This window comes from Lethenteron reissneri, chromosome 61 (genome assembly GCF_015708825.2).
Source record: "Lethenteron reissneri isolate LAM-NWPU_2019-01 chromosome 61, ASM1570882v1, whole genome shotgun sequence".
Lineage (NCBI taxonomy): Eukaryota > Metazoa > Chordata > Hyperoartia > Petromyzontiformes > Petromyzontidae > Lethenteron > Lethenteron reissneri.
Window position 1 is genome coordinate 7,899,133 of NC_083839.1, and position 56,871 is coordinate 7,956,003.

The 56,871-nt window shown below is 54.6% G+C and overlaps 2 protein-coding genes across 2 annotated transcripts; both read right to left on the reverse strand.

Annotated features, from left to right (window-relative positions):
- Positions 1–13,313: 13,313 nt before the first annotated feature.
- LOC133358356 (zinc finger protein 385D-like) lies at positions 13,314–38,026 on the reverse strand. The gene is made up of 7 exons (XM_061576653.1): positions 37,883–38,026; positions 34,163–34,273; positions 28,934–29,129; positions 27,451–27,837; positions 23,407–23,630; positions 22,141–22,251; positions 13,314–21,065 (listed from the first exon to the last, which is right to left on the reverse strand). The coding sequence occupies exons 1-7, from the start codon at positions 37,988–37,990 to the stop codon at positions 20,694–20,696; spliced, it is 1,509 nt and encodes a 502-aa protein (XP_061432637.1). The 5' UTR covers positions 37,991–38,026; the 3' UTR covers positions 13,314–20,693.
- A 10,454-nt stretch (positions 38,027–48,480) lies between these two features.
- Positions 48,481–50,847, reverse strand: LOC133358279 (chromosome partition protein Smc-like). The gene is made up of 2 exons (XM_061576516.1): positions 50,820–50,847; positions 48,481–49,832 (listed from the first exon to the last, which is right to left on the reverse strand). Exons 1-2 carry the CDS (start codon positions 50,845–50,847, stop codon positions 48,481–48,483), a joined length of 1,380 nt encoding a protein of 459 aa, XP_061432500.1.
- Positions 50,848–56,871: the final 6,024 nt, after the last annotated feature.

Consider the following 56,871-nt stretch of genomic DNA (forward strand, 5'->3'; position numbering starts at 1 on the left):
GGGCGGAGCCAGCGGGGGTGGTGGGCGGGGCCGGTTTCACGCCACCAGAATCCCCGTTGGAGCCGTAGGAGAATGTTGGAATGGTGCCGAACAGTGACGTGCGGTGAGGTCAGTGGCTGGGGAGGCACTGGCGAGTGTCAGAGCCAGATTCACACGCTGAGGGGGGCGTGTCTTAACTGAGGGGGCGTGTCTTAACTGAGGGGGGCGTGTCTTAACTGAGGGGGCGTGTCCTCTGAGGCAGATGTGATAGCTGCCTCCCCTGGTCCTTTTTCATTGCAGTTTCATGACGAGACCAGGGAGCCTAAATATCTTTATACACATGCGTGAAATAGGTTACCTGGAGTTTGAAAGGCGAGGACATGAAATGAGGGGGTCTACAAACATTACATTGGTGACATACTGAGATAGTAACAGACACGCGCTTACTGCCCGCGCTCCATCCAGTTACTGAGGGGTTGCGCAATCAGAGGGGAGGCTGAGCTCATCGCTGCCTCACCTCTCGTCTCTTCCTGTATTTGCAGCGGAGCTCCGCAAATTTGGCGATTTTGACGATAAAAATGATTGGAATCGTACAGAAATGGCATTTATAACACAGACCGGTGGAAAAATCTAAATATTTATTTTACTTGAGTATTCTTTTTACTTTTCGTAGCAGCTATTTTCATTGGAGTATGGCAGGTGAGGCTCTGCCTCCCCTGACCGCACGTCCCTGGTACCCTCTGCTCCGGCGAGGCCTGGATAAACCAGGGTGCTCCCCGCCCTCCCGTCGTTTAGCCGGCCCGTGGAGTGCCCTCACGAGGAGCAGTCCTGCCCGGCAAGCCGGCACGGCGGTGCTGCCGCGTGCGCTGTACACGGGCCTCATACTGCCGAGGAGACCCCTGGGGGGCGAAACCCGACCACGTGTTGCTGTGCCTCAACAGCCGTCTACAAACAACAAGGCGGGCCGTGGTTGGTGCAAGTTGGACGACGACGACAATTATTACTATGACGTTTACTTTGGTGGAAGGGTACACACCGGATATTTATTTATTATGTTATTTTATTGTTCATAAGAGGTTTGTTTTGGTTTTGGGTTAGATCGCGTAAATATATAAATGTGCCAGATGTGTGGCTGTGGCCTGATGAAGCTAGTTGTAATTACTGGCGAAACGTCGTACAGATTGGCTCTCCAACACACTACCGGTGGTGCTGTACTCGTATACTACACTATACACTACACACTAGTGCTGTACTAGTATACTACACTATACACTACACTATACACTACACACTAGTGCTGTACTCGTATACTACACTATACACTACACACTAGTGCTGTACTAGTATACTACACTATACACTACACACTAGTGCTGTACTAGTATACTACACTATACACTACACTACACACTACCGGTTAGTGCTGTACTAGTGACGAGCTGGCCACGTTCTGTTTACGTGACAACCCTTACTAGTTGGCTGTGTCGGGTGGTGGCGGGTTCTGGCGACACATATTTACGCGATTATATTGGTCACGTGATTATATTGGTCACGTGTTAAACTGACTATTTCATTATTACCAAAAGATGGACAGACTAGGAGGTGGACAACATTTGCCTTTGTCCATCACCCATTCAAATCGGTGGCACGATTGCTAATTGGAGCTGGTTGTCTTTTAAAAGCGGCCGGTGGGCCGTCCGCTGGGTCACGTGTGCAGGGGCTGCAGCTGACGTGGCCACAGCGGTCGGGGTGCACTGATGATGACGACGATGATGCCCATTGAGGAGTCACGTGCCAGGCAATGTGTTCTGCATTGGGACACTTTGACCAATACCGGGCACATTGTGTGGGGGGGGGGGGGGGTGTTTTTAGCTTTGGGAGGAAACCGGAGAACCCTGAGCGATCCGATGAGATCGCACGAGAGTTATTTATGGGACAATATGCGACGAGGGTTCTGTATGGCATGAGAACAGGAGGGTTCTGTATGGGATGAGACGATGGTTCTGTATGGCATGAGAACAGGAGGGTTCTGTATGGGACCAGGCGATGGTTCTGTATGGGATGAGAACAGGAGGGTTCTGTATGGGATGAGGCGAGGGTTCTGTATGGGATGAGAACAGGAGGGTTCTGTATGGGATGAGGCGAGGGTTCTGTATGGGATGAGAACAGGAGGGTTCTGTATGGGATGAGGCGAGGGTTCTGTATGGCATGAGAACAGGAGGGTTCTGTATGGGATGAGAACAGGAGGGTTCTGTATGGGATGAGAACACGATGGTTCTGTATGGGATGAGAACAGGAGGGTTCTGTATGGGATGAGACAGGAGGGTTCTGTATGGGACGAGACGATGGTTCTGTATGGGATGAGACGGGAGGGTTCTGTATCCGATGGTTTATATTTGACTAATTTTACACCGCCGCCTTTTCTCCGCTAAAAAAACCCAATATTCCCGTCTCGCGGTTTTACGACTCATCCGTCTGGGTTTTAATGAGATGATTCGTGGCCCAAATTCCTTTGCCAAAATAATTACCACGAGAATAACACGAGGGGTGGGGGGGGGGTGGCAACGGGCGGCCTCCCCGTGGATTAAACACGTGGTGGTGGTGGTGGTGTTTGTTGTGGTGCGTGATTGGTGGTGTATAATTTGTGAACGGTGCAATTACGGTACAAAAACATAATATATAATTTTAATAACAACGTCGTTGGCCGTCTCTGTTTACTTGTGTGCGCCTCTATATGTTTTATTTGTAGACGCGTGTGTGAGTGTAGATGTGTGTGTGTGTCTGTGTGTGTGTGTCTGTGTGAGTGTAGCTGCGTGTGTGTCTGTGTGTGGGGAGCGATAGTGTAGCGGTTAGCGCGCTGCGCTACGAACCTGGCGACCCGAGTTCGATTCCCGCTCACGGCCAACACCAGTGACGATTATCTGAACCGATCCTGGGCCTCCCTTAGGTCGACTCAGCCTCAAATGAGTATCTGGTGCGGTGCGTAGTAAACATCGTCAATGGGGAGACGAAGGCGGCCGGGCGTGGTGCTGGCCACCTACCACCTCGTGTGCCGGCTTTCATTGGTGCTCGCTAACAGCACTTGCCCCAACAGTAGGTTAAGTCTATACAGGGGTCTTTGTATATGTAGGGAGCAGTGGCGCAGTGGTTAGCACACCACCGTGAGGAATCCGGCGGCCTGAGTTGACCAGTGCGGTGTCGGAAAAAATAAAACCCATTCACCTCATTAATCCATCTTCTGGCTCATTCACACTCGCCAACTCATTCACCATCTCGCCCGCCCACCATCGCGCCCATTCACTCTCACCAACTCATGAATTCACCATCTCGCTCACCCACCATGTCACTCACCATCTCGCTCACCCACCCACCATCTCGCTCACCCACCATCTCACTCACCCACCATGTCACTCATTGACCCACCCACCATCTCACCCGCTATCTCACCCACCCACCATCTCACTCACCCACCATGTCACTCACCCACCCACCATCTCACTCACCCACAATCTCACTCACCCACCCACCATCTCAATCACCTACCATCTCACTCACCCACCATCTCACTCACCCACCCACCATCTCACTCACCCACCCACCATCTCACTCACCCACCATCTCACCCACCCACCATCTCACTCACCCACCATCTCACTCACCCACCATCTCACTCACCCACCCACCATCTCACTCACCCACAATCTCACTCACCCACCCACCATCTCACTCACCTACTATCTCACCCACCCACCATCTCACTCACCCACCATCTCACCCACCCACCATCTCACTCACCCACCATCTCACTCACCCACCCACCATCTCACTCACCTACCATCTCACTCACCCACCATCTCACTCACTCACCATCTCACTCACCCACTATCTCACCCACCCACTATCTCACCCACCCACCATCTCACTCACCCACCATCTCACTCACCCACCATCTCACTCACCCACAATCTCACTCACCCACCCACCATCTCACTCACCTACTATCTCACTCACCCACCATCTCACCCACCTACCAACTCACTCACCCACCATGTCACTCACCCACCATCTCATTCATTCACTCGCCATCCGGCCTACCCACCTATTCGCTCACTAATTCACTCCCCAACTGTCTGGTGGGGAGCGATGGCGCAGTGGTTCGTGTATTGTTAAATACGAATCCGGCGGCCCGAGTTGACTGGTGCAGTGTGGGGGGAAATAAAACCCAATCGCCTCATTCACCCACCATCTCACTCACCCACCCACCATCTCACTCACCCACCCACCATCTCACTCACCCACCATCTCACCCACCCACCATCTCACTCACCCACCATCTCACTCACCCACCATCTCACTCAACCACCCACCATCTCACTCACCCACAATCTCACTCACCCACCCACCATCTCACTCACCTATTATCTCACCCACCCACCATCTCACTCACCCACCATCTCACTCACCCACCCACCATCTCACTCACCATCTCACTCACCTACCATCTCACTCACCTACTATCTCACCCACCCACCATCTCACCCACCATCTCACTCACCCACCATCTCACTCACCCACAATCTCACTCACCCACAATCTCACTCACCCACCCACCATCTCACTCACCCACCATCTCACCCACCTACCAACTCACTCACCCACCATGTCACTCACCCACCATCTCATTCATTCACTCGCCATCCGGCCTACCCACCTATTCGCTCACTAATTCACTCCCCAACTGTCTGGTGGGGAGCGATGGCGCAGTGGTTCGTGTATTGTTAAATACGAATCCGGCGGCCCGAGTTGACTGGTGCAGTGTGGGGGAAAATAAAACCCAATCGCCTCATTCACCCACCATCTCACTAACCCACCATCTCACTAACCCACCATCTCATTCATTCACTTTCTTCCCAACTCTTTCCACATCTCACTCACTCACCATCTCACTCACCCACCATCTCACTCACCCACCATGTCACTCACCTACCCACCATCTCACTCACCCATCCACCATCTCACTCACCCACCATCTCACTCACCCATCCACCATTTCACCCACCACCATCTCGCTCACCCACCCACCATCTCACTCACCCATCCACCATCTCACCCACCACCATCTCGCTCACCCACCCACCATCTTACTCACCCATCCACCATCTCACCCACCCACCATCTCACCCATCCACCATCTCACCCATCCACCATCTCACTCACCCACCATCTCACTCACCCATCCACCATCTCACCCACCCACCATCTCACCCACCATCTCACTCACCCATCCACCATCTCACTCACACACCCACCATCTCGCTCACCCACCCACCATTTCACTCACCCACCATCTCACTCACCCACCATCTCACTCACCCACCATCTCGCTCACCCACCCACCATCTCACCCATTATCTCACTCACCCACCATCTCGCTCACCCACCCACCATCTCACTCACCTACCATCTCACTCACCCACCCACCATCTCACCCACCCACCTTCTCACTCACCCACCATGTCACTCACCCACCATCTCACTCACCCACCATGTCACTCACCCACCATCTCACTCACCCACCCACCATCTCACTCACCCACCATGTCACTCACCCACCATCTCACTCACCCACCATGTCACTCACCCACCATCTCACTCACCCATCCACCATCTCACCCACCCACCATGTCACTCACCCACCATCTCATTCATTCACTCGCCATCCGGCCTACCCACCTATTCGCTCACTAATTCACTCCCCATCTGTCTCATTCACTCATTTTTGGTTTTGATGTCATTTTGGTGGGGAGCGACGGCGCAGTGGTTCGGGTATTGTTAAATACGAATCCGGCGGCCCGAGTTGACTGGTGCAATGTGGGGAAAAATAAAACCCATCGCCTCATTCACCCACTGTCTTGCTCGTCCACCACGATTATTCACTCTCTTGCCGACAACTAATTCATTCACCATCTCGCTCACCCACCATCTCACTAACCCACCATCTCATTCATTCACTCTCTTCCCAACTCATTCACCATCTCATTCACCCACCATGTCACTCACCCACCATCTCATTCACCCACCATCTCGCCCACCATCTCACTCACCCACCATCTCATTCACCCACCATCTCACTCACCCACCATCTCACTCACCCACGATCTCATTCATTCACTCTCTTCCCAACTATTTCACCATCTCACTCACTCACCATCTCATTCACCCACCATCTCACTCACCCACCATCTCACTCACCCACCATCTCACTCACCCACCATCTCATTCATTCACTCTCTTCCCAACTATTTCACCATCTCACTCACTCACCATCTCATTCACCCACCATCTCACTCACCCACCATCTCACTCACCCACCATCTCACTCACCCACCATCTCATTCATTCACTCTCTTCCCAACTATTTCACCATCTCACTCACTCACCATCTCATTCACCCACCATCTCACTCACCCACCATCTCACTCACCCACCATCTCACTCACCCACCATCTCATTCATTCACTCTCTTCCCAACTATTTCACCATCTCACTCACTCACTCACCATCTCATTCACCCACCAACTTGCTTGCTCACTATCTCGCTCATTCACTCACAATCGCGCCCACCCACCATCTCATTCCTTCACTCACAATCGCGCCCACCCACACGATGCACTCGCTAACTCACTCACCGCCTCGTCCATTCGCTCATTTTTGGGGGTTTTTGCTTTCCCCACATTGGGGGACCCCCGGTGCCTTCTTGCGAATGAGACTCTCCCGGTCTCTCCGACTTATCCCGCAGGTTACACAAAACCAACTTCCCCCGCCCATTAAGCACCCCCCCCCCTCCTTCACCTCCTTCCACTTTCCTAAAGCTCTTCTCCACCGCCAATTACATTCCCGCGTCCCTCCACTCCTTCCCGTACCTCTCCGAACCCTTCGTGATCCCCAAGTACTCCCTCTGTGCTGTGTGTGTTGAACTTCTTTCGCACCGTACGTAGCCATGCTAATCGGAGGTGCGGGCGGGGGGGGGAAGACGACACACTACGTACACACATCCATAATAAAAAAAGGTTAGCGTAAATACAAGGCCATAATAATATTTTGAGGGGGGGGGACATCCCCCCCAATATTCAAATATGCTCAAAATGCCCCCCCCCCCAATATATTGCAAAAAAAATGATTTCTGTTGATATGATTGTGGTTATGGTTGTACTTTATGAATCCATAATCTCTGCCATTACATATAATGAAACAAGAAAAGGTAAAAAAGAAAAAAAAACAGAGCAATGTAATACAATACACTGTTAGATATTATTGTAAAAAAAACAAATAAAAAGTCCAACCTATGTTAGTGCATTTTTTAATATTTTAGGCAGGAAATGAGTTTTAAAATTTAGATTTATTTTCTGGAGGGGGGCCCCCAGACCCCCTGGAAGATTTGGTCCCCCCCAGTGTTGACTCCATGGCTCCGGCCTTGCGTAAATATAAATGTGCCGTTAGACCCGCCACCACCCGCACGGCCAAGTCGTAAAGGGTTTGCAAGCAAACAAAACGTGCAAATTCGTCACTCGTTCAGCACTGCGGTGTGTTGGAGAGTTCAACCCACGGCATTTTACAATTCGAGTCCGACGTTTCATGCCGCCTCGCCGTCAGCCACTCCCCAGTAGCTTGTGGCGCGCCCTCTGCCCCCCGCGGCATTCCCAGTCGCTGGTTCTCGCGAGCCAGCAGCGCAGTGGCGGCAGAGGCGTAGCTAGGGGGGGGCAGGGGGGTACACATGTCCCCGGGCGCCAAGGTAAAGGGGCGCCAAAATGAGGCTTACAACGTGACATTATAACTTATTGCGGCGGGCGCGGCAGCCTGAAACTACTGCAAAAATCTACACCTCAACCTAAAAGTTTACATATCCCGCCACACACAGCCTACATGTCATGTAATTACATTTTGGTACGCGCGCCTATTAAGAACTTACATGGAAGAACGTCCCAAACAACAGACAGGCGCAGTCTTTTAGTCTTAGTCAGTGGCCTGTTTTTTGGTGGCGGAAACTACGACTTCCTGAAACACGCTGGAGTGCACGATCAGAAGCTGTTAAAGCTATCTATGAAGGACTGGATGAACTAGTAAGGCTGCTAGACAAATTATCGGAGGACGTAACTATGACGCCTGAAACCATAGTTTTATAACATTTCTGGAATGTCATTCTTGGAAAAATTGATCGTGTTCAGAAACGCTTACAGGATCCTACTATGAATTTCAAGGAAGCAGCAATTGATCTTATTTCTTTGGAGCATGAATTTGTCAAGCTTCGTGATGATTTGAGCCAAGTTGCTGTAGAAAACGCCAAAACAAGACGCACAGCCTGGGGGATCGAGTGGACAGAAGAATTAGGCGACGTCGGAAGATGCCAGGAGAACTGGCAAGAGATGCAGGACTTTCAGCAGAAGAAGAAATTGTGCGCGTTACGAAGAGCGTATTTTATCGACTTCAACAGGAAATGTCAACACGGTTTTTACCACTAAAAGACCTGAACACAAACTTTGGATTTCTGCTGGACGTCAAAACTCTTCTATCCGACACAGATGTCGATGCAATTCGTCGAATTTGCACAGATTTTGGAAATTTCTATTACACCAACATCAATGGCCACGAACTTTTCACAGAAATTGGAGATTGCAAAATGCTGCTCAGTAACCGGAATGAAGTTTTACCAGAAACTCCTTTGGATCTTCTTGGTTTTATTGTATTTATGGAGACGACATTTCCGAATTTGCGAATTTCACTGCAAATTTTATTAACAATAGCAGTTTCAATTGCAAGCTGTGAGCGGTCGTTCAGCAAATTGAAACTTATTTTGTCATATTTGCGTGCTTCAAATGGGACAAGATCGTCTCAGCGATCTTGCTCTTCTTAGTGCTGAAAGAGAAACATTGGAAAAAAAAGATTTTGATTACGTGATTGAACAGTTTGCGACAGTGAAATCAAGAAAAAATAATATTTTGTAGACTGTCAACCAGTCTACGACAGTAACTGAGTGAGCCATGTAATATAATTTCTATAAATTTGCTTCTTTAAATACAATGTTTCATTACAATTTCAATTGTTATTCCTTATTCGATGTAATAGGAAAATGTGATTAAACGGGGGGGGGGCGCCAATTTTATAGTTCGTCCCCGGGCGCAAAATATTCTAGCTACGCCTCTGAGTGGCGGCGACGCCGCGTCAACAACGCGGCGTCGAGCCGGGAGTGAGCAGAGTTGCGTGGACGTCGTGGTGGCGTTGGAGTTGTGAGCGAGTTCCTCCCTCCCCCACCACCACCCCCACCACCACGCACCACCCCCACCACCCCCACCACCACCACCACCACCCCCACCACCACCACCACCACCCCCACCACCACCACCCCCACCACGCACCACCACCACCACCCCCACCACCACGACCACCCCCACCACCACGTACTACGACCACGCACCTCGACCACCACCCCCACCACCACGCACCACCACCACCACCCCCACCACCCCCACCACCACCACCACCCCCACCACCACCACCACCCCCACCACCCACACCACCACCCCCTCGCGAGCAGCAGAGGGCGGCAGAGTCCCGTGCCTCGCTGCTGGCGGGAGGCCTCGGCAAGGTAATTTACCCTTTTAACCGGGTAAAAGGGTAAATGTGTCGACATGCCAAGGGGTAAGGTAAAGGGTAGGGTAAAGGTAGCTCGCAAGAATTACCCGGTAGGGTAAAGATAGCGCGAAGTATTACCCGGTAAATACGGTGCCTTGTTTACCGCTAAAAGCTCCGTGGCGCAGTCCGTGGCCTCCATTTAATAAATAATATTAAAAATAAACTTTTTTTAAAACACGCTTTTATGAAATGTACTAGTCATGGCAGAACTCCACGACTCCAGGAAGTGGCCCCGAAGCTTGCCATAACGTAAGGGACCGTGGCCAATTACAGCCAACGTCAGTTGAGCGTGGACAATTGGACCCAAGCCGAAACATAACATATACTAAATAATGTAAAAATATACTTTATTTATTTATTTTGATAGAATATAGTATTGTCATCAGTTTGACGTAAGTATACCAAGTTTGCAGTCGATACCACATTAGGAAGTGGGTTAAAATTGAGTTACAAGATTTGAGGATACAACAACAACGACAAGCGTGTAAAATTGGAATCATCGAGAGTATTCTATATGGATAAAGCGCTCTACCTTGTAGCATTTACCGTTATAAACCTTGTTCATGTGTAGTAGTACCCCAGTAATTACCCTGTAATCGGGTAATTTGTATGAGGTAAGGGTCAAGGGTAGGGTAAAGGTATGCTCGTTGTTTTTACCTTTTAACTTTTACCTTACCTTGCCGAGCTGGCGGTGTGGCTGGCGGTGTGGTTGGTGCCACGTGGGGGGGCTGCCAATCGCCGGCGACGATTGTTATCTGGATCGGATCTGAGTGCTCCCCTAGGTCGGCTCAGCCTCAAACGAGCACCTGGTGCGCTGTGGAGTAAACATCGCCAGCGGTGCTGGTCACCCAACTCCCTTGCGTGCCGTTCCGGCCTTCGTAGGCGCTTCCTAACAGCACTTGCCCCTCAGTGTCAAATGAGTACCTGGTGCGGTGTAACCATCGCCACTGGGGAGACAAAGGCGGTCGGGCGTGGTGCTGGCCACCCAACCCCCTTGTGTGCCGTGCCGGCCTTCATAGGTGCTCGCTAACAGCACTTGCCCCAATAGCCTGTTAAGGCTACACGGGGGAGCTTTGGTTTGTCATTGTATATTTGTACGTACGTGTATATAGGTCCACTCGGCCTCAAAAGAGTACCTGGTGAGGTGTGTGAACATCATCGCTGGGGAGACAAAGGCGGACTGGTCGGGCGTGGTGCTACTGAGGCGGCCTTCAAAGGGTGCTTACTCGCTAACAGCACTTGCCCCAACAGCCTGTTGCAGGCTATAACGGGTGGGGGGGGGGGCTTTATATTTGTATCTATTTATATTCCAGCTCATTAAATCGCATGTTCAGATGTCTGCGAGTTGTTGATTTTGGGCATTTTGAAAACATCTCTTGATGTGTGATCCACGTCGTTTTGGCGCGTCCAAGTACACTCCGCTACAAATGCACGGGATAACACGCGACCGTACCATCATGTACTGAACTACGATATCACTGGTCAACAACAAAAAAAATTCTGGCCTGGACTTTTGCGGCTGTTTTAGACTAATTTCAGGGTGCTGATTCCAAATCGGATCTCAGATTTGCTCTATCACATTTCATTTTTATGCTATCGGCATACCCCATTTTCATTGATTTACCCGAAATTAACTGTCACTTATGATTGCAAGTTGTTGCTAGTCAGTGACTGCTTTAGTGCTAAAATATGGTGCTGCACTTTTAGGATAGTGTGTTTATAATATCAATTTATGTAGATATCCACATTTATGTAATATTTTTCTTCTGCAGTTTTTATAAAAAATGCAATATTTGATATCTCAAAAATGTGATAGACAAAAACTGAAGCCAGATTTGGAATCAGCACCCCAAATTTACCTTAAAACCGTTAGAATACCTTAGGCCAGAAAAAGTGTGTTGACCAGTGTGTATTAGACAAGTTTTGCTGGCTGGCTGGCTGGCCGGGGGGAATGATGGCCGAACGCGTCCGAAGGGCGTTCGGACTCTCAGTTATTATGATGATAAACACACGAACAGAAATACGACTCGCAATTCGTTTTGTAACCACAGCCCTCCACCACCCAGCGACAGAGCCAATAAAACCAAGTTGCCACGTCATGGGCAAATATGCAAATCGATTTGGTTCACCAGAAAAAAACGGCCCCGTCGCACCCGAGCCTCCAGGGCCCACAAGGCCCCCAGGGCTCCCAGGTGCCCTCAGGGCTCCCAGGTGCCGTCAGGGCTCCCAGGTGCCCCCAGGGCTTCCAGGTGTTTACAGGGCTCCCAGGTGCTGCCAAGGCTCCTCAGTATTTCCAGGGCTCCCAAGCACCCCCAGGGCTCCCAGGTACCCTCAGGGCTCCTCCGTATTTCCAGGGCTCCCAGGTGCCCTCAGGGCTCCCAAGCGCCCCCAGGGCTCCCAGGTGCCCCTAGAGCCCCAAGGTACTCCGCGTCCTCCCAGGTGCCTCGATGCCTCCCTGGATGCTCCCGGTGTCACACCTCGTGTCCATCGCGCTGCTGCAGCTGCTGCTGCAACCCGCGGCGATCTGCCGCGTGGCACCGTCGCGAAAGTTGTCGCCCAAGACTCGGGGGGGGGGGGGGGGGGGGGTTGGGCGATTTGCAGTGACCAACAAAAAGAGACGACAACAACAACAAAAGCAGTCTGAAGGTTCCACGTTTTGTTTACAAAATGTCACAAAGAAAGAGGACTTTATTGAACTTACAACGGCCCTCCTGTATCAAAGTACAGCAGTATAGGTATTGCTTTGCACAATGTATGTTGCTTGATTTAATTAGGCTTGTGGGGGGGGGGGGCGGGGTGGGTGATGTGGGGGGGTGAGAGACGTGTTGCAAAAGGGTGGGGGGGGGTAGTGTAGGTGGTTGGGGGTGGTGGGGAGGCTGGCCCTTATTTTTCATTCAGCAGTGTGGAGCCCCTGGTTGAACAGGGGCTGCACGCTGCTGATGACGCGCAGAGAAATCGAAGCCTGTGTTTTATAACATATAATATAAAAGTCATATATAATATATGTGCAGTGCCGTTGATTCTTATGGGGGTGTTAGTCGGCAAATGCTGCTATGGGAAACATAGCACGGTTGGCTGCGTACGGTGCGAACGAAGTTCAACGTACACACGTACACGCATCAATTCAGAATTCTCAGTGGCTGATTTAGAGACAACGCACGTTTACAATATCTGTTGATGACACGGACAGGTCAACAGGCTATAGCCTACTTGCTGTACTGCTACAGCTGTACAGGCCATCTCGTAAACTTGCTTTGCTTTCTTCCGGATCCTTAATAATTATAGACACGGCTCGACTGAGCTCATCATCCGTACGTTGGGTCAATAAAACCGCTACCACTTTGTGAGCAGACAACGGTGGTGGTGTTGATTCCTGCGCGTGTATACTGGGCCCGCCCCCCAAACCTTCCTCCACCCCGCCATGGGAACGTGGAATGTGTCCACGCTCAATGTTGAGCAGGGAGACTGGACGCAACGTGGATTCGTGGGGTCGCTTTGCATCCCCCCCACCTCCCCCCTCTCTCCCCACCTCCCCCCCTCCTCCCCGCCCTCTATCCCCCCCCCACCTCCACCTCCCTGTCTCCCCCCACCTCCCCCCCCACCTCCCCCCCACCTCCCCCCACCTCCCCCCCCACCTCCCCCCGAGTCGCCCACGTGGGGACAGACGTGTGGGTAACTTGGAAGACGAAGAATTGTGTCGGTGGACGAGGGTTCGGTGCCAACGTCCGTGTCCCCCATACCGAGCGCCTGCCACGGGAATTCGTGAATTCACGGCCACGGCATCCACCCCGTCACTGATGTGCCGTGGCCGGCCCGAACGGGTTGCTCGCTAACAGACCTTGCCCCCAACAGCGTGTGCAGGCTATACGGGGCACCTTTGTCGTGTGAGTATATATGTGTGTGCGCGAAACAAAGCATAGCATGAAGACTCGTGTGTGTGTGTGTGTATATATACTAAGCTCAAGTATATACACTGCAGTAGAGTTACGCAAAAGTTATACGCGTAATGAATTATCGGGCAACGACAGCGACAACAATGGAAATACAGAAACGCGGAGAAATAACCACCCAGAGCAGACACTGCCATTCGTCAGCAGCACGCGTTGCTTTAGCATGCACTGTGGCGGCACCACCACCACCACCGCCACCGCCGCCGCCGCCACCACCACCACCACCGCCACCACCACCACCGCCGCCGCCACCACGGGGAGAAGAGCCAGGGGCAGAATCTATGGGGAGGGGAGAGAGAGGAAGGAACGGGGAGGCCTGCACGGCAGTCTCCGAGACGGACAACGAGGAGGTGACGGCTCGAGATGAGCAGCAGGCAGGAGCAGGAGGATGATTGTCGGTGCAGGAAGAAGACGAGGAGTGGTGGGTGGGGGGGCGAAGGAGTGACCGGGCCAGGATGTCTGGGATGGGAGGGCGGTGGTGGTGGTGGTGAGGGCGGAGGGATGAGAGGGAGGAGAGAGGAGGAGGAGAAAGCAGCGGTGTCTGTAGCGCTGTTTTCACAGGGAGAGGCTGTGGGGGTGGCCACACAGATTCACGTGATCTACGGAGGCTTCTGCTGATAAGAGCTATCAAGATATACAGACGACATGAACGTGTGCGCGCGCGCGTGTGTGTGTGTGTGTGTTTCTAGCGTGGCTGCTGCTGCTGTTTTTTTTTATTTCTCCCGCTGCCGCACTACAAACCCGGCCACCTGAGTTTGATCCCTGGCCACGGCGGCGAGTGATCGATGAGCTCAGTGGCTCGCCAGGAGAGTCAATGCCCAAGGCAATGTTTGGCCAAAGTCACTGGGCGAGTCACGAGCGTGGATTTTGTTCAGAGCCGGAGAAAAACGAAGAACAACAAAGAAAACGGGGACACCGACACTGGACCCCGAGGAGAAATCTCCACGCGATGAAACATCGCACATCACCGCGTGGGCAAGCGGACGTCTGGACTTGGTTCGGGCCTCCCCTTAGGTCAGCTCAGCCCAAAATTAGCACGTCCAAACACGAGCCACAAACCCTTTGCCCTGTCTTATAGTAAGTGCTGGAGACTGGCTCGAGCACCCCCCCCCCTAGGTCAGCTCAGCTTAAAATGAGCACGCCGAAAACCTGAGCACAAACCCTTTATGCGTTGCCTTAATAGGTGCTCGCTAACATGCACCCCGCTCCAGGAGCGCGCGCGTATGTGTGTGTGAGTGCAACGTTGTGCGTATAGTGGGGGGGGGGGGCGGTTTGGTGGGGGGCATGAAACTAAACGTGGGTCGTGAGGGGCACGACGCAACAACAGCAACAAGAACAAAAATGCGAAGAAAATAATTTGAACATAGCATGCATGTATATATACTGTATATATACTGTATATTTACTGTATATACTGTATCTGTGTATATACTGTATATATACTGTATATAGCAAATGTATTGGAGTAAAATCCCGGCTTCGATAGTGTCACATCGTGGACAGCCACGCGCGCATACCACGTGTGTGTGCTTGTGTAGAGCTTATCGTTGGCGGGGGAGCGGTGGGCGCAGTGGTTAGCGCGCTGCGCTACGAACCCAGCGACCCGTGTCCGTTTCCCGCTCACGGACCAGTCTACCTAGGTCGACTCAGCCTTTAAAGGTGAGTTACCTGCTGCTGCTACTGTGGTGTGTGTGGACAACAACATTAGCAATGACGGGGGAGACAAAGGCGGCCGGTCGTGAGTGGTACTGGCAAACCCCATCGCCAGGCACGTGTGGCCGTGCCTGCCTTCGTGGGTGCTACGGAACTTGCGGACAGCACTTGCCCCAACAGCCCGTTCGAAGGCTACCTGGGAGAGGGTGCAGGGTCTGGGAGGGGGGGGGGGGGGCTTTGTCTCTATCTTTGTGCTTGTTTATTAGCTCATGGCGCAAGCGCCTTCGTCACACTACGACTGAGAATGGCTTCCCTGGCAAGGGAAGTGCCGATGCGAGATGTGTTTCGTTAAAAAAAAAAACAACAATAAAGATAACAACAAATAATGAAAACTATTAATATTGTTAATGATAATAACGACGGCGACGACGATTGTCCTCGTGTCGTGAACCAGGTTAATCGGGTCTCCGTCTCCCGGCACGGAGCCTCCATCCTCTCAACCTCCTCACCGCCACGCGCCCCGTCGCATCGCCGCGACGCGACGCGCATGCACGTGCAGCTCATCCGTATCGTCCACCAACATCATCATCAGCATCAACATCATCGCCATCAGCATCATCATCATCGCCATCAGCATCATCATCATCGCCATCAGCATCATCATCATCGCCATCAGCATCAACATCACTGCCCCCCCTCTCACAAGCCACTTGCACTACGCGGCATCTGTTTGGCGCGAGGTTCTTCGTCGCGGACAGTGGCTCTAATACCCAGTAAACGTGGCACGTTGGTTGGCTCCCAACGTTGGCCCAACGTTAGCCCTCGACGTTCAATCAACGTCGGGCGCCAACGTTGGTCCCAACGGTTGGTGGCAAACCCACACCGCTAACGCTGGGCTCCAATGTCGGCATTGTTTACTGGGGTAGCGCCGACAATTCCGAACCACGCACAGAGGCTCCGCAGACGCCTCAGTGCCCGCGCCAACGGGGCCCTTGCGCACAACGAACAGACGCGAAACGATAACGAGCTCAGTAACCGCGGACGAGAGATGATTTTTTGCATGGCTCAGTAAGCCTGGAAGGAGCTGCCTACGGGAATAATCGGGAACCGCGGGAGGAGAGGCTGAACAGCACCAGCCGGGAGAGTATCGTGGAAGGGGAGCCTCGTCGCAACAGTGGAAGACTTTCAATTGCAAAAGGTCACGGCCGTGGACAGGAGTCGAATACGAACAATTTAAATAGCGGCAGTGACGATGGCGACTTCGTTTCTTTGGACAGAGGCTTGTGGACAAACACTGCTCAGTCGGCCCGGTGGTGGCTACGCGACGTGGCCTGCAATACAGAACGGGTGAAGGCAGCAGCGAGGGAGGGTTGGTGGGTCACACACGCACACACATTGTGGGGGTCGAGCAGGTGCCGTGCCCTGGCTCGCCATGGGAAAGGCGGTACAAGCAACGCGCGGACAAACACAATCTGTCCCCTCTCCATGTGTTGCCTGCTCGCCACGTACGCGTGAGTTTTCTCCGGGTGCTCCGATTTTCCTTCCCACACGTATTAACATTCAACCATTGGCCGAAAGCACCTTCATATATACTCGCACCTCCGCATATTGACGATTGTACAACATAAAACAGTCGTGAATATTGTTGTTCAGTAACCCTGGACAGAGGCTGTAGGGTAAATTCAGTCACCAATTGTACAGCGGCTTTAGGGACTGTTCAGTACCACGGACAGCTGCTGTAGAGTCTGTTCAGTACCACGGACAGCTGCTGTAGGGTCTGTTCAGTACTATGGACAGCTGCTGTAGAGTCTGTTCAGTACCACAGACAGCGGCTGTAGAGTCTGTTCAGTACCATGGACAGCTGCTGTAGAGTCTGTTCAGTACCATGGACAGCTGCTGTAGGGTCTGTTCAGTACCATGGACAGCTGCTGTAGAGTCTGTTCAGTACCATGGACAGCTGCTGTAGAGTCTGTTCAGTACCATGGACAGCTGCTGTAGGGTCTGTTCAGTACCATGGACAGCTGCTGTAGAGTCTGTTCAGTACCATGGACAGCTGCTGTAGAGTCTGTTCAGTACCATGGACAGCTGCTGTAGGGACTGTTCAGTACCATGGACAGCTGCTGTAGAGTCTGTTCAGTACCACAGACAGCGGCTGTAGAGTCTGTTCAGTACCATGGACAGCTGCTGTAGGGACTGTTCAGTACCATGGACAGCGACTGTAGAGACTGTTCAGTACCATGGACAGCTGCTGTAGAGTCTGTTCAGTACCATGGACAGCTGCTGTAGAGTCTGTTCAGTACCATGGACAGCTGCTGTAGAGTCTGTTCAGTACCATGGACAGCTGCTGTAGAGTCTGTTCAGTACCATGGACAGCTGCTGTAGAGTCTGTTCAGTACCATGGACAGCTGCTGTAGGGTCTGTTCAGTACCATGGACAGCTGCTGTAGGGTCTGTTCAGTACCATGGACAGCTACTGTAGAGTCTGTTCAGTACCACGGACAGCTGCTGTAGAGTCTGTTCAGTACCATGGACAGCTGCTGTAGAGTCTGTTCAGTACCACAGACAGCTGCTGTAGAGACTGTTCAGTACCATGGACAGCGACTGTAGAGTCTGTTCAGTACCATGGACAGCTGCTGTAGGGTCTGTTCAGTATCACAGACAGCTGCTGTAGGGTCTGTTCAGTACCATGGACAGCTGCTGTAGAGTCTGTTCAGTACCATGGACAGCGACTGTAGAGTCTGTTCAGTACCATGGACAGCTGCTGTAGGGTCTGTTCAGTATCACAGACAGCTGCTGTAGGGTCTGTTCAGTACCATGGACAGCTGCTGTAGAGTCTGTTCAGTACCATGGACAGCGACTGTAGGGATAGGAACGCCACGAGAGTGAACACCCTGCACGCACACCAACGCATACCAACGGGAACGGGTGCTCGCAAACTTTCGCCGTGTGTGTATGGGGTTGGGGGGGCCGGCGGGCGGGGGGGGGGCACGAGAGGCACGGTGCTGAGGGGAGGTTCTCTGTGCTTACTACAGGAGGCGCCCCGTGCTTTTTTGTTTGTTATCTTACCATCATCATTGACCATCACCATCATTGATCGGCATCATCATTGATCATCATTGATGATCATCATTGATCATCATCATTAACAGCAATGATTCCGCAGCTGCATATTACATAGAGAGGGTAGGGCACGCCGCCCTGTGTGCTTATACAGAAGGAGATACAATATTGCGACTTGTACGGGCGGCATCACCATCACCACCATCGTCATCTAGAACGCGTGCCGTCGATTTCTACGGCACGCTACCGTACGAGAGAGACAGCGTGATATTTCTTGCTGTGGTTTAAAAACCAAAAAAATATCTCTTGTGCACACACGTTCCCTTACGCCCAACACACCCTCCTCTGTCATGTATCGTGATCGTCGTCGTCGTCATGATGATTACTCTCGTCTCTGTTTACATTATTTACAGACTGAGACGATGGCTTGCTGTGCGTGCGGTGTGGGCGAGGTGAGGGTGGGTGGGTCGTGCAGGCGTGTCGCTGTGTCTGTGCATCTACAAGGTGCACCTAGCCTGGCACAAGCGCCGTGACGTCTCAGCCACTTAGTTATGAACGGCGGTTGTTGTTGTTGCTGTGTGTGATATCCCGAGTTTGATTCTCGCTCAACTGCCAACATCAGTGACGATTATCTGTATCGATCCTATGCCTCCCCTAGGTCAACTCAGCCTCAAATGAGTACCTGGTGCGGTGTGGGGAGACAAAGGCGGCCGGACGCGGTGCTGGCTACCCACCCCACGCGATCGCCTCGGAGTGAACCTAGCCTGGCACAAATGCTGTGGTGACGTCACCGCCACTTAGTGGCGAATGGAGGCTGTTGTTGTTGCTGTTGCTATTGTTGTGTGCGTACCGAGTTCTCTGCGTGTGTGGATCGGTGCACGCTTCGAACCTGGCAACCAGAGATCGATACCCCGCTCACGACCACCCAATCAATGGGACAGCGAATATTCAAATACCGGTCGTGAGCCCTACGCCTAGGTCGGTTCGGCCTTTAAAATGCGTACCTTCGTGCGGTGCGTATCAACAAAAACATAAACTGGCAGCTTGGGGGAGACAAAGGCGGCCGTGCCGATCATCATACGCGTTCCGTACTCGCTCACAGCACATGCCCCTGCAGCCTGTTAAAGACTATACCGGGGGTGGAGGGAGTGAGAGGGCGCCTTTGTCTTTGCTAACGATTGCACGCGTCTGGAAGTAGCGCCGCTTTAAAGGTCACCCCTGTAACACGAACACGCGGAGTTGGATGACTCCGAGATCCATCGGACATCGTCCCTCGTTAGATCACGGTCCGGACGCAAGCGTCGCTCGGTGCCGTAGGGACCCCCCCTCGCGAAGGGCGAGTCTCGAGACTCAAGCCCTAGACGAGTGGCGAAATCGTCGTCATCGTCATCGTCGTCATCGTCGTCGTCGTTATTATGATTTCCGTGAATAGCGGCAGCTTGTGCGCTGCGCTGTGTCACGGTGGTCAAGAGTGACATCGGTGAGTGTGCGTTCAGGTGCGTGCGTGCACGTGTGCGTGTGTAGCCTTCATAGGCGCTCGCTAACAGCACTTGTCCCAACAGTCTGTTACAGGCTATACGAGAGATCTTTGTCTTTGTGTGTGTAGCCACATTTGCAAGGGTATCAAGTGGGTTGTTTACTTCGTGTATTACCATCAGCTTCATTGCCATCACTATCAACATCACCATCATTATCATCAACACCATCACCATCAACACCATCAACACCATCATCATCCACACCATTATCATCACCATCCTCCCTACTACATCACCACCATTACTGTCATCATCACCACCATCATCACTATCATCAACACCATCATCATCACCATCAACACCATCATCACCACCATCACCATCAACACCATCATCACTACCATCACCATCCCTCCAATGTCAACACCATGAGCAGCACCAACCAGCGAGGAGCCAACAGTCGTGTCAAGGCATGGCCGACGTTCGCCACAGCAACGGGGAATTCCCACCACCATCAGACCCCATTTTTGCTCGTTGGAGCAGAAGCCATTGCCCCGACTTCTGATTTGTGCTTAAATCGCCGATCGCCGGAATTTCATCAACAGCTGTTTGGGGCGCATGGCACACCGCGCATGGCACACCGCGCCCGGCACACCACGCACGTAACACCACGCCCGGCACACCACACACGGCACACCACGCCCGGCATACCGCGCCTGGCACACCACACACGGCACACCACGCACGGCTACCGCGAGCCACGTGCCACCAACTCCGGCCTAACCAGCGTGGACCCGGCACACCGCACCCACCGCTCCTGTTCCGACAGTGACAAACCGGCCCCCCCCGCACCCCCCCACCAAACACCGCCAACCTGGCCGCCGCTAGTAGGGCGCGAACACGAAGTGTCCGTGCGGGGTCCGCAGAGGCCCCGGCGCCGGTCTCAGCAGCGCCGGCAGGAAGGCCGGGCCGCGGATGAAGGTCGGGGGGCCGGGCCGCAGCGTGAACGCCGCGTGGAGCGGTGAGGCGGCCGCCGCTGCCGCCGCGGCCGCCGCCACCGCGGCCGCCGCTCCAGCCGCGGTGAGCGGAGGCCCCAGGAAGCCCGGCGGGCCGAGCGTCTTGAGCGGCTCCTTGGCGAAGGCCATCTTGCCGTGGGCCACGCCGGGGGCGAGCCCCGAGGACGGGTGGAGCGGGGCCAGCAGGTAGCCTCCGTTGAGCGACGTCGCCAACTCCTTGGGGAAGCTCAGCTTGGACGGCTGCGGCAAGACGGGAAGGGGGTGGGCGGCAAAGGGCACGGGCTACACGGGGGACCTTTGTCTGTGTGTGTGTGTGCGTGGCATGGTAGGGGGCACGGGTGGTGCGTCGGCCGGTCATCTCAGTCGGTCGACACGTGGCACCTGCTGGGTCTGTCCTGTGACCTCCTGCCGGCGGGCGTTTGACACGGCCTTAACGTGCACCTGGCCTGGCACAAGCGCCGTGGTGACGTCACCGCCACTGCTGTGTGCGTCCAGGGAGACAAAGGCGGCCGGGCGTGGTTGCTGGCCACCCACTCCACTCGTGTGTCGTTCCGGCCTTCATCGCTGCTGCTCGCTAACAGCACTTGCCTGTTACAGGCTAGACGGGATCTTTGTCATTTTTTTGTGCGTGTGAGTCTGTGCATGTGTGGGTGAGTCTGCGTGTGTGCGAGTCTGTGCGCGTGTGTGAGTCTGTGTGTGTGTGTGAGTCTGTGTGTGTGATTGTGTGTGTGAGTCTGTGTGTGTGATTGTGTGTGTAAGTCTGCGTGTGTGTGTTATTGTGTGTGTGTGATTGTGTGTGTGTGATTGTGTGTGTGTGAGTGTGTGTGAGTGTGTCTGTGTGTGTGCGTCTGTGTGTGTGTGTGAGTCTGTGTGTGTGTGAGTGTGTGTGATTGTATGTGATTGTGTGTGTGAGAGTGTGTGTGATTGTGTGTGTGTGATTGTGTGTAAGTGTGTGTGAGTGTGTGTGTGAGTCTGTGAGTGTGTGTGATTGTGTGTGTGTGATTGTGTGAATATGTGTGTGAGTGTGTGTGTGAGTGATTGTGTATGTGTGTGAGTCTGTGTGTGTGTGAGTCTGTGTGATTGTGTGTGTGCTTGTTGCACTCACCCTGGGGTGCTGACTGTGTGTGTGTGATTGTGTGTGTGTGTGAGTGTGTGAGTGTGCGTGCTGCACTCACCCTGGGGTGCTGACTGTGTGTGTGTGAGTGTGTGTGAGTGTGTGAGTGTGTGTGAGTCTGTGCGTGTGATTGTGTGTGTGTGATTGTGTGTGATTGTGTGTGTGTGTGAGTGTGTGTGAGTGTGTGCGTGTTGCACTCACCCTGGGGTGCTGACTGTGTGTGGGTTTGCGAGCGACTCGGCTGTAGGGGCCCAGCTTCTGCTTGGGCGGCTTCCCCGCCAGCTTGTCCTTGTGCCGGCGACTCGTCACGTGCTGCGCATACCGATCGTCACAGTCACACAACACAGGCAAAGGACCCCCCCGCCCCCGTATAGCCTCAACGGCCTGCTGGGGCAAGTGCCGTCAGCGAGGAGCAGCACCCGTGATGGATGGCACGGCAAACGGGGTGGGTGGGTGGGTGGGCTGGGTGGGTGGGTGGCCAGCACCACGCCCGGCCGGTCTGGACACCGCTGGGACCAGAATTCCACTCAGCTCCCCATCCTCCTGCACCCTTCACTCACTCACTCGCTCGCTCGCTCGTGCCCTGAGCCAACTACAAAGACAAAGATCCCCCCGTATAGCCTCAACAGACTGTTGGGGCAAGTGCTGTTAGCGAGTACCTACGAAGGCCGGCACGGCACACGAGGGGGTGGGTGGCCAACACCACGCCCGGCCGCCTTTGTCTCCTCGGTGGCGATGTTTACACACCGCACCAGGTACTCATTTGAAGGTTGAGTCGACCTAGGGGAGGCCCAGGACCGGTTCAGATAATCGTCGTGAGCGGGAATCGTACTCGGGTCGCCGGGTTCGTAGCGCAGCGTAGCGCTGACCACTACACCCCCCCCCCCCCACCCTCCTGTCCACCCCCTCACTCACTCACTCGCTCGCACCCTGGGTCACCTTCGAGCCGCATCTCACCTGCGTGACCCAATGACCCCCCCCCGTCTCCTGCGTGACCCAATGACCCCCCCCGGGGCTGCCCTCTGACCCAACCCCCCCTCCCTTCCACTCCCCCCTATCCCCCCCCGCCTTTCCTGCGTGACCCAATGACCCCCCGCGGCTGCCCTTTGACCCAGCCCCCCATCCACTCCCCCCTACCCCCCCCGTCTCCTGCGTGACCCAATGACCCCCCGGGGCTACCCTCTGACCCAACCCCCCCTCCCCTCCACTCCCCCCTACTCCCCCCGCGTCTCCTGCGTGACCCAATGACCCCCCGCGGCTGCCCTTTGACCCAGCCCCCCATCCACTCCCCCCTACCCCCCCCATCTCCTGCGTGACCCAATGACACCCCGGGGCTACCCTCTGACCCCCCTCATTCTCCCCCGCCCCACTCCCCCTTACCCCCCCGCTTCTCCTGCGTGACCCAATGAACCCCTCCCCCCGGGGTTGCCCTCTGACCCCCCTCACCCCCTCACCCCCCCCACCCACCTGCTTGAGCTGCGACTCGGAGTTGACGACGACGTCACAGAGCTCGCAGCGGAAGGCGCGGGTCAGCTGCACCACGCCCCCCCCGGGCCCCGCCCCCCCGCCCCCCTCGGGCCCCGCCCCCCCGCCCCCCCGCCCCCCGCCGCCCCGCCCCCCCGCGGGCCGCATGCACGCGCGGATCGTGCCCCCCCCACTCTGCACCTCCATCATCACCTTGTGCTTGGCGCCTGCGGGGGGGGGGGGGTAAGGGCGGGGGGGGGGGTTGGATAAGGGCGGGGGGGGGGGTGGAAAAGGGGAGGGGGGAATGGGGGGTGGGGGGGGAGGGGTTTGGGGGGGTGGTAGTGGGGGGGGGGGTTTGGGGAGAATGGGAGTTGGGGGAGGGATTGGGGGGAAATGTGGGGGTGGTGTGGGGAGGGGGGAGGAGGTTGGGGGGGGGCAATGGAAGGGGGGGGGGTGAGGGTGATGGGGGGAGGTGGGGGGGGAGTCGGGGGGGGGCGAGGGAGAGTGTTGGGAGGGGAGTGGAGAGTGAGGCGGTAGAGAGTGGGGGGGGGCGAGGGGGGGGAGTGTTTGGAGGGGAGTGTTGTGAATGAGGCGGTAGGGAGTGGGAGGGGTGAGGGGGAGTAATACATTACTTAATTTTGCTTTATCTTCCTCTGCGTTAGTGTAAAAATCCACCCGCTCATGAATATTCATGAGGGGGGTGGGCCTCATGAGGAGTGACGTCACGCGCGGGACACACACATCCTTGGCTCATTATATTAGTAATATAAATACGATCTTCGTCCATGCCATTGATGAGCGCGGTGATTTTGAGTTCAATCAGCAGTATCAGCAGCATCATCATCATCATAAATAGTGATTATTCATCATCGATAATCGCCATCATTATCATCAATCAGCAGTATCATCACCGTCAGCATCATCATCATCATAAAAAAATATGATTATTCATCATTGATTCAACAACAATAAAAGCCACCTCCACCGATCCCCAATCACGCCCCACATCTCCACCCCCCTCCCCCCCCCTTCGCAGCGCTAATCGATATTCCACTTCGCTCACGCGGCGCGTGCACGTGGAGCTATTCATACCGCAGGGCCCAGGCCAACCACCACCACCACCAACCACCACCACCACCACCAACAACCACCACCAACAACAACCAACCACAACCACCAACCACAACCAACCAGCCTTGCCTCCCTCACTGGCACCAACCCCTCCCCTCCCCCACAGCCCCCCCCCCCTTACCCACAGCCCCTCCCCTCATAACTCCGTCCCCATATTCTCATAGCCCCTCCCCTCCTCCACAGCCCCTCCCCTCATAGCCACTACCCATTCTGCACACAGCCCCTCACCCACAGCCCCTCCCCTCATAACTACTTCCCCCTATTCTCATAGCCCCCCCCTCCCCCATATCCCCTCCCCACACACCCCCCCCCAGACCCTCACCCCCCTGCCCCCCCCCTCACTCCCCACACCCCCCCAGATTCTCCTCACCCCCCCCCCTCTTGGCAATGATCGTGATTAATTGTCTGTCGCTCGCACGGCTCGGGGTGCGGGGAGCCGAGTGGGACTTCTCCAGCCTCTTACTCCGCCGTCTCCCTCGCACGCGGTGGACAGGAGATGTTAACTACCTCGCCTGGTCTACAGGAGCTCGTGGGGTCGGTCCCGACCCTGACGCTTGCTGCTGTATATTTGGAGTTTGCGTCTCTCTCTCTCTCATCACCATCACGGTGGCTAGGAGATGTTAACTACCTCGCCTGGTCTACAGGAGGTCGTGGGGTCGGTCCCGACCCTGACGCCTGCTGCTGTATATTTGGAGTTTGCGTCTCTCTCTCTCTCATCATCATCACGGTGGCTAGGAGATGTTAACTACTTCGCCTGGTATACAGGAGCTCGTAGGGTCGATCCCGACCCTGACGCCTGCTGCTGTGTATTTGGAGTTTGTGTGTCTCTCTCTCTCATCATCATCACGGTGGCTAAGAGATGTTAACTACCTCGCCTGGTCTACAGGAGGTCGTGGGGTCGATTCCGACCCTGACTCCTGCTGCTGTATATTTGGAGTTTGTGTGTCTCTCTCTCTCATCATCATCACGGTGGCTAGGAGATGTTAACTACCTCGCCTGGTACGCAGGAGGTCGTGGGTTCGATCCCGACCCTGACGCCTACTGCTGTGTATTTGGAGTTTGCGTGTCTCTCTCTCTCATCACCATCACGGTGGCTAGGAGATGTTAACTACCTCGCCTCACACCGCATTACCGTATTCACCTCACTGCAGCCCTTAGCAACCCCACACCGCATTACCGTATTCACTTCACTGCCGCCCTTAGCAACCCCACACCGCATTACCGTATTCACCTCACTGCTGCCCTTAGCAACCCACACCGCATTACCATATTCACTTCACTGCAGCCCTTAGCAACCCCACACCGCATTACCGTATTCACCTCACTGCAGCCCCTAGCAACCCCACACCGCATTACCGTATTCACTTCACTGCTGCCCTTAGCAACCCCACACCGCATTACCGTATTCACCTCACTGCCGCCCTTAGCAACCCCACACCGCATTACCGTATTCACCTCACTGCTGCCCTTAGCAACCCCACACCGCATTACCGTATTCACTTCACTGCAGCCCTTAGCAACCCCACACCGCATTACCGTATTCACTCCAGCGTAGCCCATCCGACCCACACCGCATTACCGTATTCACCTCACTGCAGCCCTTAGCAACCCCACACCGCATTACCGTATTCACTTCACTGCCGCCCTTAGCAACCCCACACCGCATTACCGTATTCACTTCACTGCCGCCCTTAGCAACCCCACACCGCATTACCGTATTCACCTCACTGCCGCCCTTAGCAACCCCACACCGCATTACCGTGTTCACTTCACTGCTGCCCTTAGCAACCCCACACCGCATTACCGTGTTCACTTAACTGCTGCCCTTAGCAACCCCACACCGCATTACCGTATTCACCTCACTGCAGCCCTTAGCAACCCCACACCGCATTACCGTATTCACCTCACTGCTGCCCTTAGCAACCCCACACCGCATTACCGTATTCACTTCACTGCAGCCCTTAGCAACCCCACACCGCATTACCGTATTCACCTCACTGCAGCCCCTAGCAACCCCACACCGCATTACCGTATTCACCTCACTGCAGCCCCTAGCAACCCCACACCGCATTACCGTATTCACCTCACTGCAGCCCCTAGCAACCCCACACCGCATTACCGTATTCACTTCACTGCTGCCCTTAGCAACTCCACGCCGCATTACCGTATTCACCTCACCGCAGCCCCTAGCAACCCCACACCACATTACCGTATTCACTTCACTGCTGCCCTTAGCAACTCCACGCCGCATTACCGTATTCACCTCACCGCAGCCCCTAGCAACCTCACACCGCATTACCGTATTCACCTCACTGCAGCCCTTAGCAACCCCACACCGCATTACCGTATTCACTTCACTGCTGCCCTTAGCAACCCCACACCGCATTACCGTATTCACCTCACTGCCGCCCTTAGCAACCCCACACCGCATTACCCTGTTCACTTCACTGCTGCCCTTAGCAACCCCACACCGCATTACCGTATTCACCTCACTGCAGCCCTTAGCAACCCCACACCGCATTACCGTATTCACCTCACTGCAGCCCTTAGCAACCTCACACCGCATTACCGTATTCACTTCACTACAGCCCTTAGCAACCCAACACCGCATTACCGTATTCACCCCACTGCAGCCCCTAGCAACCCAACACCGCATTACCGTATTCACTCTACCGCAGCCCTTAGCAACCCCACACCGCATTACCGTATTCACCCCACTGCAGCCCCTAGCAACCCCACACCGAATTACCGTATTCACCTCACCGCAGCCCCTAGCAACCTCGCACCGCATTACCGTATTCACCTCACTGCAGCCCTTAGCAACCCCACACCGCATTACCGTATTCACTCTACCGCAGCCCCCACGTGTAAACGAGTGCGTTGTGCTGTTACCGTATTCTCCGTGTCGCGAGCTACCTTTGTAATGCGCCTCTAGCTGAGACTGCGAGTTCACCGCCACCTTGCAGAGGGCGCAGTACAGCAGTCGCTTGGCCTTCTCTTCCTCGCTCTCCGCCTTGGCGGTGGGGGCCCCCCCCGTGGGGGGCCCCGCGGAGACCCCCGTGGGGGGCGCCGGGGGGAGGGGCTCGGCGTGGGGGCTGAGCCCCCTCGCTGGGGGGTCGGGTCCCTTTGCGAGGTCGTTCGGGGGGGCGGGTGACGACGTCGGTGACGTCGTCGTCATCGTTGTTGTTGTTGTTGCTGGTGGTGGTGAGCTTGCGTTGCTCATGATGCTGCTGATGCTGCTGATGCTGTTGTTGCAGGGAGGTTGTTGTTGTTGTTGCTGCAGCTGCTGCTGTTGTTGTTGTTCTGGTGGTGCAGAGGGCGAGAGACACAGGGTGCCGCCCATCGGCTCAACGCGTCCGTCAACAACAACAACAACAGCCCCCCCCCCACCCCCCTCGTCATACACTCTCTGTCTCTCTCTGTCTCGCTCTGCTGGGGCTTCCGTGAAGAGGAAGGGCCGTTGGCCGAAACGTCGCCTGTCATATAAATATATATTGCCTTTTAAGACCACATACACCCGGCGTTTGCTGTTATTGACACGGAGTGTGTTGTTGTTGTTGTTTGTGCACCACCAACAACGCAGCAGCAGCAGCAGCAGCATCGTCAAAGGGGTTCAAGTGTCCATGACGATGCTCATCAGCAGTAGCATCACCATCAGCAGTAGCATCATCATCAGCAGTACCATCATCATCAGCATCAGTACCATCATCATCATCAGTACCATCATCAGCAGCAGCACCATCATCATCAGCATCAGTACTATGATCATCAGTAGCACCATCATCATCAGTACCATCATCATCAGTATCATCATCAATATCATCATCAGTACCATCATCATCATCAGTACCACCACCATAATCAGCAATGCCATCATCATCATCATCAGTACCATCATCATCATCATCAGTACCATCATCAGCAGCAGCACCATCATCATCAGCATCAGTACTATGATCATCAGCAGTACCATCATCATCAGTACCATCATCATCAGTATCATCATCAATATCATCAGTACCATCATCATCATCAGTACCACCACCATAATCAGCAATGCCATCATCATCATCAGTACCATCATCATCATCAGTACCATCATCAGCAGCAGCACCATCATCATCAGCATCAGTACTATGATCATCAGCAGTACCATCATCATCAGTACCATCATCATCAGTATCATCATCAATATCATCAGTACCATCATCATCATCATCAGTACCACCACCATAATCAGCAATGCCATCATCATCATCAGTACCATCATCAGCAGCAGTACCATCATCATCAGCACCACCACCACCACCATCAGCAGCACCACCACCATCATCATCAGCACCACCACCACCATCATCATCAGCACTGCCATCATGTCACGGTTGACGCCCCCCCCCACCTTCATCCGCGCCCTCCGGAGCCTCTTGGGGCGCCCCCTGGCGAGTGGCCCCTCCCCCCGGGCCCTCGGCGACCTTCTTCACCTTGGCCGACTCCATCTTCACCACCTTGGCCGACTCCATCTTCACCTTGCCCGACTCCATAGCCCGCAGCCTCCTGCCGTGCTTGGTGCCCTGGAAGTGCGCGTCCGCCTGGTTCTGGGTGCGGAGACACGGGGGGGAGGACACGGGGGGGGGCATAGGGGGAGACACGGGGGGGGCACGGGGGGACACAGACAGGGGGAGACACGGGGGGGGCACGGGGGGACACAGACAGGGGGAGACACGGGGGGGGGGGGCACGGGGGGACACAGACAGGGGGAGACACGGGGAGACACGGGGGGGGCACAGAGGGGACACGTGGAGAAACACAGAGACGCGGTGAGACACGGTGGGGGGGGCACACACACAGACGCGGCGAGACAGAATATCTCCACGTGCACGCGCGAGGGGGAGACGCGCAGACCCAGAGAGTCGCCCGCTCGGTTCCATCTCCCTGCGCGGAGTTCAAACAATGGGGGCGAGTTTCATAGATGCCCACCCCCCTCCCCCCCCACCCTCACCCCCACCCCCCACCCTCACCCCCCCCTCCCTCCTCACCCCCCTCCCCCCCACACTCACCCCCCCACCCTCACCCCCCTCCCCCTCCCCCCCCACCCCTCCTGCCTCTGTCCACCCCGCGGTACAGATCAGTGTGTGTGGGGTAGAATGTGGGTGACCGCACCGCTTCAAAGGAAGAGGAGGCCAAGTACCCTCTGCAGGGCCCTCTGGAGGAGGCCAGAGGCTCCCACAGGGCCAGGGCAGCCCCATTGGAACGCACGGACAAAGGTGCCCCGTGTAGCCTTCACAAGGCTGTTGGGTCAAGTGCCGTTAAGCCGGGCACGTGACGGCGGGAGGTGGCCGACACCACGCCCGGCCGCCTTTGTCTCCCCAGTGGCGATGTTTACTACAAACCGCACCAGGTACTCATTTGCGGCTGAGTCGACCTAGGGGGGGGCAGCACCGGTTCAGATTAATCGTCACCGGCGTTGGTGGCTGCGAGCGGGAATTGAACTCGGGTTCGCCCGGTTCGTAGCGCAGCGTAGCGCTAACCGCTGCACCACCGCTCCACCCCGCCCCGCCCCCCCGACACACACAGAGGAACAGACCCCGCTATTCATGCACATTCCACGGCGCATGGCGATGCCGATGGGGCGCTGAGATGGCGAGGGGGTTCACGTCAAGGCTCCCCGGGGCTCAGACTTAATGACGGCGGCGATGACAGAGAGACGGTGAGAGGCATTGAAGGAGGTGTGGGTATCCCCTTGGAGAGGGGGGGGGTACCCCCCTAGAGAGGGGTACCTCCACCCCTTACCCCCCCCCCCGCGCGTATCTTCCGCGTGTCATCGCAGGGAACGATCTCGCGGAGGCGCTGGCCCCTCGCTCCGTCGACGTTCCTATGGCCGGGGCCAGGCACCGCGTGGGCCGGCCGCGTCCGACTCCCCCGGTGAATGGAGGTCATTGTTACTCGCCAAATTGAGGCGCTGAGTCAGCGAAAAAATATATAAAATTGCCGTAAGTAATGAGATGGGGCGGGGGCGGGGAAGGGGCGGGTGGGGGGGCGGGTGGGGGGGGATCTGAAAGATTCCCCGGAAGGAGGAGACGAGTGGGGGGGGGGGGGGAGCCGCTGATAATCGCACCGCCCGCCCCCCCCCAACCCACCTCTGCTACTGTAGTGCAGTGGGGGGTGGTGGTGGGTGGTCATAATGGCCATGTCGGATTCGTGAACTCAGCAGCGCTCAGAGCCTGAGTTCAACAAGACCCGGGCTGCTCTCGCGAGGAATGGAGCTCACAGGCAGAGAGAGGAGGAAGACGGGGGGGGGGGGGGGGGTACGTAAGTGGATGTGGTGTGCCGCATGGGGAGACGTGTGGACACGTGGGGACACGTGGGGACACGTGTTTGACCCCAGTCGCAGGACAGATCCTGTCAAACAGAGCTTCACACCTCATCGGATTGCTCCGCGACAAAGACAGATCCTGACGATGAGTTGCCGGCTGAACTAAAACACACGCACCCTTCATTTGGCTTCTTTGTGAGGATATTATTAGCGATGAGGCGGATTTATATATTCATATCGAGACAGTATTGTGCGTTAAAATGTTTATGTTCAAGGCACAGCCGTGCTCGCTGCTGTCGGAAGAAGCGGCATCTACCTTCACCCGAGAGAGCTCAGGAGATGCCACAGCCGTAGAGGGCATTGTGGGATGTTAACTACTGCTGTATATTTTGGAGTTTGCGTGTCTCTCTCGCTCTCATCATCATCACGGTGGCTAGGATATGTTGACTACCTCGCCTGGTCTATATGAGGTCGTGGGTTCCATCCCGACCCTGACGCCTGCTGCTGTATATTTGGAGTTTGCGTGTCTCTTTCTCATCATCATCATCATCACGGTGGCTAGGAGATGTTAACTACCTCGCCTGGTGTACAGGAGGTCGTGGGTTCGATCCCGACCCTGACGCCTGCTGCTGTATATTTGGAGTTTGCGTGTCTCTCACTCTGTCATCATCATCATCAACTCGGTGGCTAGGAGATGTTAACTACCTCGCCTGGTATACAGGAGGTCGTGGGTTCCATCCCGATCCTGATATCTGCTGCTGTATATTTGGATGTTGCGTGTCTCTATCTCATCATCATCATGGTGGCTAGGAGATGTTAACTACCTCGCCGAGTATCGATCTGCTTCCCGTTGTATCTGTACCAGATGGAAATTCCTCCGGTACAGCCATCGAAGGCTTCACGAACTGCGTGGTCGAAATAAATGTGGGAGCCAGAGGACATCCCTGTCGCACCCCAAGGTGAACAGGGAATGGCTCCGACTCCTCGCGACGTAGCCTTATCCGGACCTGCCCACCATCATGAAGGATGTCCTCTGGCACACACACACAGTCACACACAGTCACACACACAGCCAAAGGCAAAGATCCCCCGTGTAGCCTGAACAGACTGTTGGGGCAGGTGCTGTTAGCGAGCACCTATAAAGGTCGGCACTGCACACGAGGGGGTGGGTGGCCAACACCACGCCCGGCCGCCTTTATCTCCCCAGTGGCGATGTTTACACTTCGCACCAGGTACTCATTTGAGGCTGAGTCGACCTAGGGGAGGCCCAGGACCTGTTCAGATAATCGCCACTGGTGTTGGCCGTGAGCGGGAATTGAACCCGGTGTCACCAGGTTCGTAGCGCAGCGCGCTAACCGCTACACTACCGCGTCCCACACACACAATCACACACACAGCCACACACAGACACACACACACGTGTACACACACACACGTGTACACACACAGACACACACACACAGACACATACACGTGTTCACACACACACGTGTACACACACACAGACACACACACACAGCCACGTGTACACACAGACACACACACGTGTACACACACAGACACACACACACGTGTACACACAGCCACACACAGACACACACACACGTGTACACACACACGAGTGTAGTATTTATAGCGAGAGGCCGCCAACAATGGGAGTCGTTAGGCCGGGAGAAGAAGACGTCGTCCCGGTGTCTTTCGAGCTCCCTGGGGGGGCAATTACAGAGTTCGTTCCCCCCCCCCATCTCCAACCCCCCACCCCCCGTGCCCCCCGTTCCCACCTCCAACCCCCCCCTACCCCCCGTGGCCCCCGCCCCCATCTCCAACCCCCCCCTACCCCCCGTGGCCCCCGCCCCCCAAAGGTGTTGCACAACTATGGGCACGGTGACGTCACGAGGGGGCGATGTTGCTGAAGGTCCCTGGCGGCATCTGCCGGGTCACCGCGACCACGTGGCACGGGCGGGGAGTCGACCACGTGACACGGGCGGGGAGTCGGCCAGCGTGGCGCGGACTCGCCATCGCTCCCTTCCCTCTGCCAGATGCCGACGCCGCTGCAGCAGCAACAGCTGCAGCAACAGCAGCAGCAACTGCAGCAGCAGCAGCAACAACTGCAGCAACTGCAGCAGCAACTGCAGCAACAACTGCAGCAACCGCAGCAGCAGCAACAGCAACAGCTGCAGTAACTGCAGCAGCAACTGCAGCAACAACTGCAGAAGCAACTGCAGAAATAATTGCAGCAGCAACTACAGCAATTGCAGCAGAAACTGCAACAGCAACAGCAGCAGCAACTGCAGCAGCAACTGCAGCAGATGCAATAGCAGCAGCAACTGCAGCAGCAACTGCAGCTGCAATAACAGCAGCAACTGCAGCAAGGAACTGCAGCAGCAGCAGCAACTGCAGCTGCAATAACAGCAGCAACTGCAGCAGCAACTGCAGCAGCAGCAACTGCAGCTGCAATAACAGCAGCAACTGCAGCAGCAACTGGAGCAGCAGCAGCAACTGCAGTTGCAATAACAGCAGCAACTGCAGCAGCAGCAACTGCGTTAGCAATGGGAATAGTTGATACGCCTTTTATTACTCTGAACGTAAATTAGTTTATTTCGTCGATCAACAAAAAATTCACACACACACGCAAGTTCCGTGTCAATAATAATAACACCACCGCCGTGCAGTGGTGTGCGACGTTTCGGGCAATGGCCCTGCTTCACAACACTTAGGAGAAGCCAGAGGGGGAGAGTCAAGTCGCTCTGAAGAAGGGCCACTGCCCGAAACGTCACAGAGTGTTTATTTTGTTTTCTTTTGCGACCACAAATAGCAGCGTTATTGTGTGAGTCTATGGATCTCTGTGTGAGTCTATGGATCTTTGTGTGAGTCTATGGGTCGTTGTGTGAGTCTATGGATCTCTGTGTGAGTCTATGGATCTTTGTGTGAGTCTATGGGTCGTTGTGTGAGTCTGTGGGTCTCTGTGTGAGTATATGGGTCTCTGTGTGAGTCTATGGGTCTCTGTGTGAGTCTATGGATCTCTGTGTGAGTCACTGGGTCTCTGTGTGAGTCTATGGGTCTCTGTGTGAGTCTATGGGTCTCTGTGTGAGTCTATGGGTCTCTGTGTGAGTCTATGGGTCTCTGTGTGAGTCTGTGGGTCTCTGGGCGAGTCTATGGGTCTCTGTGTGAGTCTGTGAATATCTGTGTGAGTCTATGGAACTCTTTGTGGGTCTGTGTTCACGAACAGCACTTGCCTCCACAGTCTGTAAAGGCTACACGGGGGATCATTGTCTAATTTCGTGTGTGTGTGGGGGGGGGGGGGACCCGCCTTACCTGGGAGTTGAACCTGATCTGGCACAGGCTGCAGGTGATGATCTGTCGCTTGCGTGGAGCCGGAGTCACCCCGAACGTGTGGTTGATGACCGCCTTCTGTACCGGATCCATCTGAGAGGGGGGGGGGGGGGCATGGGGGGGCACGGGGGGGGGGGTTACGTCCAAGGGACGTGCCCGCCAGTAAGAATCGAACTCGGCAGGCACTTCTTCCACCTGCTCGCAAATGAACGCTATGGTCGTTTTTTCTTCTCTCGACACATCCCATGAGCCCCCCCGCGCACGCGCACCAGTTTCAGCAGCGCTGGCTCGGCACGACCACGACTCCGCAGCGGCTTCGACACTGGGTGTCTCATCAGCAGTCAGGCTTCGCTTGAGCCCCTGGCTGGTGTGCAGGCCGGATGGTTATCGGTAAGGGCTCTGTTTCTGTGTGAGCTATGGGCTCCATTCACGTGCGTACACACAAAGACAAAGATTCCCCCGTGTAGCCTTTAACAGACTGTTGGGGCAAGTGCTGTTAGCGAGCACCTAATGAAGACTGGTACAGCACACGAGGGGGTGGGTGGCCAGCACCACGCCCGACCGCCTTTGTCTCCCTAGTGGCGACGCTTACACACCGCACTAAGCACTCAATTGAGGCTGAGTCGACCTAGGGGAGGCTCAGGACCGCTGCAGGTAATCGTCGCCGGTGTCGGCCGTGAGCGGGAATCGAACTGGGGTCGCCGGGTTCGCAGCGCAGCGCGCTAACCGCTGCGCCACCGCTCCCCACGCGCGCTCTGCGAGGTCTCTGCGCGCACGCGCCGACTCCGCGTCTCCGGTGATGTCGCCGGAACAGAAATAACCGAGATCCCAAGCGGCTCCATCTCCCCGCGAGCTCCTCCTGTCCATCGCCCCCCCCCCCCCACGTGTCTCTCTCACGTGCTGCTCATCATTTCCTCTCGCGCGCTCTCTCACCCTCCTCTTTCCTCTCCTCCCCATCTCTCCCCCCCACCACCACCACCACCCTCCTACCCCCCCCCCCCCATCTTCCTCTCTCTCTCTCTCCCCTAGTTCGCTCTTCCTCTCCTCTATCTCCCTCTCACCCGGCGATCTCCTCCCCCCTCTTCCTCTCTCTCTCCCCGTCTCTCCCCGTCTCTCTCCCATCTCCCTCTACACCTCCCTCCCCCCTCTTCCTCTCTCTCCCCGTCTCTCTCCCATCTCCCTCTACACCTCCCTCCCCCCTCTTCCTCTCTCTCCCCGTCTCTCTCCCATCTCCCTCTACACCTCCCTCCCCCCTCTTCCTCTCTCTCCCCGTCTCTCTCCCATCTCCCTCTACACCTCCCTCCCCCATCTTCCTTTCTCTCTCCCCGTCTCTCTCCCATCTCCCTCTACACCATCACCTCCCTCCCCCTCTTCATCTCTCTCCCATCTCCCTCTGGTGATGGCTCATCCCTATGGGCGGGTGGATAAAATTAGGTACCACGTTGTAGAGATTGTTGTTGCTTCGGGTCGACTCAAGTCGTAACTGAGTAGCCGGGTGCGGTGTGCGGTAAACATCGCCACTGGAGAGACAAAGGCGGCCGGGCGTGGTGCTCGCCTGGCGTGCCACTGTGGCGGCCTTCATCGGTGCAGCTACTTGCCACTCAACAGCACTTGCCCCGACAGTCTGTGACAGGCTACACGGGAGGAATCTTTATCTTTGTGTTTTACATTACCCACAGCACTTGCCCTGACAGTCTCTTAAGGCTATACGGGGGGGGGGCAATCTTTATCTTTGTCTTTAACATCACTCACAACACTTGCCCTGATAGTCTGTGAAGGCTATACGGGGGCAATCTTTATCTTTGTGCTTTACATCACCCACAGCACTTGCCCTGACAGTCTCTTAAGGCTATACGGGGGGGGGCAATCTTTATCTTTGTCTTTAACATCACTCACAGCACTTGCCCTAACAGTCTGTGAAGGCTATACAGGGGGCAATCTTTAGCTTTGTGTTTTACATCACCCACAGAACTTGCCCTAACAGTCTGTGAAGGCTACACGGGGGATCTTTGTCTGTGTTAGTGTGTGTCGGTGTATCTTTAACAGCACTTGCCCTAACAGTCTGTGAAGGCTATACAGGGGGGGCAATCTTTATCTTTGTGTTTTACATCACCCACAGCACTTGCCCTAACAGTCTGTGAAGGCTATACGGGAGGAATCTTTATCTTTGTCTTTTATATCACACACAGCACTTGCCCTGACATTCTCTTAAGGCTATAAGGGGGCAATCTTTATCTTTGTGTTTTACATCACCCACAGCCCCTGCCCTAACAGTCTGTGAAGGGTACACGGGGGACCTTTGTCTGTGTTAGTGTGTGTCGGTGTATCTTTAACAGCACTTGCCCTAACAATCTGGGAAGGCTACACGGGGGATCTTTGTCTGTGTTAGTGTGTGTCGGTGTATCTTTAACAGCACTTGCCCTAACAATCTGTGAAGGCTACACGGGGGGCAATCTTCATCTTTGTCTTTAACATCACTCACAGCACTTGCCCTGATAGTCTGTGAAGGCTACACGGGGGGCAATCTTTATCTTTGTCTTTAACATCACTCACAGCACTTGCCCTGATAGTCTGTGAAGGCTATACAGGGGGCAATCTTTATCTTTGTCTTTAACATCACTCACAGCACTTGCCCTGATAGTCTGTGAAGGCTATACAGGGGCAATCTTTATCTTTGTCTTTAACATCACTCACAGCACTTGCCCTAACAGTCTGTGAAGGCTATACAGGGGGCAATCTTTAGCTTTGTGTTTTACATCACCCACAGAACTTGCCCTAACAGTCTGTGAAGGCTACACGGGGGATCTTTGTCTGTGTTAGTGTGTGTCGGTGTATCTTTAACAGCACTTGCCCTAACAGTCTGTGAAGGCTATACAGGGGGGGCAATCTTTATCTTTGTGTTTTACATCACCCACAGTACTTGCCCTAACAGTCTGTGAAGGCTATACGGGAGGAATCTTTATCTTTGTCTTTTATATCACACACAGCACTTGCCCTGACATTCTCTTAAGGCTATAAGGGGGCAATCTTTATCTTTGTGTTTTACATCACCCACAGCCCCTGCCCTAACAGTCTGTGAAGGGTACACGGGGGACCTTTGTCTGTGTTAGTGTGTGTCGGTGTATCTTTAACAGCACTTGCCCTAACAATCTGGGAAGGCTACACGGGGGATCTTTGTCTGTGTTAGTGTGTGTCGGTGTATCTTTAATAGCACTTGCCCTAACAATCTGTGAAGGCTACACGGGGGGCAATCTTTATCTTTGTCTTTAACATCACTCACAGCACTTGCCCTGATAGTCTGTGAAGGCTATACAGGGGGCAATCTTTATCTTTGTCTTTAACATCACTCACAGCACTTGCCCTGATAGTCTGTGAAGGCTACACGGGGGGCAATCTTTATCTTTGTCTTTAACATCACTCACAGCACTTGCCCTGATAGTCTGTGAAGGCTATACGGGGGCAATCTTTATCTTTGTGCTTTACATCACCCACAGCACTTGCCCTGACAGTCTCTTAAGGCTATACGGGGGGGGGGGGCAATCTTTATCTTTGTCTTTTACATCACCCACAGCACTTGCCCTAACAGTCTGTGAAGGCTACACGGGGTCAATCTGTATCTTTGTGTTTTACATCACCCACAGCACTTGCCCTGACAGTCTGCGAAGGCTGCACGGGTGACCGCTGTCTTAGGAGGCCGCTCACATTCGGGAAGTTGTGGAAGAGGCTGAGTCTCGTGGGCGCGCCCTCCCCTGGGAAGGGGAGGAAGTTCTTGAGTCCTCCTGCTGCTGCTGCCGGGTGCTGAAGGGGCATCGCGGGGCGGGCGTGGAGGGGCTGAGGGCCCACACCCCCCTGGCACCCGCCTCCTGCGTCGTGGGCAAGGGGGGGGGGCACAGACACGGGGCAGTTCATAGGGTGCAGGGTGGCTGCAGCAAGAAGGGAGTTGGGTGCAATGACCGACTCTGGCCCCCATCTCTGGGTGGGGTTCGTGTGAGCGCGCCCCCCCCCCCCACTGTGTTTTAAGTCGCACAGAGATGCATAGACTCACACAGAGACACATCGACTCAAACAGAGACCCATAGACTCGCACAGAGACCCATTAACTCGCACAGAGACCCATAGACTCGCACAGAGACCCATAGACTCGCACAGAGACCCATAGACTCGCACAGAGACCCATAGACTCGCACAGAGACCCATTAACTCGCACAGAGACCCACAGACTCACACAGAGACCCACAGACTCACACAGAGACCCATTGACTCACACAGAGACCCATAGACTCGCACAGAGACCCATTAACTCGCACAGAGACCCATAGACTCACACAGAAACCCACAGACTCGCACAGAGACCCATAGACTCACACAGATACCCATAGACTCGCACAGAGACCCATTAACTCGCACAGAGACCCATAGACTCGCACAGAGACCCATTAACTCACACAGAGACCCATAGACTCGCACAGAGACCCATAGACTCGCACAGAGACCCATAGACTTGCACAGAGACCCATAGACTCGCACAGAGACCCATAGACTCACACAGAGACCCATAGACTCGCACAGAGACCCATAGACTTGCACAGAGACCCATAGACTCGCACAGAGACCCATAGACTCGCACAGAGACCCATAGACTCGCACAGAGACCCATATACTCGCACAGAGACCCATTAACTCGCACAGAGACCCATAGACTCGCACAGAGACCCATAGACTCGCACAGAGACCGAGTTGTGAGTAAACCGGGTTCTCAAGTGTCGCGAGTTGATAGCCTCGGATCGGCCACCAGTGACCGCACGCCACACACCACCCACAGTCAGCTCGTGGCTGGGCACCGTCGGGCTTCGTTGCAGCGGCGCGGGGCAACAACCTCGTCCTGACCGCCCTGCGGGGAGCCGACTGCCCCGTGGGGCAGGGCAGCGTGTGAGGAGCCGACTGCCCCATGGAGCAGTTCAGCATGCGAGGAGCCGACTGCCCCGTGGGGCAGGGCAGCGTGTGAGGAGCCGACTGCCCCGTGGGGCAGGGCAGCGTGTGGGGAGCCGACTGCCCCGTGGGGCAGGGCCGCGTGTGAGGAGCCGTCTGCCCCGTGGGGCAGGGCCGCGTGTGAGGAGCCGTGCCCTCGTGGGGCAGGGCAGCGTGTGAGGAGCCATGCCCTCGACTGTGCGTGGACGGCAGCGTCACTCAACGAACTCGGAGGTAGCTCTGTGGTGTCCTCTTCCGTGTGCCGTTCAAGGCGACTCGTCATCTCGAGTGCAATTCTTTACAACGGGGAGCCTCCCACCGGTTTTATTGTTGTTCTTGTTAAAGTGGGGAAACGACTCGGAGGCGTTGCGAAATGCCCCATCGCTGACATAACGAGAGCCTTGCTTGCGAGTGTCAAATATCTGAAAATCTTTCCCGGAGTCAATTACTCGGCCGCCTGACTCGCTCTCGCACGCGGATCGAGACAATCCCCTGGCTCCTGAGTTCACTGCTGAAGCCAAAGCCCCCAGGGCATTTCGGGGGGCAGAGTGCCCTCAGGGCATTGCGGGGGGGAAGAGTGCCCTCAGGGCATTGTGGGGGGGGGGGGCAGAGAGCCCCCAGGACATTATGGGGGGGGGGCAGAGAGCCCCCAGGGCATTGCGGGGGGCAGATTGCCCCCAGGGCATTGCGGGGGGATGAGTGCCCCCAGGGCGCACTTGCCCGCTCGCACGAGCAGGAGGCGGAAAGCGACGGACCGCGTCGCGACCGCGGAGGGGTTCACAATGAGCGGCTGCGTGAAGCGGCTCGCCACCTGGAGCTCTGAGCGCACAGATGCTGCCGCGGGATGGGGGGCGGGGCGTGGGGGGTAGAGGGGAGGGGGGATAGCGGGGAGGGGGGGTAGCGGAGAGGGGGGGGTAGAGGGGAGGGGGGGGTAGAGGGGAGGGGGGGGTAGCGGAGAGGGGGGGTAGAGGGGAGGGGGGGTAGCGGGGAGGGGCGGGTAGAGGGGAGGGGGGGTAGAGGGGAGGGGGGATAGCGGGGAGGGGGGATAGAGGGGAGGGGGGGTAGAGGGGAGGGGGGGTAGAGGGGAGGGGGGATAGCGGGGAGGGGGGATAGAGGGGAGGGGGGATAGAGGGGAGGGGGGATAGAGGGGAGGGGGGATAGCGGGGAGGGGGGGGGTAGAGGGGAGGGGGGGTAGAGGGGAGGGGGGGTAGAGGGGAGGGGGGTAGAGGGGAGGGGGGGGTAGAGGGGAGGGGGGATAGAGGGGAGGGGGGAGGAATAGGCTAGCGGGTGAGAAGGGGGGAGACGGGGGGAGAAGGGTGAAGAGGGGCAGGGGGAGGGGCCAGGGGGAAGGGAGTGAGGGGGGTGTGGAGGTGGGAAGGGGAAAGATGAATGGGGGAGGGGGGACGAGAGGGCTCTAGGGGCGGGGGGAGGGGGGAGCGGGTAGAGGGGAGGGAGACGAGGGGGCGGGGGCGCTGAGTGTGGATGGGGAGTACAGTAATGAGAGATGATAATCCATGGAAGGTGGGGTGCTGAAGAGAAGGGAGGGGGGTGAGAAGGCGGAGGGGTGGGAGAAGGGGGGAGGGGTGGGAGAAGGGGGAGGGGGTGGGAGGAGGTGGGAGGGGTGGGAGGAGGGGGGAGGGGTGGGAGGGGTGGGAGGAGGTGGGAGGGAGGAGAAGGGGGGAGAAGGGGGGAGAAGGGGGGAGGGGTGGGAGGAGGGGGGAGGGGGGAGAAGGGGGGAGGGGTGGAGGAGGGGGGAGGGGTGGACCCTGATTGATGCGCTCCGCCCTGCCTGGTCAAGTGGGAGCCGAGGGAGTTGGATGCACGGCGGATGCCGCCTTGCTGAGAAGACGTTTCACCGTCACACTTATAATCTACCAACGATTCAGCAGCCAGAGGCCTTCCTTCTCACATGTGTCCCTCTACAAATACAAGTGTATATATATTATTTATTCGACACATCCCATCAGCCGTCGAGCATTCTGCGAGCGTGCATGCCACCAGCAAGCGGCGGACCCGATTCGGCGCAGGCAAAGCGCGTTCGAGAAGCGGCTTCGGCGTTCGAGTGCCTCATCAGCAGCCCGGCCGGCCTTGGCTGGCAGCAGACGCGTTGATCATCGCACTGCTGAAGCTCACTGAAGGTGTCGTGCCTCGCGGTGACAGAGACAGAGAGAGAGAGACAGAGACAGAGAGAGAGACAGACAGAGACAGACAGAGAGACAGACAGAGAGACAGAGAGAGACATACAGAGATACAGAGACACAGGGAGAGAGAGACAGACAGAGAGACAGACAGAGAGAGACAGAGAGAGAGACAGAGACAGACAGAGAGACAGACAGAGAGAGAGACAGAGAGAGAGACAGAGAGACAGAGAGACAGAGAGACAGAGAGACAGACAGAGAGACAGAGAGAGACAGAGAGAGAGACAGAGAGAGAGACAGGGGGTCGTAATGACCGTGCCGGTGACACGAATCCAACCGGCACCCTGGTGGGTTCGTCTGGGGTTCACCAAAACAAAGACAAAGATCCCCCGTGTAGCCTTCACGGACTATTGGGGCAAGTGCTGTTAGCGGGTAACACCTATGAAGGCCGGCACGGCACACGAGGGGGTGGGTGGCCAGCACCACGCCCGGCCGCCTTTGTCTCCCCAGTGGCGACGTTTACACACCGGGCCAGGTACGCATTTGAGGCTGAGTCGACCTAGAGGATGCCCAGTAACGGTTCAGAATCATCGTCACTGGTGCTGCAGTGGTTAGCGCAGTGCAGCGCTGACCACTACAGCACCAGTGAAGGTTCACAACCCCTGTTCACAACCCCTGTTCACAACCCTGTTCACAACCCCCTGTGCACAACCCTGTTCACAATCCTGTTCACAACCCCCTGTGCACAACCCTGTTCACAACCCTGTTCACACCCCTGTTCACAACCCTGTTCACAAACCCTGTTCACAACCCCTGTTCACAACCCTGTTCACAACCCTGTTCACAACCCTGTTCACAACCCTGTTCACAACCCTGTTCACAACCCCTGTTCACAAACCCTGTTCACAACCCTGTTCACAACCCTGTTCACAACCCTGTTCACAACCCTGTTCACAACCCTGTTCACAACCCTGTTCACAACCCCTGTTCACAAACCCTGTTCACAACCCCTGTTCACAACCCTGTTCACAACCCTGTTCACAACCCTGTTCACAACCCCTGTTCACAAACCCTGTTCACAAACCCTGTTCACAACCCTGTTCACAACCCTGTTCACAACCCCTGGTCACAAACCCTGTTCACAACCCTGTTCACAATCCTGTTCACAACCCTGTGCACAACCCTGTTCACAACCCCTGTTCACAACCCTGTTCACACCCCTGTTCACAACCCTGTTCACAACCCTGTTCACAACCCTGTGCACAACCCTGTTCACAACCCCTGTTCACAACCCTGTTCACAACCCTGTTCACAACCCTGTTCACAATCCTGTTCACAACCCTGTGCACAACCCTGTTCACAACCCTGTTCACAACCCCTGTTCACAACCCTGTTCACAACCCCTGTTCACAAACCCTGTTCACAACCCTGTTCACAAACCCTGTTCACAACCCTGTTCACAAACCCTGTTCACACCCCTGTTCACAACCCTTTTCACAAACCCTGTTCACACCCCTGTTCACAACCCTGTTCACAACCCTGTTCACAACCCCTGTTCACAACTCTGTTCACAACCCTGTTCACAACCCCTGTTCACAAACCCTGTTCACAACCCCTGTTCACAACCCTGTTCACACCCCTGTGCACAACCCTGTTCACAAACCCTGTTCACAACCCTGTTCACAACCCTGTTCACAACCCTGTTCACAACCCTGTGCCAACCACCCCTTGTTGCACAACCCTGTTCACAACCCTGTGTCACAATCCCTGTTCACAACCCTGTGCACAACCCTGTTCACAAACCCTGTTCACACCCCTGTTCACAACCCTGTTCCCAACCCTGCTGCACAACCCTGTTCACAACCCCTGTTCCACAAACCCTGTTCACAACCCTGTTCACAACCCTCGTTCACAACCCATGTTCACACAACCCTGTTCACAACCCTGTTCACAACCCCTGTCCACAAACCCTGTTCACAAACCCTGTTCACAACCCTGTTCACAACCCTGTTCACAACCCTGTTCACACCCTGTTCCACAACCCCTGTTCACAACCCCTGTTCACAACCCTGTTCACAAACCCTGTTCACAACCCTGTTCACAACCCTGTTCACAACCCTGTTCACAACACCCTGTTCACAACCCCTGTCCCAAAACCCTGTTCACAACCCCTGTTCACACCCTGTTTCACAACCTGTTCACAACCCCTGTTCACACCCCCTGTTCACAACCCTGTTCACAACCCTGTTCAACCCCTGTTCACAACCTGTTCACAACCCTGTTCACAACCCTGTTCACAAACCCTGTTCACAACCCTGTTCACAAACCTGTTCACAACCCTGTTCACACAACCCTGTTCACAACCCTGTTCACAACCCTGTTCACAACCCTGTTCACAACCCCTGTTCACAAACCTGTTCACAACCCTGTTCACAAACCTGTTCACAACCCTGTTCACAACCCTGTTCACAACCCCTGTTCACAACCCTGTTCACAACCCTGTGCACAACCCTGTTCACAAACCCTGTTCACAAACCCTGTTCACAACCCCTGTTCACAACCCTGTTCACAACCCTGTTCACAAACCCTGTTCACAACCCCTGTTCACAACCCCTGTTCACAACCCCTGTTCACAAACCCTGTTCACAACCTGTTCACAACCCCTGTCACAACCCCTGTTCACAACCCTGTTCACAACCCTGTTCACCCCCTGTTCACAACCCCTGTTCACAACCCTGTTCACCAACCCTGTTCACACCCTGTTCCACAACCCTGTTCACAACCCTGTTCACAACCCCTGTTCACAACCCTGTTCACAACCCTGTTCAACAACCCCTGTTCACAACCCCCTGTTCACAACCCTGTTCACAACCCTGTTCACAACCCTGTTCACAACCCCTGTTCACAACCCTGTTCACAACCCTGTTCACAACCCTGTTCACAACCCGGTCACAACCCCTGTTCACAACCCTGTTCACAAACCCTGTTCACACCCCTGTTCACAACCCTGTTCACAAACCCTGTTCACAACCCCTGTTCACACCCCTGTTCACAAACCCTGTTCACAACCCCTGTTCACACCCCTGTTCACAACCCTGTTCACAACCCTGTTCACAACCCTGTTCACAACCCTGTTCACAAACCCTGTTCACAACCCCTGTTCACACCCCTGTTCACAACCCTGTTCACAACCCTGTTCACAAACCCTGTTCACAACCCTGTTCACAAACCCTGTTCACAACCCTGTTCACACCCCTGTTCACAACCCTGTTCACAACCCCTGTTCACAACCCTGTTCACAACCCTGTTCACACCCCTGTTCACAACCCTGTTCACAACCCTGTTCACAACCCCTGTTCACACCCCTGTTCACAACCCTGTTCACAACCCTGTTCACAACCCTGTTCACAACCCTGTTCACAAACCCTGTTACAAACCCCTGTTCACAACCCTGTTCACAACCCCTGTTCACAACCCCTGTTCACAACCCTGTTCACAACCCTGTTCACACCCCTGTTCACAACCCTGTTCACAACCCTGTTCACAACCCCTGTTCACACCCCTGTTCACAACCCCTGTTCACAACCCTGTTCACAACCCTGTTCACAACCCTGTTCACAACCCTGTTCACAACCCTGTTCACAACCCCTGTTCCACACCCCTGTTCACAACCCTGTTCACAACCCCTGTTCACAACCCCTGTTCACAACCCCTGTTCACAAACCCTGTTCACAACCCTGTTCACAACCCTGTTCACAACCCCTGTTCACAACCCTGTTCACAACCCTGTTCACAACCCTGTTCACAACCCTGTTCACAACCCTGTTCACAACCCTGTTCACAACCCTGTTCACAACCCTGTTCACAACCCTGTTCACAACCCTGTTCACAACCCCTGTTCACAAACCCTGTTCACAACCCTGTTCACAACCCTGTTCACAACCCCTGTTCACAAACCCTGTTCACAGACCCTGTTCACAACCCCTGTTCACAACCCCTGTTCACAACCCCTGTTCACAAACCCTGTTCACAGACCCTGTTCACAGACCCTGTTCTCAAACCCTGTTCACAACCCTGTTCTCAAACCCTGTTCACAACCCTGTTCACAAACCCTGTTCACAACCCTGTTCACAAACCCTGTTCACAACCCTGTTCACAACCCTGTTCACAACCCTGTTCACAACCCCTGTTCACAACCCTGTTCACAAACCCTGTTCTCAAACCCTGTTCACAAACCCTGTTCACAACCCTGTTCACAAACCCTGTTCACAAACCCTGTTCTCAAACCCTGTTCACAAACCCCTGTTCACCCGCTACCCACAAGGCGCTGGGCCACAAATCGACCACAACGACACCGTCGCTGTCCACCTCATCGAGGAGTCGTAAAAACACCGTCACGTTGACTCCACTCATGATGGTGCGAAACGTCGAACAGAGAGGGCGGAGGTCGCCCGCATCGCGCGGCACCTCCAAAGGTGCCGCTGCTGCGGCCGTCTGGAACGTTCCTCTCCACCACGCCGCCGGGAGCTGTGCCCGCTTTCGAATGAACGCGATGGAAGACGATCTGCTTGTTGTTGTTGCTGTTGTTGTTGCTGCTGTTGTTGCTGTTGCTGTTGTTGTTGCTGCGTTTAGTTTGTTTGTTACCCCCCCCCCCCGCCGCGCGCGCACCCTCCGACGAGCACGCGTTGGCCACGTACGGTGCGAAGGAAGTTCAACAAACATACATGCACGGATTAGCGCGTTGCATTTACTCCCCGTCAACTGTGCTCTGAGCGCCCCCGACATTAACCCCATCGAACCCCCCCAACATTAACCCCCTCCAACATTAACCCCTTCAAACCCCCCACATTAACCGAACCCCCCCCCCCCCCCCCACGTTAACACCCTCGACCCCCCCCCCCCTCGTGATCGCTCCTCGCCACAGGAATGTCCCGGCCTCATCTGCATCGCAGACCGCGTGCGCGACCCCTCTCGGATCCTCCCCCTAGGTCGACTCGGCCTTAAATGAGTACCGGGTGCCGTTTTGTAGACATCGGCGCCGGTGGAGAGACAAAGGCGGCCGGGCGTGGTGCTGGCCACCAACCCCTCGTGCGCTGCTCGGGCCTCAGTGGGTTTCTACTCGCTGACGGCACTTGCCCCGCAGGTCTGTCGGAGGCTACGCGTGGGATCTTTGTCTGTGTGCTGTGTCGCGCTCTCGATCTAAGCGGCTCTGAGAGGAGTCGGGGCAAGTCGAGACTCCGCAGGGAGAGAGAGACCACAGAGAGAGACTCCGCAGGGAGACACACCACAGAGAGAGACTCTGCAGGGAAAGACACACCACAGAGACACCAAAGAGAGAGGGATACCATAGAGAGACACAACACAGACAGAGAGAGATACAACACAGAGACAGAGAGACACCCCAGAGAGACACAAGACAGAAAGAGAGAGATAGACACAACACAGAGAGACAACACAGAGAGACACCCCAGAGAGCAACACGACAGAGAGAGAGACAGAGAGAGACACAACACAGAGACAGAGAGACACCCCAGAGAGACACAAGACAGACAGAGAGACACAACACAGAGAAATACCCCAGAGAGACATAGAGAGACAACACAGACAGAGAGACACCCCAGAGAGACAGAGAGACAGACAGACACAACACAGAGAGATACCCCAGAGAGACATAGAGAGACAACACAGACAGAGAGACACCCCAGAGAGACAGAGAGACAGACAGACACAACACAGAGAGATACCCCAGAGAGACATAGAGAGACAACACAGACATAGAGGCACCCCAGAGAGACAGAAAGACAGACAGACACAACACAGACAGAGAGACACCCCAGAGAGACAGAGAGAGAGAGACAGACACAACACAGAGAGACAGACAGAGAGAGAGAGACACAAGACAGACAGAGAGACAGACACAACACAGACAGAGAGACACCCCAGAGAGACAGAGAGAGACAGACACAACACAGACAGACAGAGAGAGAGAGAGACACAAGACAGACAGAGAGAGAGACACAACACAGACAGAGAGACACCCCAGAGAGACAGAGAGAGAGACAGACACAACACAGAGAGACAGAGAGAGAGAGAGAGACACAAGACAGACAGAGAGAGAGACACAACACAGACAGACAGACACAGAGAGAGAGACACACACAAAGAAGGAGGAGGATGTGAGGAGGGGGCGGGTGACGTGAGTCCGACTCGCTACCCGCTCATTATCGGCTCGGCCGAGAGAGCGGTGCACGGATCAAGTTTGGACGAGGGGAGCGAGGGGCGGGGCTGTGGGGGCTGTGGGGGGTGGGGGGGGGGGCTGTGGGGGGAGGGGCTGTGGGAGTGTGTGTGGGGGGGTGTTAGATGTTGGAGCTCTTATTACGAGAGAGGGTTAATTGTGTGGGAGAGGAAGGTGGATGGTGTTGGTGATGGTCGCGGCGCTGGTGGATGTGATGGTGCGGGTTGTTGTTGATGTTGTTGGTGCTGGTGATGGTACTGATGACGGTGATGGTACTGATGATTGTGTTGGTGATGGTACTGATGATGGTGATGGCACTGATGATGGTGATGGACCTGATGATGGTGTTGGTGATGGTGATGGACCTGATGATAGTGTTGGTGATGGTGTTGGTGATGGTCCTGATGATGGTGTTGGTGATGTTAGTGATGATGGTGATGGTGTTGGTGATGGTCCTGATGATGGTGATGGTACTGATGATGGTGTTGGTGATGGTACTGATGATGGTGATGGCACTGATGATGGTGATGGACCTGATGATGGTGTTGGTGATGGTGATGGACCTGATGATGGTGTTGGTGATGGTGTTGGTCCTGATGATGGTGATGGTACTGATGATGGTGTTGGTGATGGTACTGATGATGGTGATGAACCTGATGATGGTGATGGTGATGGACCTGATGATGGTGTTGGTGATGGTCCTGATGATGGTGTTGGTGATGTTAGTGATGATGGTGATGGTCCTGATGATGGTGATGGACCTGATGATGGTGTTGGTGATGGACCTGATGATGGTGATGGTCCTGATGATGGTGATGGTCCTGATGATGGTGTTGGTGATGGTTGCTGTTGTGGTGATGCCACATCCCATCTATGCCCTCCTCCCTCTCACCAACCCGCGCTGACCAGCGAGGTGAAGTATGGCTATCACAACAACTACAACACCCCTCCCCCATGGCTCACACAGCAGTGGACTGAGAATGATCCGATTTGAGTCGCTCCGATTTGAGTCGCTCTGATTTGAGTCGCTCTGATTTGAGTCGCTCCAATTTGAGTCGCTCCGACTTGAGTCGCTCCGATTTGAGTCGCTCTGATTTGAGTCGCTCTGATTTGAGTCGCTCCGATTTGAGTCGCTCTGATTTGAGTCGCTCTGATTTGAGTCGCTCCAATTTGAGTCGCTCTGATTTGAGTCGCTCTGATTTGAGTCGCTCTGATTTGAGTCGCTCCAATTTGAGTCGCTCCGACTTGAGTCGCTCCGATTTGAGTCGCTCCAATTTGAGTCGCTCCGACTTGAGTCGCTCCGATTTGAGTCGCTCTGATTTGAGTCGCTCTGATTTGAGTCGCTCCGATTTGAGTCGCTCTGATTTGAGTCGCTCCAATTTGAGTCGCTCCGACTTGAGTCGCTCCGATTTGAGTCGCTCTGATTTGAGTCGCTCTGATTTGAGTCGCTCTGATTTGAGTCGCTCCGATTTGAGTCGCTCTGATTTGAGTCGCTCCGATTTGAGTCGCTCTGACTTGAGTCGCTCCGACTTGAGTCGCTCTGATTTGAGTCGCTCCAATTTGAGTCGCTCCGATTTGAGTCGCTCTGATTTGAGTCGCTCTGATTTGAGTCGCTCCGATTTGAGTCGCTCCGATTTGAGTCGCTCCAATTTGAGTCGCTCCGATTTGAGTCGCTCCGACTTGAGTCGCTCCGATTTGAGTCGCTCCGATTTGAGTCGCTCTGATTTGAGTCGCTCTGATTTGAGTCGCTCCGATTTGAGTCGCTCCGATTTGAGTCGCTCTGACTTGAGTCGCTCCGACTTGAGTCGCTCTGATTTGAGTCGCTCCAATTTGAGTCGCTCCAACTTGAGTCGCTCCGATTTGAGTCGCTCTGATTTGAGTCGCTCTGATTTGAGTCGCTCTGATTTGAGTCGCTCCGATTTGAGTCGCTCCGATTTGAGTCGCTCCGATTTGAGTCGCTCCAATTTGAGTCGCTCCGATTTGAGTCGCTCCGACTTGAGTCGCTCCGATTTGAGTCGCTCCAATTTGAGTCGCTCCGATTTGAGTCGCTCTGATTTGAGTCGCTCCGATTTGAGTCGCTCCAATTTGAGTCGCTCCGATTTGAGTCGCTCCGACTTGAGTCGCTCCGATTTGAGTCGCTCCAATTTGAGTCGCTCCGATTTGAGTCGCTCTGATTTGAGTCGCTCCGATTTGAGTCGCTCCAATTTGAGTCGCTCCGACTTGAGTCGCTCCGACTTGAGTCGCTCCGATTTGAGTCGCTCCGATTTGAGTCGCTCCGATTCGTACCACGCTGGAACCGATCTCCGTGTCACTGGGAGGCCCGGGGAGACATCAGGCAAAGTGCCCAGGAGGCCGCTAACAGTTGCCCCAAGCTCTGCGGTCCTACATTGGGACGTTTAGACAACTCCACGAACGAGCGCGTTGATACCACGTGGGAGGAGACCCCCCCCCCCCAACACCTGCGAGGGGGTGGTGGCGGAGGGGGGGGCAACACTCGATCCCCCTCCAGATGGAACAGATGGAGATTGCCATGGGACCGTTTGGCCACTTTCCAATAATTTAAAATAAGAACAGATTTTACCCTTTCTGTGCGAGGATGTTCAAAACACCAAATAGATCACGGGACCGTCCTTGCCAGTATCAGAATACAAGACGAGGTTTTACCCTCTCTGTCAATAAAACAGCAGTCGTGTTAAGATGTGAAAACACCAAACGGAAACCCTTCGCAAGGGATCATGCCGCTGCATTAGCCACACGTCGTAGTGGTGAACATGCGCCTTGAAAATAGAAACCTTCTGCAAGAAATGAAGTCAACATGAACCACACACAGAGTTCGTGTGGTGAACGTGCATGTTCTCATAACACTGGTCAACAAAAAAAAAACATTTCTGACCTGGACTTTTGTAGCTGTTTTAGGCTAATTTCAGGGTGCTGATTCCAAATCTGATCTCAGATTTGCTCTATCACATCTCATTTTTATGCTATCGGCATACCCCATTTTCATTGATTTTACCCAAAATTAACTCCGTCACTTATGATTGCAAGTTGTTGCGAATCAGTGACTGCTTTAGTGTTAACATATGGTGCTGTATTTTTAGGATAGTGTGTTTATAATATAATTTTATGTAGATATCCACATTTATTTAATATTTTTCTTCTGCAGTTTTGATTGAAAATGCAATATTTGATATCTCAAAACCCTGATGTGATAGACAAAAACTGAAGCCAGATTTGGAATCAGCACCCCAAAATACTTTAAAACCGTTGGAATACCTTATGCCAGAAAAAGTGTGTTGACCGGTGTAATTAAGGAGAGCCTTGTGCATGGCCTCGTCTCAGGCCAGAGACGGCAGGAAGGGCGTGAGATGGGACAGATGGAGATTAGTCCACACACTTTGCTGTAGTACCGCCTCGACGTTCGCCAATGGGGCACCACGGCATCTGTGCGAGATCCATAAACCCTCGCTGCTGCCTCTGCGACGGCTCGCTGGCGTGGAGATAGCGATGGTGGTGATGGTGGTGATGATGGTGATGATGGTGATGGTGATGCAGTTGATGGCGATGCAGGCGATGATGATGGTGATGATGGTGATGATGGCGCTGCTGGTGTTATAGATGTCGACGTCGATGATGCAGGTGATGGCGACGCTGCTGGTGCTGCTGCTGCTGCCGTTTGAATAGATGATGATGATGGTGGTGGTGGTGATGTTGGTGATGGTGTGTGGGTGGGAGGGACGATGGGGTGGGTGTGTGGGTGGGACGAACCAGAGGAACGGGTTTATGTCGCCACAGGGGCTGGGAGAGATATAATCCCGCAGATTTAATGTGACACCAACAGACCCCCGCCCACCGCTCAACAACCACCACAACCACCACCACCACCACAAATACCACAACCATCACCAGCGCCACCACCACCGCCATCACCACAAATACCACTACCACAACAACAAATACCACAACCATCACCAGCGCCACCGCCACCACCACCACCACCACCACAAATACCATAATCACCACCACAAATACCAATACCACAACAACAAATACCACAACCATCACCACCGCTACCACAACAACAACCACCACTACGACAAATACCACCACTAGACCCACCACCACACTACAAACTACCACTACCGTAACCACCACAACTACCACTACAAATATCACCACGACTACCACAACCATCATAACCACCATCACAACTACCCCTACAAATACCACCACCACTACCACAACCATCATAACCACCACCACAACTACCACTACAAATACCACCACCACTTCCACAACCATCATAACCACCACCACCACTACAAATACCACCACCACAACCATCATCACCACCACCACCAACTACCACCACCATGACAACCGACACACCCAGCACTGCGACTACCACCACGGGCACCGCCACCACACTGGGAGGTGGCTCTGTGATATCCAGTTCCGCGGGCTGCGAGAGCCTGCCAGAGTTCGACCAATTGGGGGAGGGAGGGAGAGTAAATAAATAAATAAATACACAGGTAACTGCACGTATTTATAAATAAATAAATATGCATTTAAATATTCTTGATTTGAAGCTTTCGTGACTGCAAGAATCCATACTCGTTGGCTCTTTCGGTAAAGTCACGTGGGTAGAAAAATCAAACAAATCACGTCGTTTCGGGCGCAACACAAGCGTCCGTCATCAGGTGTGAAAGCAGACGATGCGTCGTGATTTATTTTATTTTTCTAGCCGACGCGACTTTACCGAAAGAACCAGAGAGTATGCATTTACACATCTCAATTTGCCCATTGCAATCTACAACGCACAAAGCGGGCCAATGTTTTCTCTGTCCTCTCCAATCCGATGAAGGGACATTGCCCGAAACGTCAGACTAGTAGTATACGTATTGTTGTCCTGCTTTATCAGGAGGTGGACTGGCGGGGGTGGGGGAGAGGGGGATGGGAGATGGGAGATGGGAGAGGGGAGAGAAGGGGGGGAGGGTGGGAGGAGAGGGTGGTGGTGGTTAACGCACTGCGGTTTGAAGCCGGCAACCCGAGTTCGATTCCCGCTCACGGCCACCATCACCAGGGACGATTATCTAAACCGGTCCTGGGCCTCCCCTAGGTCGACTCAGCCTCAAATGAGTATCTGGCGCGGTGTGTAAACATCGCCACTGGGGAGACAAAGGCGGCAGGGCGTGGTGCTGGCCACCCACCCCTTCGTGTGCCGTTCCGGCCTTCATAGGTGCTGCTCGCTAACAGCACTTGCCCCTACAGTCTGTTACAGTCTGTTACAGGCTATGCGGGGGAACTTTGTCTTTGTCTTTGGTATGTGTGCGTACTGGATTAGGTTTTGAGGGCCGAGTCAACCTAGCGGAGGCCCAGGACCGGTTCAAATGCTCGTCACCGATGTGGGACGCGGTGAGCGGGAATCGATCTCTGGTGGTCGGGTTGGTAGCGCAGTGCGCTAACCACTGCGCCACCGCTCCCCTCCCCACAGCACTCACCCAGACGGCGTGACACTGGCACGCGCGGCAGACATCGACAGATGGAACAGATGCGACCCACAGCTCCCCCCCCTCCTCACCCTCCCCCTCCTCACCCTCCCCTCCCCTCCTCACCCTCCCCTCCCCCTCCTCACCCTCCCTCCTCACCCCCTCCCCACCCTCTTGCTCCGAGTTTCCCGTTCACGGCCAACACCAGTGACAGCGATTTATGTGAACCGGTCCTGTGCCTCCCCTAGGTCGACTCAGCCTCAAATGAGCACCCGGTGCGGTGTGTAAACAGCGCCACTGGGGAGACAAAGGCGGCCGGGCGAGGTGCTGGCCACCCACGCCCTCGTGTGCCGTGCCGGCCTTCATAGGGGCACAGCACTTGCCCCTACAGTCTGTTGAGGCAATCCAGGAGTGGGGGTACATTTGTCTTTGTAATCTGACGTCAAGGGAGAACAATCGTTGCACGTGATGCATCGTCCCCACGTGACTCGTCCCCACGTGACCCCCTCCCACGTGATCCCCTCCCACGTGCCCGCGTACGGTCGGAGGTGAAAGTATGGTAACCTGGTAGTCAGATTGTGTTAATTGGCGATGGTAACCTGGAGGTAAAATTGTGTTCATTGGCCATGGTAACCTGGTAGTCAAATTGTGTTCATTGGCAATGGTAACCTGGAGGTAAAATTGTGTTAATTTGCGATGGTAACCTGGTAATAAAATTGTGGTAATTGGCGATGGTAACCTGGTAGTCAAATTTTGTTCAATGGCGATGGTAACCTGGTAGTCAAATTGTGTTCATTGACGATGGTAACCTCGTAGTCAAATTGTGTTCATTGACGATGTTAACCTCGTAGTCAAATTGTGTTCATTGGCGATGGTAACCTGGTAGTCAAATTGTGTTCATTGGCGATGGTAACCTGGAGGTCAAATTGTGTTCATTGGCGATGGTAACCTGGAGGTCAAATTGTGTTCATTGGCGATGGTAACCTGGAGGTCAAATTGTGTTCATTGGCGATGGTAACCTGGTAGTCAAATTGTGTTCATTGGTGATGGTAACCTGGAGGTCAAATTGTGTTCATTGGCAATGGTAACCTGGAGGTCAAATTGTGTTCATTGGCGATGGTAACCTGGAGGTCAAATTGTGTTCATTGGCGATGGTAACCTGGAGGTCAAATTGTGTTCATTGGCGATGGTAACCTGGAGGTCAAATTGTGTTCATTGGCGATGGTAACCTGGTAGTCAAATTGTGTTCATTTGTGATGGTAACCTGGTAGTCAAATTGTGTTCATTGGTGATGGTAACCTGGTAGTCAAATTGTGTTCATTGGTGATGGTAACCTGGTAGTCAAATTGTGTTCATTTGTGATGGTAACCTGGTGGTCAAATTGTGTTCATTGGTGATGGTAACCTGGTAGTCAAATTGTGTTCATTGGTGATGGTAACCTGGTAGTCAAATTGTTTTCATTTGTGATGGTAACCTGGTGGTCAAATTGTGTTCATTGGCGATGGTAACCTGGTAGTCAAATTGTGTTCATTGGTGATGGTAACCTGGTAGTCAAATTGTGTTCATTTGTGATGGTAACCTGGTGGTCAAATTGTGTTCATTGGTGATGGTAACCTGGTAGTCAAATTGTGTTCATTTGTGATGGTAACCTGGGAGTCAAATTGTGTTCATTGGTGATGGTAACCTGGTAGTCAAATTGTGTTCATTGGCGATGGTAACCTGGTGGTCAAATTGTGTTCATTGGCGATGGTAACCTGGTAGTCAAATTGTGTTCATTTGTGATGGTAACCTGGTAGTCAGATTGTGTTCATTGGTGATGGTAACCTGGTAGTCAAATTGTGTTCATTGGTGATGGTAACCTGGTAGTCAAATTGTGTTCATTTGTGATGGTAACCTGGGAGTCAAATTGTGTTCATTGGTGATGGTAACCTGGTAGTCAAATTGTGTTCATTGGTGATGGTAACCTGGTAGTCTAATTGTGTTCACTGGCGATGGTAACACTGCCGGGCTGCCGCGTGTCGCCTCACGGCAGGCCTCGTGCGGCTCTCGCTGCGAACGACGCCGACGCGGAGGGAAGTTCCAGGTGACGCCGCGGCATTAACCGGGGTGGCCTGGCTGCCCGGGTTCGAGCCGCGAACCTCTTGAAACGCGGCGCGGATCGCCACCGCGAGGAGCCCGGCCTCCTCCTCCGCCAGCCACGCTGCCGAGGCCGCGTCTCCTCTACAGGAGCGCCGCTGGCTGCAGCTGAAGCCGGTTTACTTCGCCAGGTGAAGCCCCACCGAGCTGCGAGCGGGGCTCTCTGTGTTCAGCAGAGACGCGGCTATGGGGCCGTCCATAAATGACGTCACGCGATTTTAGACGATTTTTGACACCCCCCCCCCTTCGTCACACGGCGTCACAAAAAGTCAGACCCCCCCCCTCAAATATGACGTCACGAAGCTCTGCCCCCCCCCCAAAACCATATTTCCGTTTGGATAAAACATGCTTCAAATCGCTTTAAACTATTTAATGTGGCGCTGCACTCTGATTTTGTAGGAGAAAACATTTATAAAAATAATATATATTTAATTAAGTAGAACGTGTTGTCTATATTTATTTAAAGTTGCATATTTTGATGTGACGTCACATTTCTCAACCCCCCCCCCCTACCTCGTCACACATCGTCACAAATGTCTGACCCCCCCCCCCAGGTGCGTGACGTCATTTATGGACGGCCCCTATCACAAATGATAGCAGTTCAACGAAGTGGGCTCATCGTCATCGTCACCATCACGCGGACGTTCATAGCAGCAGCCAAATAACTCCTCAACGCGTGATGTCGATTCTAAATGTGGAGGGGAAAGAGCGGAGGACTTAGAGAGAGACACGCAGACTCCACACATACAGCAGCAGCAGGCGTCAGGGGCGGGATCGAACCCAGGGCTTCCTGTAGACCAGGCGAGGTAGTTAACATCTCCTAGCCACCGTGATGATGATGAGAGAGAGAGAAACACGCAGACTCCAGATATACAGCAGCAGGCGTCAGGGTCAGGATCGAACCCACGACCTCCTGTACACCAGGCGAGGTAGTTAACATCTCCTAGCCACCGTGATGATGATGAGAGAGACACGCAAACTCCAAATCTACAGCAGCAGGCGTCAGGGTCTGGATCGAACCCACGCCCTCCTGTAGACCAGGCGAGGTAGTTAACATCTCCTAGCCACCGTGATGATGATGATGAGAGAGACACGCAAACTCCAAATATACAGCAGCAGGCGTCAGGGTCGGGACTGAACCCACGACCTCCTGCACACCAGGCGAGGTAGTCAACATCTCCTAGCCACCGTGGCGGCGCTGGTGGAATGAAACTCAACGCGCTCCGAGTCCAGGACTGGTTCCTTTGATCGTCAACAACCAAACGGGCCGTGCGTGTGGGGCCTGAACAGGGACATCCTATCACACGCGACGCTGTTCCGTCTGGCCATCGAACAAAGACGGTTTGATGCCTCGCGCGCTTTCAGATGCGCTTCTGCGGCCGTCTGGAACGCTCTCCCTTCCCATATCAGGATGCCACTGTGAGCGAAGTCCTTTGTAAGTCATCTAGATTTGACAAAATAATTTATTTCGAACTGCTGCCTTTGTCTTTAGTTCGCTGTCCTTCCTCCGCGCCTCCGATTGGCACGGTCGGCTACGTACGGTGCGAAAGAAGTTCAACGTACAATAGGCGACGTTTCAGACAACGTCCCTTTCCCCATCGTACAGAGAGGCCGAGTATGGATCGGTAGGCCGCGATGAGACCACGGGGATCGCATAGCCGCTCTGCCCGGGGACAGCTCGAGGTCACCCCCCTGAGCTCAACGCGGGGGCCCGGGTCCCCCCCCCCC

Excerpts from the sequence above, each read along its gene's own strand:
- LOC133358356 (XM_061576653.1), bottom strand. The coding sequence starts at position 37,990 with ATGCCCCTTCAGCACCCGGCAGCAGCAGCAGGAGGACTCAAGAACTTC. Across the intron at positions 27,838-28,933 it reads TCCGGAGGGCGCGGATGAAG|AACAACAACAACAGCAGCAG; the intron begins GTGGGGGGGGGC and ends CTGCACCACCAG. Across the intron at positions 22,252-23,406 it reads CCGAGTCGCAGCTCAAGCAG|CACGTGACGAGTCGCCGGCA; the intron begins GTGGGTGGGGGG and ends CGGTATGCGCAG.
- LOC133358279 (XM_061576516.1), bottom strand. The coding sequence starts at position 50,847 with ATGCACAAGGCTCTCCTTAATTACACCG. Across the intron at positions 49,833-50,819 it reads GGCTCTCCTTAATTACACCG|TGACACGGAGATCGGTTCCA; the intron begins GTCAACACACTT and ends CGGGCCTCCCAG.